This window comes from Oryctolagus cuniculus, chromosome 19 (assembly GCF_051225735.1).
Source record: "Oryctolagus cuniculus isolate XC-2025 breed Fujian yellow rabbit chromosome 19, ASM5122573v1, whole genome shotgun sequence".
Taxonomy (NCBI): Eukaryota; Metazoa; Chordata; class Mammalia; order Lagomorpha; family Leporidae; genus Oryctolagus; species Oryctolagus cuniculus.
This window is the reverse complement of record NC_142885.1, coordinates 19141948-19214036: the sequence shown is the minus strand read 5'-3', so window position 1 is coordinate 19214036 and position 72089 is coordinate 19141948. Positions and strand designations below refer to the sequence as shown.

Below are 72089 nucleotides of genomic sequence, written 5' to 3'. Positions count from 1 at the left end.
TTATGAAATATTCAAATTTTACTATATTGCTATATGTTATACTACATGTAATATTATGTAGGTATAATATAAATAAATATAAGTAAAATAAGCTATAGTAAAATTATCATATAAAATAAATATAAATATAATGAATATAAATAAAATATAAAATTATCATGTGCTATAAATAATAAGTCATCCTGAGACTTTTGGAAATGGCAACACAAGAGAAAGACATGTGAGTTGGTTTTTTAACAAAGAATTTTTAATTGACAAAATTGTATGTACTTTTCATATGCAACGTGACACTTTGAACTATGTGTCTGTTGTTGAAAGGCTAAATTGAGCTAATCACCATATACATAAGCTTTGTGGTGAGAATATTAATATATACTCAGTATTGAAATTTTTAAGAATGCAGTATGTTAACAATAGTAACCATGATGTATAGTAGATGTCTTGAACTTTCACTTTCATCTAACAAAATATTTTATATTTTGACCAAAATCTCCCTTATCCACTACTCTATCCAGCTCCTGATAACCACTATTTTATTCACTATTTATGTAAATTAAACATTTTAATATTCCTTAAATAACTGAAAGCATGCCATATTTGCCCATGTGCCTGGTTTATTTTGTAGTTAAATGGCCTCCAGGTTTTTGTTATAAATGACAGAATTTCCTTCATTTTAAGCCTGAATGGTATTCCATTGTGCTTATTTGCTACATTTTATTTATCCACTCATTGAGTGGTGGACTCTTGGGTTGATTTCATATCCTGACTATTTTTTTCTTTTAATTTTTATTTATTTATTTATTTTATTTATTTACTTATTTTGACAGGCAGAGTGGATAGTGAGAGAGAGACAGACAGAAAGGTCTTCCTTTGCCGTTGGTTCACCCTCCAATGGCTGCCATGGCTGGCGCACTGTGGCCGGCGCACTGCGCTGATCCAAAGGCAGGAGCCAGGTGCTTCTCCTGGTCTTCCATGCGGGTGCAGGTCCCAAGCACTTGGGCCATTCTCCACTGCACTCCCTGGCCACAGCAGAGAGCTGGCCAGGAAGAGGGGCAACCGGAACAGAATCCGGTGCCCTGACCAGGACTAGAACCCAGTGTGCCAGCGCCGCTAAGCGGAGGATTAGCCTGTTGAGCCGTGGTGCCGGCCTATTTATTTATTTTTAAAAGATGGTGACGTATTGTTATTTTGGAAGCAAAGCAACCAGGACTTGTGCTCACATATGGAATATTGACATTGCAGGCAGCAGCTTAGTTCACTGTGCCACAATGCCAGCCCCAATCAGCCAGTTTCTGAAAGGGATTTCTAAGTATGCTACTATGATATTACAGTCTATATTGTTCTTAAAGATTTATTAATATTTGATTTATATATTTAGGTACAAATATATTTATATATAAGTATATATTTATATTTAGGTGAAAATATATATTTAGATGCAAATATATTTATAAGTGCTATGTCATTTTGAATATATTTATTGAATTGAGAGGCAGAGAGACAGTTATACAGAGAGAGCGTCCTCCTACCAGTCCACTCCCGAGATGATCACAGTCACTGGGACTGGGCTGGGGCTAAAGTCAGGAGCTGGAAGATCAGTCCAGGCCACCCTTGTGGATGCAGAAGCCATCACTGCTGCCTCCCAGAGCTGCCTTAGCAGGAAGCCAGAGCCAGGAGCTGACTGTTGGTACTGAATCCAGGTACTCCAATATGTGAAGCAGGTATCTTAATTGGCATCTTAACTACTAGACTAAATGCCAGTCCTGCTATATCCTTTGGATTAAATGACTCCTCTGTTTTTATATAATGACCTTCTAATTCTTGGTTTGCAGTTTTTGCCTCAAAGCCTACTTTATCTGATAGAAATATAGCTGCTTCTGCATTTTTGGTTTATTTCAGTATACTGGTTAGTGAAACACATGTATGGAATATAAATGGGATTTTATAACTAAAGCATGCATAATCTATCTTTTGCATATTATATTTTTGTTAGTAGAATTTTACTTAATAAAAGTATTTCCTTCAGTGATGTTATAATACATACTTTGTTAGAAGTCTGTGAAATAACTTCAGGATAGTTTGTAAAGTACTAATGCACTAACCATGAAAACCTATAGTGGATGCTAATGAGACACATTGTTTTACTATTTTTTTATTTTTTATTTATATATTGAATTTAAAGAAAATTTGCTAATCTAGAAATAAACTTCATATAGTTGGTATGCATTAGCAGGAACACAGTTATATTGTTAAAAGAATTATTGCTGTTATTCAGATGATAATGTTGGCTTTCCTTTAAATGTGGTTTCCATTCTTGCATTCTTTTGAGAAAGCTTACTGAGTACCAGGTATTGACAGTGAATGTAGTAGATGTGTTGTTTTTCTGACCAGTGGAAAATGAAAATCACTGTGACTTTGTTCAGCTCCGGTATATGCTTCTTTCTACCAATATGGAAGACCTGAAAGAACAGACGCACACTCAGCCTCCACCTGAAACCAGAACGTTTCAGGTACTTCAAACTGCAGTCAATGGGTTTCACTGATGTGGGCTCAGACAACCAGCCAGTTAGGTGAGTACAGACATGGCTGGAACAACTAGATGAATAATTTAGAAAGTCCCTACAACCACAAAGTGTAGTCATTTGGGCATGCAGATAATTGTACTTCTCCCATCCCAACCCATCCTTCATTTTAGGTTTTTTAATCATCCTAAGTCTTAGGTGGAACTAATAGAAGCAATATAAAAAAAGCTCATTTATAAGTGAAATATTTGTGTATATTGAAAAATGTATCCAAGGTATTATTTTGTTTTGATTTTTGTATTTATGTGAAACAGAATCAGGGAAGAGATTGGTGAATATAAGCAAACACTGACAGACTGGCAAAAGAAATTAAGAAGGTTTGGTGAAGGAAAGAGTTGAAAAGCATTAATGCAATGTCTTGGAAGTCAAGTGGAAAAGTTTTAGAGCAGATGTATTTAGCGCTATTGAAGATGGATGGTATTTGTGTTGTAACAGTACTTATAGTACTTTAGTAGTCACTTGGTTATGATTCCTTGATGACAACCAGAATTGAACTATCTTAAGTGAATGATATTTTTAAAGATGCCTAGCTTTATTTCAACTATTTTAAAAAGATTTATTTATTTGAAAGACAGGTTGGGAAGACAGAGATAGATATCTTTCATCCACTGGTTCACTTCCCAAATGGCCACAGTGGCTGGGGTTGGAGTTAGGCCACGCCAAGGACAGGAGCTGGAACTCCATTTGGGTCTCCCACATGGGAGCACAGGCCCAAGTACTTGGTACATCTCCCACTGCTTTCCCAGGTGCATTAGCAGGGAACTAATTGGGAGTGGAGCAGCGAGGACACAAACTGGTGCTCATATGGGATGCTGACATCACGGGTGATGGTGTAACCTGCTACACCACAACACCAGCTCCTATTTCAACTATTTTGAAAGTAGTTTCAATCATTAGAACTTTCCTCTAATTTACTGCCAAAATATAAGAAGTACAGAAAATGGAAGAAATAAGAAATCACTACTATAAGCAGTTAAAAATTATAGTACCCTTTTTAGTACTCTTTATTTATAGTCTACATATACTAAGGTTAAATATTATACCTCAGTTTATATATCCCATGATCTATAAGTTGTCATATTGGTAAATGTTCTTTTATAGAACCTAGCCTACAAATATATCTTTATATGTTTATTTATGTGGGCATTTTAATGTGAGAGTAATACAAATGTGCTTTTTAGCTTTCAGGAGATCTATGAAACTAAAATAGAGGTTTATGCAATGGGTGAGGGAGAAAGAAGCAACATTTAAAGAAGCTAAGAAAGAGGCAGGTGCTGCTGGTTTGATATACTTTACATCAACTTTTAGTGGTCTTCCTAACTTAGGGGGTAAACTTGAGAGATCAGTTGAAGTTTTTGAGGCTGCTTGACTTCAAAAAGTATGAGGCATTGCTGTGGTGGGAATTCTACGCAGTGGATGAGCCCTGTGTCAAGTCTTTACCTGGGCCCCAGATTGCCACATACTATCCTTTGTCTAGATAGAGACATCTGTGTTTCCACAGCTCTTGCAGTCTGTGTGGCCACAGAATTAGCAACGTGTGGATGCTGCTAGAAATGTTGGCTTGTACCTCATGTAGCAGTGGGACAGGCCACGCCTGAGCTCACTTGGCGATGACTGTGGTGGTCCAGGATGCTGTACCAGAATCTGGGGAGCAGAGTCCTGAGGTGGAGCAGAGAAATGAATGCTGAGATCCCCAAGGGGCCTCTCCAGGAATCTTGTGGTGAAGGCCCTGGTTTGCCTCACAGATCCCTCTGAAAAGCCTTGTCTTCATGACTAGAACCTGGGTAACTGACAGCCACATTAATCCCTGGCAAATGGCCACTTGGGTACATCTTTAGTATTCTCTCCTGAACATGAAAATTATTATTCACAGGGCCAGCTTTAGGGTTTTCAAAATTTTACTTCCTCCTTCCATTTTAATTATAAATTCCATCTTTAAATAATTTCTCTCCTCTTTTTACTGGAGGTAGTTAAAAGTTGTGTAGACCCTTGGCTGCTTTGCTCCTTAGATTTCCCTTCTGCCAGATACCCTGGCTCGTGGCTCTTAAACTGTGTCCTGAATAATGCCTTAGACACAGGAACAATTCAGCCATGTTCTTTGGAACTGTACACTGAGGACGGTCTTTACTGAAGTTTCTAATACCTTGTTTCTATCTGCAACTTCATCAAGAAGGCCTTACTGTCTGTATTTCTATCAGTATTCTGACTTGGTCCTAACTAATGCCTGAGAAGATTTAGATTTTCCCTGCAGCTCTTGTCTTCTTATTCCTCAGCAGTATTTCCCTTTATGCTGAAATTATGGGGATCTAGGTTTTTTTTTTCTGGCTTAATCCTATAATTCTTCCAGCCTGTGCCCATTACTCAGTTCAAAAGGCATTTATAGGTGGTACAAAGCAGGATGGTGGCTGAGTAAGATGATCTGGGGACCACCTTCCCATGGAGGCAGAAAGTTTCACAATTATCAACACATCAAGTCACCATCACAAGAGCCACAGATGCCAGGCGGGAGACCATAGTGCCTTTAGGAGAATAATAAGAAGCATTGCAATGAAGAAATCAGAAAGGAAAGAGATGCCTGTGTCATCCCTCCCCTGCTCTAAGCAGCACAGTCTGGAGAGAGATACTTGCTGCTTGTGAGAGGCAGAGGGAGCTGAATTCCAGTGCAAGGCCCACTGCAATAAAATTCAAAATCACACAGAACCCTGTGGCTGCTGCCCCTAAGGCTTGTGCTTGCAGACTGAGTATTGGGCTTTCTATAGCCAGACAACCTCTGTCACTCCTCCCACAAACCTTGGCAGAAACTGGAACAAGACCACAGCTGCTATAGAGTAGGGCAGAAGAGGGAGTTCAGGACGTTGCTTTGGAGCTGTGAGCCCATCCAGCAGCTGCTGCGAGACCCAGCACCTGTTAAAGCCCAAAGACCTGTACCCCACCCCAGGGGGTGCTCATGGATGCAGCCTCTGAAGTTACTTGGCCTTGTGCAGAGGCCTGTGCTATGTTAGGTAATACTTCTTTCAGTGTGTCACCACGGGCCTAAGGTGGGCCTGACATGCACTCCTAGGAATTCACAGGGACAGTGGCTGTGGAATTCAAGTCTTACCCAGATTTGTTTCTTTAAAAAAAAAACTTTATTTAAGGCATACAAATTTCATGTATTTCCTATATACAGATTCAGGGACATAGTGATACTTTCTACCCTACCCTCCCTCCTGCCCACACTCCCACCCTTCTTCCTCTTCCATCTCCTATTCCCATTCTTTTTTTTTTTTTTTTTTTTTTTGACAGGCAGAGTGGATAGTGAGAGAGACAGAGAAAGGTCTTCCTTTTGCCATTGGTTCACCCTCCAGTGGCCACCGTGGCTGGCGTGCTGCGGCCAGTGCACTGCGCGGATCCAATGGCAGGAGCCAGGTGCTTATCCTGGTCTCCCATGGGGTGCAGGGCCCAAGCACTTGGGCCATCCTCCACTGCACTCCCGGGCCACAGCAGAGAGCTGGCCTGGAAGAGGGGCAACTGGGACAGAATCCGGCACCCCGACCGACTAGAACCCAGTGTGCTGGCACCGCAAGGTGGAGGATTAGCCTGTTGAGCCACGGCGCCGGCTTCTTATGTTTTACAAAGACTATTTTTCAGTTAATTTTATCCTTGTAATATTTACTATACACTAAATAAAGAATTCAACAAATAGTATGAAGCAAAAAAACACTTTCCCAACAGTTGAGACAAAGGCTATTCAAAATCATCATATCTCAAAGTGTCAATTTCACTTCTGTAGATTACCTTTTAGGTACTGTATTATTTACCACAGATCACGGAAAACGTATAGTATTTGCCTTTTTGGGACTGGCTTATTTTACTAAGTGTAATGGTTTCCAGTTGCATCCAATTTGTTGCAAATGACAAGATTTCATTTTTTACTGCTGTGTAGTATTCCATGGTGTATATATACCATAATTTCTTTATCCAGTCTTCAGTTGATGGACATCTGGGTAGATTCCATATCTTAGCTGTTATGAATTGAGCTGCAATGAACATAGAGTTCAGATAACTCTTTAATATACTGATTTCTTTTTGTTTGGGTAAATTCCCAGGAGTAGGATGGCTGGGTCATACAGCAGGTCAATATTCAGATTTCTGAGGTACCTCCATATTGTCTTCCAATGTGCCTTTACCAGTTTACCTTCCCACCACCAGTGATTAGGGTATCCCTTTGCCAGCACTTGTTGTTTGTTGATTTCTGTATGAGAGCCACTCTATCTGGGATGAGGTGAAGTCTCACTGTGGTTTTGATTTGCATTTCCCTGAAGGCTAGTGATCACCCCACTGGGATGTCAAATACCAGAACCTGCTAGGTCCTTGCTACTGTGTTTTTGTGCCCCTTGTCTGACCTTCCATGTCCTTCTCCCACTCTAACATCATGTAGGGAATTTTTGAAGGCTCTGTCCCATGGATTTCAACCCAGGTATTCTAATGTAATTGATCTGTATGCAGTCTACACATTGGGAGACTTACAGGCTCACTGGATGACTAATGAACACCCAGCACTGAGAGTCACTGAAATCAACACTGCTTGCATTCTTGACAGTCATCTCAGCCTACTGACCATTAGTGTGTTAGCAAAAGTCCCCAGAATATGTGTTTTTTAAAACTTAAGCCACAATTATACCTCTCTTTCATCGTATCATTCCATGCAAATGATAACTTTAAAAAGCACACCTTCTCTAGAGCAGGTATTTGGCATAGCAGTGAAGAAACTCACATCCTGTGTCAGATTGCCTGGGTTCAAGTCCTGGCCCTACTCCCTGTCCAGCTTCCTGCTTATGCATACCCTAGAAGGCAGCTGGCGATGCCCCATGTGGTTGGATCCAGGCAACCCATAAGCTAGACCTGGATGTAGTTCCCAGCTCGTGGGCATTTGAGAAGTGAGCCAGTGGATAGTGGCCTCTGTATCTCTCTGCTTAAGTAAGTACATAATTTGAATAAGTAATTTGAATTACAAAGAGCTTCTCTGATGCATATAACAATCTTTGTGCTGTTGACAAATCATATCAGAGATGCAGGCCTGCCTCTAATGAGATCCAAGGTGGCTCTGCCTCTTTTGCATAGTTAATTGAATTGATTTTAAGCCCCATACATGAATAAGAATTCCCAAGGAGCTAAAATGTAAGTGAGTTCTTGTTGTTTTCCACATGAACTGATTTTACTTAACAAGGAAATTATAAGACTTTCTTTCAAAGCATCTTTACCAATTAAAGTCTCAGCTGCTGTTTCACAAACCATGGTGTATCTTAATGTGCATGTATTTTTAGTGAGCATGGATTTATTAAACTTTATTAGAACATGTTTTGAGGAGGAAATGTTGACTCAGAAAATATAGGTTATTAGGAAAAATGAAAAATTCAGATTTTTTTGTTCACAGCTGTGGATTCTATTACATTTGATTCCATGGGTACATAGTCAAAATTAACATCAAGGACACCCCACATCTGAGTATTTTCTTTTATTGTGAATGTTTGAGTTGTTTGATAACCCTAAAAGGCAAGTATATTCTTTCAGCTGTTCTGCCGCACTGTGCTTTGAGTCACAACTGCACATTGATGTCCCAGTTATAGGACAAGTTCGAGAACCTGAAGAGGATTCAACACAAGGAGGTGATAAAGCTTGAAGAAGAGAAAAGACAACTGGAAGAAGACATAGTAGATCTTTATAAAACAAAGGCTACTTCTGAAACATTTCAGCCGCCTATGTGCACCAATGTAAAAAAAGGACAAAGGTCGTAAGAAATAGTTTTTTCTGGGGTGAGCATTTGGCACAGTGGTTAAGACATCAGTTAGGAAACCCGGATTCCATATCAGAGTGCTTGGGTTTGAGTCTGAGATCAGTTTTTTTCTCAATTTATTTATTTGAAAGGCAGAGAGAGAGTGAGCTTCCATCTTCTGGTTCACCCCTTAAATGGTTGCAAAGGCCAGGACTGGGTCAGGCTGAAGCCAGGAGCCAGGAGCTTCATACTGGTGTCCCACATGGGTGGCAGAGGTCCAAGTACTTGGGACATTGTGGTCTTCCCAGGCACATTAACAGGAAGCTGGGTTGGAAGTGGAACAGCTGGGACTTGAACCGTCACTTGATATGGGATGCTGGCATCACAAGTGTTGGCTTAACTCACTGCACCACAACACCAGCCCTGCAATTCCATTTTCATTCCCACATCCTGGTAATGGGTACCCTGGAAGGCACTGGGTGATGGCTACAGTACTTGGGTCCCTGTCAACCCATGTCGGAGAACCTGGCTGGAGTTCCAGGCTTTGGCCTGGCCCAACACCAGTGGTTGTAGGCAGTTGAGGAGTGAATGAGCAGATGGAAATCTCTCTTCCTGTTTCTGCACCTGTCTCTCTCTGCCTTTTAAATAAATACATGAATACAAATTTAAAATAGTCTTTTCTTACCATCTATATGTTGGAGAGTTCCACCCACCATTCTCTATTCCACTTACTTAGGAGATTGTATTCATAGCATTTTGTCACTCCCCCATTTGCAGAGGAACGACACAGGACCCTGCGCTGTTCTTTCTGCCCGGCTCTTCCCAGGTTAGCTGCCGGTCCCTCACTCGCGGAGGAACGATGCCGTCTCAGGTTAGCTGCCGACCCCTCCACCTCCGTGGAGAGGCAGCACCCCCCCCCCCGCCGCTTTCCCTGCTTCCACGGAGGAGCGGCACAGCACCGGCTGGCTCTCTTGGGTGCTGCTCAGATGTTCCTCAGGTGTTCCTTTCAGATCTTCCTGGTGTATGTTGTCTCTCTCCTCCTTTATAGTCCTCTTCCACCAATCCCAACTCTGCTACCCACATGCCGAGCACGCTGCTCTCCTCCAATCAGGAGCAGGATCAGCTCCTGCAGCTTATCAAACTGATGAGGCAGCTGTGTAGAGGTTGTTTGCTCCCTCAGCACCATATTGTGGGAGAGCAGATGCATAGAATAAGTCTTAATTCCAGTAACTTAGTCTAGTCTCAGTTGCTCCCCACAGCATTTAACTCTGATTACAGTTCTAATATTTACATTTTTGGGATTTTGTATGTTTTCTCTAAATAAATGTGAACTCCTTGTGAGCAGATACTTTGTCAGTCTTGTTAGATGCCTTATTACTATCACTTAGGACATAGACTAGCCACAAATGCAGTACTTAGTGAATATTTTTCAAAATGAAAAAGATCAAAGAAATATGAAGGGCCTTCAAAGTTTATGCAAATATGTATTCTGAAAATTTATCAATTAATTTCATTTTTTTTGCTCCATAATTATCTTTTAATTCCATTTTCTATGAACTTTTTAAAGTACCCTCTCATGTCTTTACACATTATTTTCCATGCAGGCATGATTGACTTTTGAAAATAACAATCCAGAGAAATAGTGCCATTAGTAACTTGTAAGTAGCCCTATCAGTAATGTCTTTAATGTATATTTCTTTAAATTATGTTTGTGGAATTTTCTGTGATGAACACACATCTGTCACTGAAATGGCACTGCTCAACCCAGTGAAATCTTACAAATGTGTACTATGTATATGTATTTAAACACTTTTAAACATATATTACAGTATTGTGAACCAGCCCATCCATCCAAATAGTACTGCTCTCAATTGCTTTATTATTTCCACTATTAATAATTTAATACATGTCTTTCAATATTAATAGAATCTTCGACTAACAAATTGTATTGCATACAATTATGAGGTACAATTGATGCTTTTGTATCTTTAAACAATGTGGAATGATTAAACTGAGTGAATTAATATGTCCATCACCTTGTCAACTTATTTGTTTTTTGGGATAAGACATTTGAAATGAACCCTTAGCAATTTCAAAATAGGTGATATATTGTTGTTGACTGTAATCACTGCAAGGTGTAAAGATTTCAAACTTACTGCTCCAGCATATCTGAAACTGTGTATGCGTTGAGTAACAACTTGCTATTCCTTCCTTTCCTCCATGCCAGCCTTTGTAGGCCATCATTCTCCTCTCTGAGTTAAGTTTGTAAACATTCCACGTGGGTTCTGAGACTGAGTGGTATTTGTCTTTCTCTGACTCAGTTAACTCAGCCTGATATCCTCCAGGTTCATCCATGTTGTCCAAAGTATCAGCCTTATCTTTCTAACAGCTGAATGGTATCCCACTGACCACATTTTATTTCTTTATCCTAAATGGAAATGTAGGTTGATTTCATAGTTTGGCTCTTGTGAAAACTGCTGCAGTGAACATGGGAGCAAGTATTTCTTCAACACACTTTACTTCATTTCTTCTGTGCATGCACCTGGTCGTGGTAATTCTGTTTTAGTTTGTTGAGGGATGGCCATGGTGTTTCTCACACTGTCTGTACAATTACACTTCCAGCAGTGATACACAAGTTCTCTTTAGACTGTATCCACAAAAACATGTTATCTTTCATCTGTGATAAAAGCCATTCTAACGGATGTGATGCTGGCAGCTCACTGTGGTGTGAATTTGCATTTCCCTGATTTTTGGTGGTGTCCAGCCATTTCCCATGTGCATGTTCACGTGCATGTTTTCATTTCAGATATGTATGTTGAGGTCCTTTGTCTGTCTTGTCTCTACCTTGTTGTTTCCTTTGTTGTGCAAAAACTTTCATTTTGTGTAGTCACATTTGTCTGTTTTGTTTTGTTGCCTTCAGGTTAATATCAAAAACATTATCAGCCATGCCTATGTTGTAGAGCTTTTCTCTTATGCTTTTATCTGGCAGTTTTACACCTTCAGGTCTTATATTTAAGATTTTAATGTATTTTGGGTTTATGTGTGTCTATGGTATGAAATAAGGATCTAATTTAATTCTTCTGAATGTGGATACAACTTTCCCCCAGACCATTTGCTGAAAAGATTGTATTTTTCCCACTGTATGTATTTGGGCCCTTTGTCCCAAAGCTGTTTTTTTTTTTTTTTCTGTTCTGTTAGTTTATACATCTGTGTCTATGTCATTATCTGACAGTATTTTTTAAGTGATAGTATTAATTTTTTATTGCTGCTTTAAAACATTACCAGGAACTTAGTGCTTAAAACAGTAAAATTGTCTGATCTTAGCGTTTGGGAAGTCAGAGGACCAACAAAGGTCTCATTGGGTCAAAATCAAGGTGTCAGCTGGGCCGTGTTCTTTCTGGACTCCATAGGGAAAAATTAATTTTCTTTAAAAAAATAAGTTTTTACACTTGATCTTAGCCTAAAGGCTGAGAAGTGATATATGAAAATAATTAAAACAAATTTTAAAAGGCACAGAAAATTGTACCTATGTGTGGGGTAGCATTGATGTATCAGGGTGGGGGATAGCTAGCAGGAAGATTGACTGCTGCAGCACCAAACACGCCAGATTCCATGCAGTGGAAAATGGAAGCTCCTGCAGTTTAGGCACTTACAACAGGTGCCAGCTGGAAATAACCAACAAGGCTGCCAACTGTGTCTCCATGAGCCTTTAGCTCATTATAAAGTCATTGTAATAAACTCACCATGGTTGGCACCCTACTCTCATCATGCACCTGAAGCCATGACACTTCTGAGATTTCCCAAAAAGGTCAAGGAAATGAGTGGTACTCAGATCCCTCCCCCAACCCTGCCCCCTTTGAATATTTAATTAAGTTCTGCCCCAGACACCACCCCATGCCTCCAGTTCACATAAAGTGGTGGACTCAAACCTTGTTGGTACAGTTCTTTCTTGAGTGTGCTCACACACCTTCCTGAATGTATTGAAAATATCTTTATATTTTGAATCCATGGAAAAATTACTCTTGCTTTGTCCTTTTTACTTATGTCTGTTTTGGCTGAGGTCCTTTGTGGCACCATACAAATATTTTTCTTTCTAAGTGAATAATGACAATGGCAGTTTTCTACATATTTCCACATCTCTGTCACAGAATTCCCGCACTCATGGTATACATGGCTCTCAAACTCACAAGGGGCAGGGGGTCCCCTCTCAGCCCACGAACTTGCCCCCTGCACAGAAAGAGACAAGGTGTTCCCAGAGCCAGCTGCCTGTCGGTGTTCCACCCTGGCAGTCTGATTCCTGGCACCTGTGATACAGTGAGGGGGGGAGCACCTCCCAGGGCAGGACAGCTCAGATTCAGTGGGGACCACAGATTTATTCCTCTCACATAGTAATGTGGTTGCACACAGGTATGAGCCACAGCAGCCTCTACTCACCTTGTTAAGATGGTGCTTCCTCCCTGATAGTCACTGAGATGGCTTGGAATTCAGCAAGCATGCAACACCAGGAAGTGCTGCACACCGCAGAGTTCACCTGGGCCTGTTTGGGGGACACTAGGGTGGTTAAGCCGCCTGAGGGGTGTCTTTGGGTGACAGCTGGTGGCTTCAGTTCCACTTCACCAGGGGAGGGGAGGAGGTGGGACAACTCCTGGGCAGTGGGCTCCATGGTGCCCCCTTCTGGGGATGCATCCCTTGCTTTCAGATCTGTAGGGGGCGGGTTTGACCTCAGAGGCTCAATGAGGAGCCTGGATCCTGACTGGTCTGGCATGCCTTTGGGCTGCGAGGGCCGCAGACCCTTCTGGTGAGGCCTGGGCACTGGGTCCAGGGGCTCAGACAGGGGCCGCCCAGCCAGACAACGGCCATGCAGTGCTCCGTTTGTGACCATGAAGGGCGCAGCAGCCCCGAGCCCCTTCCTTCCTCTCCACTCCCTGCACTTCACAGCCCGCTTCAGGGCACATCTTCATTCCACAGTCCAGGGCCGCCCTCGCCCCCCATTTTCCACTGGACCCTCCTGCTGACCCGGCTGTGTAGCTTTGTCCCCGCGCCCCTGACCTTGTCCCGTGCCTCCCCTTGCTGCACCCATGCCCCCTGGAGTATGATTTTGGCAACCACTTGGACTTTTCACAAAAGCACCCTTTGAAACGCCTTTCTCCCCAGCACTGGTCTGATAGAAGATGCCTGTTGTGGAAGCTGCTTTGACTTGCTTGCGCCTGACACTGTAATCTCAGGAGCACTGAGCAACCCCAACCGGGAGCCCCCCACCCAGGAGGAGCAGGGCTGTGCATTTGCATCTGGTTCCCTCCCTGCGGATGTCCCCAGCCTGGCTTCCCTTAGAGAAAGGATTCATTCTTGCTGCACATTCATGTTTGCAGGGTGGAATGTAGCTTTCTCTTTATAAAGCCCTTGCTCCTGGTGGGAGCTGGTGGGGGTGGATTGGAGGAGCGCCCCTCTCTTTCCCCTCCAGCCTAGTGAAGTAGAAATCAACAGGAAGAGAGAAGCCAGTTAGGGAGTTTGATTGAAACTGTTTAACTTTTGCTCTGCCTGTGGAATGCACGTTCTCATGTGTGAAAACAACCCAGATGGTAGACTACTGAATTATAGGATGACAATTTTTAATTTTAGACTCCACTTTTAAACATTCCTCTAGAAAGAAAATATGTCCTTAAAATACAGCTGTCATAGTTTAGGTCACATAATGTGCAAGCATGTCACAGGAAGACTAGCACAGAATCTTACTTTCCCTGCTGGAAGATTTTCTGCTGTCTTCCTTCTGGTTGCCATTGCACAAGTCTGCAAGGGAATCACAGGTTTTGCTCATGTGTTTCCTAGCAAAGAAGTAGCTGAGGGCACTGCTTATGGATTAAAGGATCTCACTAGCATGCTTCAGAGTGTTTTAGACGATTGAATCCTGTGCTGCAGTCTCTCTAATGGAGGGACCGATCATGATGAAGAGCAGCAGTGCCAGGTAAACCATATGAGTACGGGCTGTAGCTTATACAGCGTGAACACACCTTAGTCATGCAAGTATATTGCTGTTTATACTACGTTTACCTGGATGATCCCTTTAAAATATTGTTTACAATTTTTACACCACATTTTATAATATGGTACAAATATTTTATGCTGCACACTTATCTTTCCAATCTCTGACAACCTAAAATTGGCAATAGATATGACATTATTTCTTTTTTTTTTCACATGATTCTTTTATTTGTTTGTTCTTAAAGCAGCCAAACTGTTAGCGATATTATCATGTTGTATCCAAATACAAAATATATTTCTACAAATATTAATGAGCAGACTAACAAATTAGAGTTTGTCGAAAAACAGAGGCAGAAACAGAGAAAATTAATGAAGCACACTCTAGCTGAACTTGAATGATGGAAGATTTTAACGAAGTCTCCCAAACCCCAGAAAATAGTAATTCTTCATTATGTATCTTTACTTCCTACTCTTGAGGTTAGATTCTAGATCCCAAAGCTATCCGAACTAGAATTGAATCTACTCATCCACGCAGAGACATCCTGTCATCTGCAGCAACCAAGGGTATTGAACTGTCTTTGTTTAGACTCCAATCATGCCTCATCCCTGAGCTGACCTAAGAGACACAATGAGAACCAGGTTATTAAGGCAGATTCACACACAGCTGTAAAATAGCAACAACCCCAAAAGAAAAGGCAGTGGTGTAGGCAGCCCCTGTTTAGGTGGAGGCCGAACAATACACCTGTCTTCACACATTTTCAGGCTGCATGTTCACAGAATAATTTAGGAGCAAATCTAGTGCTTGGGAGGCACTGAAATGCTTGGTGGTTTGCTGTGCTGTGTTCTGGCTTTCCCCAACAGTTTCCAAGATGCTCTCCAAGTCACTGACAGGACAATTCTGCTGGAGCTGCATGGAGGACTGTAGCACTTCATCTCTGCAGTTAAGGAAGGGACTGTTCCAGGCCTGATTGTTCCAGGCTTGGGAGTACCAGGCCTGACTGTCCCAGGAATGGTTACTCCACGACTGGCTGTTCCAAGCTGGGTTGTTCCAAGTCTGGTTGTTCCAAGTCTGGTTGTTCCACATGGGAAGGCTTCCAGGTGTGTTCACCAGGCACCCCTGGTGGTAAGCAGGGTAGAAGCCTGGGTATTCTGCAGGGCCTGAGACCTTCTGAGTCACACTGTTGCAAATATTTGGCCAATTGTTTCTCTGCCACCTCTTACATTTCATTCTTTGGTTCTGGAACCAGGTTTTAACCTGTTTGTAGCTAAGGTTCAGGAGGCTGGAGAGTTCTTGCATCTGCTGAAGGCTGAGGTATTTCTGTCTCTGAAATCTGTCATTGAGCACACACAGCTGGGTCTGGGAGAATACGGTCCTGATCTTCTGTTTCTTCACCTTCTCTTCCTTCTTATGACATTATTTCTTTTCTGACAAAGTGCTTTTATTTTTATTGAAAATATTTATGAATATTTTAGGAACAGTTGATCATCTTTTGTGTTATTTAATTTCTTATTGCTTATTTTGATGCTACCTAAGATGAAAATAGTACTCATGGAATTAAAAAAATTAGAATGTATTTTCAAGATTTTAATTTTACATTTTTGTCTTCACTGGCATTAAATTTTGGCCTGTCATCACTTTCTTAGGTTTTATTTTTCAACTTTATTAAATTAGGCCTATCTTGCATAATTTCTATCAGTTATACTTGGCAGTATGGCATTTTATTTTTTATAATTTAGTGAAAATCAGCACCGTAGAAACTGATAGTGAATAGAATAGTTAATGGGTGAGGAAGTGAGAGAGACACCCAGTAACCACATGTTTTACCTGGACTCTTATGCAAGGATACATGCTAGATGGCTTCATTCAGATTATGATACAGATGGAATCACATCTTGACTTTTGGTCTGGATTAAAGTGGATATGGAGGTAGTTAGAGATTTAAGCAAGTGCCTTGTGTTTCCTGGAAACTATTGAAACTCGTTTGGATGAAAGATTCTCAGATGGTGATAATTAATTACACCCTCTACCTTTTTCTTGGGATAATTTGGAGTCATACAGTAAAGTCCCAAATGTCCTTGATTTGCCATTTTTGTTCACATGAAACTTCAAATTTGATTTTGTTCCCACATTATATATGATGGAGAAGCCAGAATTACCTGGCAGAATTTAATTCTTCCTTGGATCTAGTTCCATTTTTAATGTTGGGTTCCTTTTTCAAATCTGATTATTCTAGCTGTAGCTCTCTAGAATAAAACATTCCTACCAAGTCCCTGGTCACAAAAGGTCAAAAGAATTCTCATTTCTTAAGGTGCTCAACAAATCACCTTTATTTTGAGATGGTAGTCTTTCAAGTTACTGTTACTCACAACCCTTCTCAGTGATGATGAAATACTGAGTTCCCATCATGGGGCACTCATCTGAACCTCTTGTGGTATATTTCAATAAATTACATTCTTAGTCTTAGAGAACGTGGACATTTTAGTGTTTGGAATACTCCAAATTTTAAAAGGTTTTTCTTTGTTTTAGGTTAGCTTCTTCTCTTCCTGATGCCATAAAATATAACATGTTAGATATCCTAACCACCTCCCCCAGATGTTTTTCTTTTTTTAAATTGTATAATGACCAGTAGATTCATCCAATGGCATGCAATTGACAAGTACTATGGATATTTAAGATGATGGTAAATAATTTTAACTATTTTTTGCTATAATTTTATAGGAGAAATGGGCTGTAAAAGAAATCTCTAAACCACAGAGAGCATTTAGGAAACTATATTTTATAGAGGGTCATTAATATGTCCTTAATTCAAGATATAAGGTATATAGTTTACACAACCTTTGTTCTCCTCATACAAAGTTTTTATTCATTTTCCTGTAGGTCAGCACTTTCATTGTTCCTTGTACTGCTTCTGCAGACTTGTTTTCAGTTTGCTTTATTTGTGCTTTTCAGAGTTGTCATACTCATGACAGTGTTTGTGGCACCATAAATGCCAAAATTCATGGGAAACTTAATGAGTGATTGCCTAAGTATTATTTCTCTTCAAATCGGGATGGTGCCACAATAGCCAGAGAAAATGGATGGCTTTTTTGAAGGCCATGTAGATTCCATGACATCTGGTCATAGTGTATTGCTTTAAGGGCACAGAAAAACATTCTATCTTAACTTGCCTTATGGACCGTAAATCCTTGTTGCGCAGAGTGGAGCTTATTTTATTATACTACTTTGTATAATTAAAATAAGTCACATTCTGGGTGGGGGGGAACCTGGAATTTTTCTTTTTCTTTTTTGTTTCTTCTTGAGAAACTCCTATGTAGAAATCAGAGCTACTCACTACCTTGTGCTCTTGATTGTCCATGAGGATTATTTGTAGTCCTTTTTTTATCCCACATTGGAATTGCCCTCCTCTTCTAGATTGCCTCCCCTTCATGATAATCATGATATCAGGACAGTGAATGTGTAGTGTGTAACATCAAATGTGGTGAGGTATTCTGAAATCCTGCAGCATGGACACAGAATCTCTGTAGTTAATGAATTAGCTATGGCTGAATTGTTAGCGTGGATCGTCAGAAGACTGCCAGGTCTTAGTAAGGAGGAGAAAGATAAGTGGTATAAAAATTAGAGATGAGCGGAAGGAAACCACTCCCTTACTGATATTAGTAATCTTCCATATAGTTAATGGTCTAAAAAGTATATTTACTTCTTAAAATCCAGGATTGGTACTGGTAACATAGAAATATTGATTTTCTGTACATTCCTCACTATTGGTTCCCCAGAAAATAATTATTAAGAGTTTATGAAACCAGATTAAATATCCATGTTCACTTCAGCCTTATTTTTTCAAATAAAAATTTGAATTTTCAGCTTTTGTGTATTTGGTGTTCATCACTGTTCATGAAATCAAGGATCAGAAAGGAAGTGGAGATGAAACATCTCTGTATTTCCCTTTGCACTTTGGGTACAGTGAGTGGCATTAGCGTGCACTAGCTGCGAATTTACAGCACCTTATGGAACTAAGTAGTGTTTATTTATTATAATAGAAAAGTTAAGCTGCACTTCTGTAGATAATTGACTTTGCAGAGTGTAAAGCTATCATATCTTCCAACAGGATTTACTCTTTCATTCATAATTGTTTTTGAAAAATCTTAAATAGTGTAACATTCCTTTATATCCTTTTTAATAGTTTTGAATTTGGAGTAGAAGGGATTTTTTTTTTCCAAAAAGGGCTTCATCATTGCTATCTTTTAATCATGCTTAGGGATCCAGTTAGAATCAATAAACTTTAACAGTTTATGGCCTCCTATGTCAGCACTGCAGTGATTGGCTGTGAATATTAAATTGATTACTATTTTCCCTCTGTAGCATGTAATTGCTATGTTTTTGCTAAGAAGGTGTGACTAGAAACAAATGTGAAAGATCACTTAAACCAAAGCCAGTTTAAAGGAGTATTCTCTCTTGTTGGTTTACCTTCACCTCAGAATTACAAGAATATTACAACGCATAGTGAATAATTGTTTTTAACATTTCTACCCGTTTCAATTGCATATTGGTCTTGGCATTTCTTGGCACTATGGTTCTCTGTGGTGTCTTATTATTTGTGAGGGTTTTTTTTGTTTTATTTTTAATAACTAAGTGGGACTATAAATGTATATATGTGTCAGTACTGAGTACTTTTCTCAAATCCCCAATTTCTGGTTTCCATTCAAGTCTTTTACTCTAATTTTTTTTCTTGCTGAGTAGCAAAGGACTTTTATTTTCCACTTTTCCAATATACCTACAAAGTATGAACACTGCATTTCAATTGATTGTATTGCATACTTTTTTGCTGAAAACCTTTTCTGCAAACACAATTGCCTTGTTCAGTTTTGTTGTAAACTGACTTATCTTAAGATGCACTGTTGATATGCTTTCTGATGTGTTTGATAAGAGTGATAAAAATAAAGCTTAAAAAATAAAGCAATTAAAAAAATTTGGCCTATTTCCCAGTAACATGTATAAACAGCTCAGTAATGAAGGGAAGTAGTCTTCAGTATGATGTGTGCTGCACTACCATATATATGGAATGGGTGCACAAAGACAGTGCTAGGGTGGCTATGGTAGATTTATGAAAATTGATAAAACTGCACCTATAATTGCATTCGTAGTGTCTCTAAGCCACAATTCTGATGTATTGTACTTGATCGATGAATGTGTTTACTATAATCATAGTTTGCTTTAAATATCTAAATAATATCTGCAGGATTTTTATGTGTTTGGGATTTATAGTATTGATGGGAGATATTCTTGGACCACAAGGGTTATTGTCAATGTGTTATTTGTGTTTTAATTTAATATTTTCAAATGAGAAGCTAATTTTATCGGTAATATTCAGAGAATTCTATAACTGTATATTTCACAAACTATTAAAATATTTTTGTATTGGAGCTTCTTTACATTATTTTATCATGCAGCAGACACTTGGTAGTTTCAAAATAAATCATTCATTCAATAAATGCTTCATGTTATGGACCAGAAACCACAAGACTCTGGATTCACAGAAAATACACAGTGTTTGTTGATAGGCACCTAAACATTAGAAACAGAAAATGTGAATTATCTTCTATAACTGTTTCTTCTTTAAATTATTTGAACAAAAATCTTTGGATTCAACCTAGAGCAGAGAAACAAATTGACTAAGAATAACTACTATATATACTATAATTTAACAACTGAAGAAGTAGACCAGTGGGTGATGGAGACAACTGGTGAGTTCATGGACATGAAGAGTCTCCTTGGGACAAGGACGCTGGTGGCCTGTCCTGAGCAGACACTGTGGAAGTGCAGTCCTTGGAGACACTGGACACTGTGAGCTCAGTACCTGGGAAAGCTGTGAGCTCACAAGCAGGACCATGAGGGAATGATGGAGAATTGTCAGGAGTGTAGCAGCCTAAGAGAGGGTGGGATCCAAGACTAAGCACAGGTTAGGTGAGGCCTGAATGACTGTCCTGGCAGGAGCAGGGCTGGGAGGCTTCAGGCTCCTCTGTGTGGGAGGAGTTGTGTCATTTCCTTAACCCTGATGGTCACATGCTCTGGCCAGGCCAGCAATGGTGTGGGGTTATCACAGCATGAGTCAGGGTTAAGGAACAGGGAGTGGGACCCTGCGGGGCCTCAGGAGGGGTAGGACAGGCTGCAGGGACATGTTTGCCATGACTTCATCCTGTTTAGTCTCCAATGATGAGGGCGGCTGGCAGAGGGAGGATGACAGATGGCAGGTGACACCCTATGACCCCCTGAGTGACAGAAGCAATGTCCCTGAAGTGAGTTCTCCCATCTTTCTTCTTGTATTACTCAACCCATGGCCTGGTCAGCAGCACCTGGTAACCCAGCTGCCTGAGACCTTGGGAAGTGGTTCATCCTCGGAGCCCCTGAATGTGGTGATGTCTGGGGCAGTGTGTGGATCCCTGCTCTGCAGAGCACACCCAGCACCACACCACAGTCACCTCCACCAGCCAGGGCCCAGCTTCCTCACAGGACCCTGTCCTTGGCCTCCCTCCATCCTCACCTCCAGGGGAGACCAGACAAGGGTGGTGAGGAGACAGGTGAATACAACAGCAGCAATGGAACCTGCATAGCTAGGAACACACATGGGCTTGTGCACACAAACACACAGAGACACACACACACAGGCTCACACTTGTACCCAGTGGGATTACAGCTCAGGCCCCCCAGGACAGGGAGAGTGGTGAGGAGCTTGGCCACAGCAGGACCCTGGAGCCTCAACAAATCCTGCAAGGCATTCACTGTCCCTGCAGGAGCCAGAGGCAACCATGCCCGGCCGAGGAGCTGGAAGGGGCCTAATGGTGCTGACAGTGAAGGTGTCCCCCAGATGTGGATGTCCCTTATCTGGGAGCCCTAGGGATTGTGGGTGCTCCTGACCCCATATGCTTATTGTCAACATCAGTGTCTGTGTGGTCAGCACCAGTGTCAGGGGCTGGTGGTGAAGTCACAGTGACTCAATATTTCACCTCTTGCCTGTGTCCAGGACAGAGTCCCTGTTCCTCCTGTAGATAGTCTGGTCCCTGCTGGCTCAAGGTCCCAGGCAGGTGGCAGGCAGCCTGCCTCACCCCTCCCCCTAGTCTCTGGATTCTGATACCCAACAGCAACAGCAGCAGCAAGGAGAAGCCAGGAGGCAGGCAAGAGGTACAGCCTGGATCAGCAGTGCTAGGGTAAGCCTGTCATGTGGCAGGAGGTTGTGCCACATGGATTCCCCAGTTCTGGTCATTGCAAGGGTAGGCAAAGTACGGGGACCTCAGGTAGTTGTATGTCAATTGTGAGGGCACCCATTGCACTCATATTAATCCAAAATGCAAATGCTCAAAAGTCAATACAAAATATAATTGTAGAGGAGGAAAAGGAGGATGGAGGATGGAGGGTGGCAGTGACCTGGGACATTGTCCAGAGAGTGACAGAGGGAACCGGGACATCTGAGCCCATGTCGTATCTCCTGCACATCTGCCCTTTTCTCTTGATCCCAGGAGAGACCACAGGCCCCACTACTAGGGGATTCTGATTCCTCAGGGGGTTGGGAACCCTGACCCCAAGACTTGCTGATCTAGGAGGGTGCCATTGTGACTGCGCTCCATGATGTCATCATTGCCAAGCACTGCTCCTTCCATATTCTACAGCAGTTAGAGGCCACTCCTGTGTCAAGTGACCGGCTGAGCTGGAGTTTGTTTTCTAGGCAGCAAGCAAGTTCAGGACACGGGGATGGATTCAGGTCCAGGTGAGTGGGACTTGCTCTCTTCAGGTCATGATGATTTGGGGACAGGTTGTCCCAGCTGTGTGGGCCTGGCCTCTCCTGGCTACTGCAAAGGGCCATGCTGCCTGAGTCTGTCTGTCTGTCTGTCTGTCTGTCTCTCTCTCTCTTTATAGCATGTTTTCCAGCTTAAAAACATGAAAAATTTGATTCTCTCTCTGAATACTCACAATGGAGATGTAGAACCTGAAATTAACTATGCCACTTTCAACTAATCTGAGAAAATGAAATGCTTATGTATAGCATTAACAAAATATGTGTAATATTGTACACTCCAAATAACAAAATACTGATTTTAAAAAAGGTGAAGTACATCTAAAGAACTGGAAACTGTACTGTGCCCGTGGATTACAGGATAAATGTAATAAAGGTCCTGGTTTCCCCAAATTAGTAAATAACTCTAATACAATTCCATCATTATCCCAGCAAGATTTTTTTTTAATCTTTTATTTAATGAATATAAATTTCCAAAGTACGACTCATGTGTTACAATGGCTTCCCCCCCCATACCGTCCCTCCCACCCACAGCCCTCCCTTTTCCCACTCCCTCTCCCCTTCCATTCACATCAAGATTCATTTTCGATTATCTTAATATACAGAAGATCAGCTTAGTATACCTTAAGTAAGTATTTCAACAGTTTGCTCCCACACAGAAACATAAAGTGAAAAATAATAGATGATTTTTTTTAAATGATGATGAAATCAGATCAGACCTATTGTCATGTTTAATCCCAGTGAGAGTCAAGTTGGGAATTGATAATTTCTTTCTTTTTTTTTTTTTTTTTTTTTTTTTTTTTTTTTTTACAGAAGATCAGTTTAGTGTACATTAAGTAAAGATTTCAGTCGTTTGCACCCCCATAGAAACACAAAGTGAAATATACTGTTTGAGTACTCGTTATAGCATTAAGCCTCAGTGTACAGCACGTTAAGGACAGAGATCCTACATGAGGAGTAAGTGCACAGTGACTCCTGTTGTTGACTTTACCAATTGACACTCCTGTTTATGGCATCAGTAATCTCCCTATGCACCAGTTATGAGTTTCCAAGGCTATGGAAGCCCCTTGAGTTCTCCGACTCTTATCTTGTTTAGACACGGTCATAGTCAAAGTGGAGGTTCTCTCCTCCCTTCAGAGAAAGGCACCTCCCTCTTTGAAGACCTGTTCTTTCCACTGGGATCTCACTCACAGAGATCTTTTTGCCAGAGTGTCTTGGCTTTCCATGCCTGAAATACTCTCATGGGCTTTTCAGCCAGATCCGAGTGCCTTTAGGGCTGATTCTGAGGCCAGAGTGCTATTTAGGACATCCGCCATTCTATGAGTCTGCTGAGTATCTCACTTCCCATGTTGGATCACTCTCCCCTTTATTTATTCTATCGGTTGGTGTTAGCAGATACTAGACTTGTTTATGTGCTCCCTTTGACTCTTAGTCCTTTCATTATGATCAATTGTGAACTGAAATTGATCACTTGCAGTAGTGAGATGGCATTGGCACATGCCACCTTGATGGGATTGAATTGGAATCCCCTGGTATGTTTCCAACTCTACCAATTGGGGCAAGTCAGCCCGAGCATGCCCCAAATTATACATCTCTTCCCTCTCTTATTCCCACTCTTATGTTTAACAGGGATCACATTTCAGTTAATTTTCAACACTTAAGAATAACTGTGTGATAATTACAGAATTAAACCAGTCATATTAAGTAGAACAGACAAAAAAATACTATGAGGGATAATGTATTAAGTTGTCCATTAGCAGTCAGGGCTATGCTGATCAAGTCACCATTTCTCATAGTGTCCATTTCACTTCAGGAGGTTTCCTTTTTGGTGTTCAGTCAGTTGTCACCGATCAGGGAGAACATATGGTATTTGTCCCTTTGGGACTGGCTTACTTCACTCAGCATGATGTGTTCCAGATTCCTCCATTTTGTTGCAAATGACTGGATTTCGTTGTTTCTTACTGCGGTATAGTACTCTAAAGAATACATATCCCATAATTTCTTTATCCAGTCTACCGTTGATGGGCATTTAGGTTGGTTCCAGGTCTTGGCTATTGTGAATTGTTCCCAGCAAGATTTTGTAGGTCTAGGTGAACTTATTCTAAAATTCATACAGAGAGTTAAGACAGTCTTGGGAGAGTGGGAAGAACAAAGTGGGAAGATTCACTGCAGTCAATGTCAAGTCTCACTATGTAGATGCAGTAATCAAGAATTTGTGACACTGGGAAAAGGACAGACATAGACAACAGAACAGAGAACCCAAATAGACCACACAAATATGCTCAATTGAATTTTTTTACTCAGTACCACAGGGAATTCAAAAAAGAAAGGATAACTTATTCAAAAAGTGGAGTTCCCCTGCCTCTGTTACACATCAGAGTGCCTGTGTTTGATGCCCGGCTCTGCTCCTGACTCCAGCTTCCTGCTACTGCAGACCCTGGGAGGCAACACCAAGGGCTCAAGTAATTGGGTTCCTGCCCCCTACATGGGAGGCCTGGAATGAGGCCCTGGCTCACTGCTCTAGCCTGGCCCTGCCCCATCTGTTGCAAGGATTTCAGGAGTCTATCCGTGGATGGAACATATCTCTGTCTCTCCCTCCTGTGCTGTCACTCTGCTTTTCAAATAAATATAAGGATCTTTAAAATATCTTTTAAAGGAAAAATACAGGACTCCAAGATGAATTTTCTCAACAGTTGACCAATGCATAATTCATGAGTTTATTCAATATTCTTTGCAATATTTAGATGCATTTGCATTTCTGATCAACCCAGATCAATTCACATGTCAGATGAATGGAAAAAAAACATAACAAATATATTGCATTCCATGGAACATTTGGGATATGATTACACTAAGGGGTCTTTCAATGTTTATGTAGCACACAAATGGAACTGGGCATTTGCTATTATTGTTTCAGGTACTGCTGTTTTTTTCTTGGCTAAATCTGGCAGCCCTATCAGGCTAAACTTGGATGTAGGGCCTTCTCTATACCAATTTCACCTATGGCAAGTGTCAGACTGTCTTTTTTCCTCTCTGTAAAGTGGGGGTGATGACTTTTATTTTGCAAGGCTGCAAGCTTCCCACATCACACAGCTCCACTAGCTGTTGGTGGTGGTGAATGCTTAGCAATCAACATGCATGTCTGGGGATGATGGGTGGATCACTGAATCTTTTTTTAAAAAGATTATTTATTTAAAATGGAGAGAGAGGGAGAAAGAAGGAGATGAGGGGAGAGAGAGAGAGAGAGTGAGAGAATGATCTTCCATTTGTTGGTTCACTCCTCAAATGGCTAAAACAGGGCTGTACTAGGTCTTGAGCCAGGAACTCCACTGGGGTTTCCCATGTGGGTGGTAGGGAGCCAAGCACTCAGGCCATACCTCACTTCTCTCCCAGATATACACCAGCTGGATCAGGCACAGAGCATCAGAACTTGAACCAGTGCTCTGACATGGGATGCTGGCATCACAGGTGGTGCTTTAACATGCTGCTTCACAACACAAGTCCCTAATTAAACACATCTTGCTTGTTACTGTATCCCTGGGTTAAAGCAAGTGAATACTAGCAATATTATGGGCAAATTTATTTTTCACTTAAATTTTGCATGTAGGCATTTATTTCAACAGCAGAGAGCCAGCAAGCTTTCATCTGATGGTTCACTCTCCAAATACCCACCACAACCAGGGCTCGGCCAGGCCAAAGCCAGGAACCAACAACTCTGTTCAAGGATCCAATCACTTGAGCCATCACTGTTGGTTCCCAGGCTGTGTATTGGCAGGAAGCTGGAGTCAAGAGCCAGTTGCAGGACTTTACTCCAGCACTCCAGAGTGGGACATGGGCTTCTTAAATTCCAATTAAACACCTGCCCCACAGGTAAACCTAAATGGCCTGTGGAGTTGGCAGGGCCAGTGTGATCACACCCTGTGTGACATGACAAGTGATAGAAGTGGAGGAAGCAGCTCCAACATCCTGGCTTTGCCTTCACTTTAACCACCCAGCTGGCTTTTCCAGGCTCAACTGGGTGCTCATTTCCTCCACTAACTGAGCTGGGACATTTCCCAGATGCCTTCAGGCTGGTTTTAGAAGAGATGACAATGTAAGCATAGGTGTCATTGCCTGTGTCTGCAGTAACTGTTTGCTGAATTTCTCGGAATGAACTTTTGCCAACACCTGCTCAGTGTCAGGGTTTAGACTTTTTATTATGTTATTCATTTATTATTATTATTATAAGAAAGAGAGACACAGATATCTTCCAACTGCTGGCTCAATCTCCAATGCCTGTAAGAGCCAGGCCATGGCAGGCAACACCCAGGAGCCTGGAATTCTATCTGGGTCTCCCACATTGTTGAACCATCAACTGCTGCTTGCCAGGGTGTGCACTAGCAGGAACCTACAGTTGGAGGCAGAGCCAGGATTCAAACCAAGGCAAGAACACTCTCAGGCTTATTAATATGAAAGATTTTTAAATAAGCATTTGGTGATAGCATATGGCACCTCAAATTTCAATACCATATGTGGCATCCCAGATGGTGCTTCTGGGGAACTTAAAAGGGCCACATTTTGATATAATTTTAGGGGGTCATTTCCAATATCAGCAGCACCTGAGCTGCAGCAAGCCATCATGTGGTGTACACAGACTCACCACCCCATGGCACACAAGGCTCTGGAACACCCAGATGGAGGTACCCATGTCTGAAATGAGCACATGAGATCAATTACATTTCTTTTTTTTTTTAAATTTTATTTATTTATTTTGACAGGTAGAGTTACAGACAGTGAGAAAGAGAGAGACAGAGAGAAAGGTCTTCCTTCCTTGGTTCACTCCCCAAATGGCCACTACAGCTGCGCTGATCTGAAGCCAGGAGCCAAGTGATTCTTCATCTCCCATGTGGGTACAGGAGACCAAGCACTTGGGCCATCCTCCACTGCCCTCCCAGGCCACAGCAGAGAGCTGGACTGGAAGAGGAACAACCGGGACTAGAACCCGGCACCACAGGCAGAGGATTAACCAAGTGAGCCATGGCACTAGCCCCAATCATGTTTCTTATATGCAGCTGCCAGCAACACACAACAGGCATCTGTCAGTGTAGGCCATCCCTTAAGAAGTCTCCTGGGGAGTCTGTGCAGGGAGATAGATAGCAGTGATACACCAATGGGTGAATCAGTGGACTCCTTTAGCAGTGCTAGTCCATAAGTCTACTAGATGTTATTCTAATTCCCACATGGCAAACAACAGATACTTTCTGCAGGTAAGCTTTATCTTTGCCTTTTTCATATGATCTTGTATGTAGAGAACACTCAAGATTCCTCAATAAAACTGGTACAAAAACAACTCAGCGAAGCAGTACAATACAAAATAAACATAGAAAAAGCAGTTGTGTTTATATACAAAACTGAACAACCTTGAAGGGAAATATAGAGAACAGCTGGATTTGCAATAGCATCAACAGGGTAAATTACTTAGGAATAAACTTAACCGAAGAAATAAAATATTTAAACACCAAAAACTATAGTGTTAATGAAATGAATTAAAGATGACACAAATAAAAAGCATTTTAAGAAGTTAGTACCACACTAAATGATCTACATATTCAAAGCAATCCTTCTAAACACATCAACATTTCATTTTAGCAGAAAATGTTAAAAACAACTTAGAATTCATATAGAATGTAAGAGGACCCCAAACAACCAAAATAAGTTTGAAAATGAAGTACAAAGTTAGAGGTCTCACATTTCCTGAATTCAAAACTCTCTACAAATCAACAGCAATCAAAATAGGATGATACTGACATAACATCAGATACACAGACTAGAGGCATAGAATAAAGAGAGAACTGGTGGGCATTTAGTCTAGCAGTTAAGATGCTGGTTAAGATTCCCACAATTAAATCTCAGCCTGGGCTCCTGACTCCAGCTCCCTGCCAATGCACACCCCTGGAGACAGTGGTGATAGCTCAAATAATTGGGTTCCTGCCACCAACATTGGGAATGTGGATTCTGTTTCTGGGGGCGTGGTATTGTGCAAGCTCAGATTTGGCCATTGTAGGCATCTGGGCAGTAAGCATGCATGTAGGAGCTCTCAGTCCCCACCTCTCAAATTAAAAAATTTAAAATTTAAAAATTCAGTTAATATTATACTCACTGGTAAAATAAAGGAAAGTCAAGATATGATAACCCCATAAATACAAGTTTTGTGTTTTTTTTTTTTTTTCTAAATCTATCTTATAGTAAAACCCTAAACAAATTAGGAATTGAAGAGAACTTCTGTCAGGGAAAGGCCACCCATGGAAAAATCTACAAATGCTGGGGCTGGGAACAAGAAACAAATACTTTTACCACTTCTATTCAACATGGTAATGGAAAACTTTACTAAATAAATCATGAAAAGAAAAAGAAAAAGTCTTCAGATTTCAAATGGAAACAATAAAATCACTTTGCATTGTTCAAGACATAATCCTGCATATAAAAGAAATACTGATGAATTTACTATATATTCAAAGTAAAATTCAGTAATCTTTCAGGGCATAGAACAGATGTAAAAGTATCAATTGTATTTCTGTGCAACAATGAATATTCTGAAAAAACAGCAGCATTCCAAATGGCATCGGAAGGAAGAAAAATACAAATAAAAATTTTAAGAATACCCTAATACTACACAAAAAATACAAAATACAATGGAGATAAACAATGTTCAAGTCACTTAATGAATTAAATTATGCATTTTTTCCAGTAACCATGTAAAAATATGCTTACTATTAGTCATTAGGAAATCACAAATCAAAACCTCAAGAAGATACCACTTCCCAGCCAGTAAAATGACTATGGCTCAGCAAGAGATGAATGCTGACAGATCTGACTGAGGATCATGAGAGCTTCATGCAATTCCACTACAATGGTGCAGACACTTTGAAAAACAGTTGACTAGTTTCTCAGAGTGTTTTAGATGAAGTTACTGTTATTGATCTGCAGTTCCACTTGCAGTTATGCCCCTAAAATAAAATGACATGAACACAAAGGCCCACGCCGGCACTATTCATGAAAGCCAAATGGGAAAACATCAAATGTCTATGTGAAAGGAAAAAAATTGAGTTGTGTATCTTCACAATTAACTCTATGTGGCAGTCAAAAATGAAGTTAAGAAAAAGCATGTCACTAAAGAAACAAACTAAAAGAAACACATAAAGAAATCAGAATCAGGGGCCCGTGCTATGGCATAGCAGGTAAAGCCACTGACTGCAGTGCCAGCATCCCATATGGGAGCCAGTTCAAGTCCTGGCTCTTCCACTTCCTATCCAGCTCTCTGCTATGGCCTAGAAGAAGGCCCAAGTCCTTGAGCCCCTGCACTCGCGTGTGAGACCTGGAAGAAACTCCTGGCTCCTGGCTTCGGATCAGTGCAGCTACAACTGTTGTGGCCAACTAGGGAGTAAACCAGTGGATGGAAGACCTTTCTCTCTACCTCTCCTTCTCTCTCTGTGTAACTCTGACTTTCAAATAAAATAAATAAATCTTTTTAAAAAAAAGAAATCAGAATCAAAAGACTAAACACTGTTCTACCATAGGAATCCAATTATACAGACATGTAAGAAAAGGCAAATCTCTTAAGAAAAGTTTAAATCAACAGTTGTCTCTGTTGGTGGAGAATGAGGAATTGCATAAAATATCTTTTCATCAATGCAAATATGCTGATTTTATTCTGTGGTGATCATCTAACTCTCCAAATCATGAAATAAACATTAAAACATGTGACAATTACAGCTGGGCAGACACTCCCGGGTACATCATTTCTGAGAGGAGCCTGAAAACTGCTAATTTATTGTGGATGACTATAGTTGATATTTTTAAATTTGATTACTCTTTATTGTCCTGGCATATATTCTTCCTTTCTAACTCTACTGTGTTTTTGTGAACATTAAGCCTTTAAGTATAAGATAAATTAAAAACATGTTCTCTTCAAAATAAAATAATAGCAAATTTAAAAAGAATGAAAATTCATGACTTTTTAAGATTTTTGGTGTGTATGTTAAGAATTATGTACACATCAAAATGTGTATTGATTCTCAACACCAGTAAAATCTCAATTTTTAAAAAATAGTCTATCATTTGATTTCATATTTTTGCATTGCTCTAATTCCATTTTTCTTAACTGAAGGCAACAACAATAAAATAAACCATGGTAGCCTTTCCACTCGTCTTGGTAAGACCAATTACTTCCAGATTATGTTTGTCTCAATATTAATGAAATGTTTCTAAATACTGCAATATTAGTTGTGATAGTAAACATTTTAACATCTCTTAACTTTATACACCAAATAAAATGTTGGTATTTTCATTTTTTTGTTAACAACAGCTGTAATATTTATGGGCTACAGTGTGGCATTTCAATCCACGTACACAAATTGAACTGATCAAATGCACATTTATCTTGTGACACTATTTTATGGTTGGAACCCTGAGCTCTTTTCTTCCATTTTCTCATAAAATACATAATAGATTCTGTGAACAATAGTCACCCAATCGTATTGTGTGACACCAGGAAATCTAATTGATCTAACTGATTGGGCACCAATTGTCCATAACATTTTCCCACAGTTTCAAAGGTGAAATATGTGTGTGTGTGTGTGTGTGTGTGTGTGTGTGTATATATATATATAATGTTTCCATGGGTTTATTAAGAATCTCATCCTGTCGTACTCGGCTCAGTGCTCTTAGACTACATTTGTTGTCTTTGTAAACTAATAAAATATAGGCCATTATCTTCCAAAGTTTAGCAATAACCACTGCTGTGGAAGACAGATAACGTGGTCCCTCCTCTTTTAGAACCAAACTAGTATTCTGAAAGACCAAAATTCCCAAGGAAAGGTGTTTCAGGTTGGCAGACATTGTTTTATCTTCATTTGCCTCCTGCTCAGCTCCTCCAGCTGTGTGCATGGGGGGGGGGGGCTGCGGCTCAGCAACACGGGGTGACCCAGGCTGCTGAGTCGACTGGGCCAGTGGCGATCGCTGACCTGCAGTGCCGCCAGCTCCCGGCATGGTTCAAGTTGCTGAATTTCTTGATCAAGCTATTAATTAAGCCATTTTCCCATTAAACATTTACCGACAACATAATGTGTTCTAAGTAGTAAGTTAGGCTCTGGAGATTTGATAACAAATGTGAGATTAGGAAGGACAAAGGGAGAAAACTTGACTACTTTTGTAGGAAATTGACAGGAACAGCCTTGAGGATGCTAAGACCTCAGGGAGCTGTCTGTTTCCACCTCCCTCACCTCCTCCTCCTTTCTGTCTAGAGCAGGTGGAACAGGAGGTTGGAATCAAATCTGCTGTTCACTACCACCTCTTCCTCATCCCTGTGTGCTGGTTTATCTCCAACAGCTCCCAGGAAATGTCCCGTAGTTATGTGACACCTGACTGGGGCCAGAGGGACCATGAGTGTGGAACTTGCCAACTCCATGGCAGTTGTATGGGCTGACATGGCAGCATGGGTCCCAACATGGGATCCCACTGCAAGAACACCCCCAAGCCCAGGGACCCAATGCCCACACCTCTAGAGTCATCAGACTCTGTGCACAGAGATGGAAATCTGCCTAGAACCTTTTGTAGACACACTGCATCATGGGTCTAATCCAATGTATATGAAAACAGGAAATAGAGGAGTTTAAAATGCCTTGGCAATTGGGAGAGCATAATGTCCTTAGCTAGGATCTGAGGTCACATAAGGCATTAGGGGCAAGGTTCATAACTCCATCAGTCAGTGTCCATGTCCCATTGTGGTCTGATCAATTTGTCATCATTTTCTGTGGGGTAAAGCCCATGGCACTGACCTCTTACCCAGCCTGAGGAAGACCTAGGAGCAGAGAAGGGGCAGCTCTGCTGTGATTGATTTGAAGGAATGTTGTACACTTACTCATCCCTGCTCTGGGGTTCATTTAAAACTAGGTCACATTGGTCATGAGCCCTGTAAGAGCCCATCTACACCTGCCACCCCATGATGGGATGGGAAGTGGACCAATATGGAGAGTGCCCAGTGCACAAGAGCGAGTGTGCTCCATATGTGGCTCACAGACCCACTGAGGGTGATGATGTCACCTGCACAGAATGTGGGCACAGGCCAGACCTCTGTGATGTCATCCTGCATAGCAGTTATTAGGCCTTGCTGCCAGCACAGTGGCACAGGGACAGGTGCCGAGGGCAGGGACAGAGCAGGGAGAGCAGTTGGTGGGGAGAGGGCCTGGGGAGCAAGGGAGTGGTGGACATGGGTGAGGGAAGGGAGAAGGCAGGATGGGGGTATGGGCATGGGCAAGGGTAAGAGAGGGTGTGGACAAGCTGAGGGTGGGCAAAGGGAGGGCTGAGGGAGGGTGCGGGTGGGCCGAGGGTGGGCCAAGTGAGGGTTGGGGTGGGCTGACGGAGGACGCTGGTGGGCCGAGGGTGGGTGAGAGAAGGCAAGGGAGGGTGAGGTGGGCTGAGCATGGAATGGGAAGGGAGAAGGGGAGCCTGGTGTGATGGTGGTGGCAGGCATGGAATGGGGCACTGGATCCAGGGCAATGGGGAGAGCAGTAGAAGCAGAGACTTTGGGGGGGGCAATGGAGGAGCTCCTTGTGGCATTCCTGCTATATCCCGGGTGTGTGGGGGAGAGTGCTGGGTATTTCTCAGCCTGACCTGGCCTTCTCTCCCTTGTTATGTGGCAAGGGTTTGGATCATTGGAACCAGATCCAACTCATTGCCTGTGTTTATAAATAAAGTTTCCACATTTGTCCAAAAATTACCATGTGATGTATAATTTTTAACAAAGATTTATGGATTGGAAATGCAAATGAGGGAAAGAGGGGGGTGAGAGAGAGGTCTTCCTTCCTCTGGTTCACTTCCCACGGGGCCACAACCATCAGGTATGGTCCAGGATGGAGCCTGGAGCAGGGAACTCCTACTGCTCTGCTTAGTGGGTGGTAGGGGCCTAAGTACTTGTGCCTGGATCTGCTATTTTCCTTGGTACATGAGCAGGAGACTGGATGGGAAGTGGAGCAGCTGGAACTTGAAATAATGCTGCAATATGGGAGCTCAGCTTGAGCAGAAGCCCCACAAAGGCCAGCTCCCTTGTGAAGTGTCATTTTGTCTCACAGTTACCACACCCTATGCATTGATGGTGGAGTTCCATCTGCTAGGTCATGTGTACACCATGCTGGGTTTTACTGCCTGAGATGGTGTTGCGCAGCCATGCAGGAAAACCTAAAACTTTGGGACCTCCCCTTGCCAGCTGAGGGAGGCCTGGCTTTGAGTGGAGAGCTTCACTTAAGAGGGTCGACTCACCTCTTGGGACTCGAGATGGGAGGGGAGGTCCTGATCCCAGCCATATCCTAGGCTGTGTCCAGTGCTGAAGGAGGTATGAATGTCTGGCTTTCCCTGGCAATGTGTCCGATAGCTATGAAACAAAACAAAATCAACAATCTTTATGGCCTCTGGGAAGCAGCCAAAAACAAACCAACCAACCAAAAAACAGACAGAACTAATTGATTGAGAAATGGTGACCACCCAGGAAAGAAGAGTGGGAGAAGCTGGTGTGTTGGCCTGGAGCTGTGTCACTTTCCTCCCCACCCTGAGCTTACAGTGCTCCCAGGGTGGGTGAGGCTGTGAAAACCAGCAGCCCTGTTGGACCTGATGTGGAGTGGAAGGAGAGGAACCCATGCTTATGTTCTCACCAGTAAACAGAAGAAATGTAGGATATAAATGGAGATCAGCAGCTCTGCTGGCCTGAGGTTGAAGGTCCTTTTGGGATAGGGGTACACCAGTGAACCACACAATTTTTACTTTTATGATATATTTATTTATTTGAAAGTCCAAAGTAAGGGAGAGAGGAAGAGAAAGAGAGATCTACCCACTGGGTTACTCCCCAGATGGCTGTCACAATCAACAATGGCCAGGCTGATGCCAGGAGCAGGAGCTTCTTCCAAGTCTCTCATGAGAGTATCTGGGGCCCAAGCACTTGGGCCATCTTCCACTGATTTTCTCAGGCCATTAGTAGGGGGCTGGATCAGAGGTGCTGCAGCCAGGAAACAAATCAGCACCCATATGGGACGCTGGCATCACAAGCAGCTGCTCAACCTTCTACACTACAATGCCAGGCCCCAAATTATTTTTATTCATTGATCTGAAAGACAGGGACACACAATAGGCTAAGTACAACTCCCATAGCTGGGCCAAGCTGAAGCCAGGAGCCAGGAATTCAACCTGGGTCCATGTGGGTGGCAAGGACCCAACAACCTGAGCTGCTGCCTCCCAGGGTGCATATTAGCAGGAAGCTGGAACTGGAAGTGGAGCTGGGACTTGATCTCAGGCACTCTGATATGGGATGTGGTGTCCCAGTGGTGTCAGTGCTGGGCCAAACACAGGCATTCCCCAAAGAGAAGTTTATCAAGGAAACAGCCAGAGATGGGCAGTAGATGTTTTTATTTTAATTTACATTTAGTTTTAAGATTTAACTTTTTTTTGCATTTGACTTCATTCACCTTATATATAGATATGCACATCTTTTCTTGAAATGAGGGCTATTAATATCACAAAATGGGGGATTCATGACAATGATCAATGTGTGGGAAGGGTGTAATTCAGTTAAGCAATATTTATAACTATATATCAAATAATACGATTCTCTACAATTTTTCAAAAGGATTTTTTTGAAAGTGAGTTACTGAACAAGGGAGAGACACAGATGGATGGAGGAATGGAGGGAGTGAAGGGCAGAGAGAGTGAGTGCTTTCACCTACTGGTTCACTACCCAGATGGCTGAAGTTGCTGTGGCTGTGCTACACCAACTAGGGGCCAGGAGCTTCATTCAGATCTCCTACGTGGGTGGCAGGGCCTCAAGCACTTGGTCTATCTTCCACTGCTTTCCCAGGCCATTCCCAAAGAGTTTGATCAGTAGTGCAGCAGCCAGGACTGAAACTGGTGGCCATATGGAATGGGCTTTGGATGTGTTAGCTTTACTTGTTATGTCACAATGCTGGCCCCATCCACACAATTTTAAATATTTTTATTTATTTGAAAGGCAGAGTGACATTTAGTGACAGATTCATACCAAGAGATACATCTTCCCTCTCTACTGGTTCAGTCCCCACATGGCCATACCAGCTAGGGCTGGGCCAAGCTGCAGCCAGAGCCTGGAACTCCATCCAGGTCTCCCCTACATACATTAGCAGGAAGCTGGATCAGAAGTGCAGCAGTGAAACTTGAACCGGGGCTGTAATATGGCATGCTGGTGTCACAGGCGGTGGTTTAACATACTGCACCAAAATGCCAGTCCCCATCTGCACATTTATTTTCCTCTCTGTATATTAACTTCCACAAATAATTACAAAGCCTGAGATATTTTTCTTTGTGGTTTGGGTTAACTCACTTAGCAGATGAAATCTATTCCATCCATTTTGTTACAAATGTCAGGATTTCATTCCTTTTTAAATGGCTGACTTAAGTATTTGATTTGCTGATCTTTTGTATTTTTTTTGTTTCAATATTGGTATTTTTAAATTTTAATATTCCTTTCCTCCTACTCATTTTGGGTTTGATTTGTTGTTGCTCTGAGCTGCGTTGATATCTCATTTATTTGGTGTCTTCTGATTTTTTGATGTGTGCTATAAACTTCCTTCTTAACACTGCTTATGCCATATCCTATAATTTTTGGTATGTTATATTGATGTCTTCATTTGTTTCCTAAGTTTTTTGACTAGTTTTCTGTCTAGTTAATATGTTCACTGATGAAAGTTAGGTGTTGAAGTTCTTGTTACTATTGTATTAGAGTCTATGTCTTCCCTTAGATCCATACACATTTATTTTGAATTGCCTGTTGCCATGGCATTGGGTGCATATATATTTATTATAGTCACATCTTCCTATTGAATTAATCCCTTAATCATTACAGTTTCTTTCTTTGTCTCTTTTAACAGTTTTTATGTTAACATCAATTTGGTTTGCTATTAGGATGGTTATCCATGCTTGTTTTTGCTTTCTGTTAGTTTGGACATTTTTCCATCCTTTCATTTTATTCCATCTGTATATTTGTTGGTGAGATGTGTTTCTTGTAAGCACCAAATGATGGGTCTTGCTTTTTAATCCATTCAACTACCCTGTATCTTTTAGTTGAAGCGTTTAGGCCATTTACATTCAAGGTGACTATTCACGAGTAACTACTTGTCCGTCATTTTCCTATAAATATTCCTACTTTTTGTTTGCATTTCCTTTGTACTTTTACTGGGAGATTTTCTGCCTTCACATTCTTTCACAGTGATGACTATATTTCCATGCTTCTGTGTGTAGCACATCCTTAAGCATCATTGTAAGGCTGAATGGTGACAAATTCTTTCAATTTTTATTTGTTATGGAAGGTGTTAAAATCACCTTTGTGAATCAGTTTCATAGGGTACAATATTCTAGGTTGGGGGCGGAGCCAAGATGGCGGAATAGTGAGGGTGCGCACCGATAGTCCGGGAAAATTTAGTTTAATAAAAGCGGAGGTATGGTAGCCTCAGAAAAAGGATCAGGAAAAAAACTGCAGAGGAAACTCTTCTGGAGCTAGAGGTGGTGACTCAGAGGACCTACTGGGAGAGCAGGGTCGCCCACCGCGTGGAAGCTGAACCGCGGAAGCTGCAGAGTCTGAGCACCAGTGTGGGAACGGGAGTCGATGTGACACAGACACCAGCGGGGAGAGGAGGGACGCCCAGGGCTCCGAGTCCACACATCGGCGCTGGAAGCGGAGGTGAGCTCAGTAACCGGAGACATTGGCGGGAAATGGCAGAAATAATTTTAGAGAGAAGCAGGCTTTGAAGCGGGAAAGTTCAACAGACTACAGGAGAGAAGGGAAAAAAAAAAGGTGGGGGCATACTGGTACAGACAAGTTCCTCTCTCCGCCAACCTTGCAAAGGCAAGCAAGAGACAAAGAGCTGGGATATACATAATAAAAGGGGAGAGTTAAGGCTACAATTCAGTAGCCTAGGCAATCCAGTGGGAGTCCACAGGAGAAACGGAGCCTGCACAGACTCTTTGGGTAGAAGCCAGAGATCTGAAGCTAAATACCATCCATTCTGCTCAGCCTTGCAGTATTACTTACCTCCTGAATAAAAAATAAAATAAAATAAATAAATGAATAAATAAATAGAGATTTACCACTCATAACCTTTGCACACCTGTAACCCAGAAGAACCAAGCAGAGCTCTCAGGCCACACCCATCTCAAGCCTCCAAGGCTCCTCCAACAGCAGGCAGTCCACTTAACACGGACATAGTATATATATAAAAAAAACACCTCACAGTGAGGGAAAAAGAATTAACCATGCCAAGCAATAAACACAGAAATCGAGGGAACAAGATCAACGATGACACTATGACGCCTCCAAATAAACAAAACACCCCAAGCCAAGATTATGAAGATGATGAGATAGAAGAAATGCAAGATATGGATTTCAAAAAATTTATGATAAGAACATTTAGAAGTTTTCAAAAGCAAATCCTTGAACTACAGAAATCCTTATTGGACAGGATTGAAAATCTCTCTCGTGAAAATGAAATTTTAAGGAAGAATCAAAATGAAACGCAGAAACTAGTAGAACAGGAAAGTGTGATAGTGAAGAGAAATCAAAATGAAATGAAGAGCTCAATAGATCAAATGACAAACACATTAGAGAGCCTTAAAAACAGAATGGGTGAAGCAGAAGAGAGAATATCGGACTTAGAAGACAGAGAACAGGAAAGGATACAGTCAGACCAAAGAAAAGAAGAGGAAATTAGAAATCTAAAAAATATTGTTGGGAATCTACAGGATACTATTAAAAAAAAAACCAACATTCGAGTTCTAGGAGTTCCTGAAGGCATGGAGAGAGAGAAAGGATTAGAAGGCCTTTTTAGTGAGATACTAGCAGAGAACTTTCCGGGTCTGGAGAAGGACAGAGACATCCTAGTACAGGAAGCTCATAGAACCCCCAGTAAACATGACCAAAAGAGATCCTCACCACGACACGTTGTAATTAAACTCACCACAGTGAAACATAAAGAAAAGATCCTAAAATGTGCAAGAGAGAAATGTCAGATTACTCTCAGAGGATCTCCAATCAGACTCACAGCAGACTTCTCATCAGAAACACTACAGGCTAGGAGGGAATGGCGAGACATAGCACAGGTGCTAAGAGAGAAAAATTGCCAGCCCAGAATATTATATCCTGCTAAGCTCTCATTTGTGAATGAAGGTGAAATAAAGACCTTTCATAGCAAACAGAAATTGAAAGACTTTGCCACCACTTTTGCCCTGCAAAAGATACTTAAAGATGTGCTACACTCAGAAACACAGAAACACGGCCATCAATATGAAAGAAGGTAAAGGAAGAACACCTACCAGTAAAAGAGCATGGGAAGCTCAAAGCATATATTAGAACTTATCTTTGGCAAATGGCAGGGCAAAGTCACTATTATCAATAGTCACATTAAACCTGAATGGACTTAACTCTTCAGTTAAAAGACACCGATTGGCTGACTGGCTTAAGGAACAACACCCAACTATTTGTTGCCTACAAGAAACACATCTCTCTAACAAAGATGCATGCAGACTGAAAGTGAAAGGTTGGAAAAAGATATTCCATGCCAACAGAAACCAAAAAAAAAAAGCAGGTGTAGCCATATTAATGTCAGACAAAATAAACTTTAATACAAAAACTGTTAACAGAGACAAAGAGGGGCACTATATAATGATTAAGGGTTCAATTCAACAGGAAGATGTAACTATTATAAATGTACATGCACCTAATTACAGGGCACCGGTCTATTTAAAAGATATGTTAAGGGACTTAAAGGGAAACTTAGATTCCAATATAATAGTACTGGGGGACTTCAATACTCTACTCTCAGAAATAGATAGATCATCCAGACAGAAGATCAACAAGGAAACAGCAGATTTAATCGACACTATTGCCCAAATGGATCTAACAGATATCTACAGAACTTTCAATCCTACAGCTAAAGACTTTACATTCTTCTCAGCAGTGCATGAAACCTTCTCTGGGATTGATCACATACTAGGTCATAAAGCAAGTCTCCGCAAATTTAAAAGAATTAGAATCATACCATGCAGCTTCTCAGACCACAGCGGAATGAAGCTGGAAATTAGCAACTCAGGAAACCCCAGAAAGTATGCAAACACATGGAGACTGAACAACATGCTCCTGAATGAACACTGGGTCATTCAAGAAATCAAAAGAGAACTCAGAAACTTTCTGGAAGTAAATGAGGATAACAACACAACATATCAAAACTTATGGGATACAGCAAAAGCAGTATTGAGAGGCAAGTTTATAGCAATAGGGGCCTATACCAAGAAATTGGAAAGGCACCAAAGAGATGAGCTTTCAGCGCATCTCAAGGACCTAGAAAAACTGCAGCAAACCAGACCCAAATCTAGTAGGAGAAGAGAAATAATTAAAATCAGAGAAGAAATTAACAGGATTGAATCCAAAAAAATTACAAAAAATCAGCCAAATGAAGAGCTGGTTTTTTGAAAAAATAAACAAAATTGACACCCCATTGGCCCAACTAACTAAAAAAAGAAGAGAAAAGACGCAAATCAATCAAATCAGAGATGAAAAAGGAAACATAAAAACAGACACCACAGAAATAAAAAGAATCATCAGAAATTACTACAAGGACTTGTATGCCAGCAAACAGGAAAATCTATCAGAAATGGATAGATTCCTGGACACATGCAATCTACCTAAATTGAACCATGAAGACATAGAAAACCTAAATAGACCCATAACTGAAACAGAAATTGAAACAGTAATAAAGGCCCTCCCAACAAAGAAAAGCCCAGGACCAGATGGATTCACTGCTGAATTCTAGCAGACATTTAAACAACTAATCCCATTTTCTCAAACTATTCAGAACAGTCGAAAAAGATGGAATCCTCCCAAATTCTTTCTAGGAAGCCAGCATCACCTTAATCCCTAAGCCAGAGAAAGATGCAGCACTGAAAGAAAATTATAGACCAATATCCCTGATGAACATAGATGCAAAAATCCTCAATAAAATTCTCGCCAATAGAATACAACAACACATCAGGAAAATCATCCACCCAGACCAAGTGGAATTCATCCCTGGTCTGCAGCGATGGTTCAACATTTGCAAATCAATCAATGTGATTCACCACATTAACAGACTGCAGAAGAAAAACCATATGATTATCTCAATAGATGCCGAGAAAGCATTCGATAAAATTCAACACCCTTTCATGATGAAAACTCTAAGCAAATTGGGTATAGAAGGAACATTCCTCAATATAATCAAAGCAATTTATGAAAAACCCACGGCCAGCATCCTATTGAATGGGGAAAAGTTGGAAGCATTTCCACTGAGATCTGGTATCAGACAGGGATGCCCACTCTCACCACTGCTATTTAACATAGTTCTGGAAGTTTTAGCCAGAGCCATAAGACAAGAAAAAGAAATTAAAGGAATAGAAATTGAGAAGGAAGAAGTCAAACTATCCCTCTTTGCAGACGATATGATTCTTTACCTAGAGGATCCAAAGAACTCTACTAAGAGACTATTGGAACTCATAGAGGAGTTTGGCAAAGTGGCAGGATATAAAATCAATGCACAAAAATCAACAGCCTTTGTATACACAAGCAATGCCATGGCTGAGAAAGAACTGCTAAGATCATTCCCATTCACAATAGCTACAAAAACAATCAAATACCTTGGAATAAACTTAACCAAGGACGTTAAAGATCTCTACGATGAGAATTACAAAACCTTAAAGAAAGAAATAGAAGAGGATACCAAAAAATGGAAAAATCTGCCATGCTCATGGATTGGAAGAATCAACATCATCAAAATGTCCATTCTCCCAAAAGCAATTTATAGATTCAATGCAATCCCAATCAAGATACCAAAGACATTCTTCGCAGATCTAGAAAAATGATGCTGAAATTCATATGGAGGTACAAGAGACCTCGAATAGCTAAAGCAATCTTGTACAACAAAAACAAAGCCGGAGGCATCACAATACCAGCTTTCAGGACATACTACAGGGCAGTTGTAATCAAAACAGCATGGTACTGGTACAGAAACAGATGGATAGACCAATGGAACAGAATTGAAACACCAGAAATCAAGCCAAACATCTACAGCCAACTTATATTTGATCAAGGATCTAAAACCAATTCCTGGAGCAAGGACAGTCTATTCAATAAATGGTGCTGGGAAAACTGGATTTCCACATGCAGAAGCATGAAGCAAGACCCCTACCTTACACCTTACACAAAAATCCACTCAACATGGTTTAAAGACCTAAATCTACGACCTGACACCATCAAGTTATTAGAGAACATTGGAGAAACCCTTCAAGATATTGGCACAGGCAACGAATTTCTGGAAAAGACCCGGGAGGCACAGGCAGTCAAAGCCAAAATCAACTATTGGGATTGCATCAAATTGAGAAGTTTCTGTACTGCAAAAGAAACAGTCAGGAGAGTGAAGAGACAACCGACAGAATGGGAAAAAATATTTGCAAACTATGCAACAGATAAAGGGTTAATAACCAGAATCTACAAAGAGATCAAGAAACTCCACAAAAACAAAACCAACAACCCACTTAAGAGATGGGCCAAGGACTTCAATAGACATTTTTCAAAAGAGGAAATCCAAATGGCCAACAGGCACATGAAAAAATGTTCAAGGTCACTAGCAATCAGGGAAATGCAAATCAAAAGCACAATGAGGTTTCACCTCACCCCGGTTAGAATGGCTCACATACAGAAATCTACCAACAACAGATGCTGGCGAGGATGTGGGGAAAAAGGGACACTAACCCACTGTTGGTGGGAATGCAAACTGGTTAAGCCACTATGGAAATCAGTCTGGAGATTCCTCAGAAACCTGAATATAACCCTACCGTTCGACCCAGCCATCCCACTCCTTGGAATTTACCCAAAGGAGTTTAAATTGATAAAGAAAAAAGCGGTCTGCACCTTAATGTTTATTGCAGCACAATTCACAATAGCCAAGACCTGGAACCAACCTAAATGCCCATCAATGGTAGACTGGATAAAGAAATTATGGGATATGTATTCTTTAGAATACTATACCGCAGTAAGAAACAACGAAATCCAGTCATTTGCAACAAAATGGAGGAATCTGGAACACATCATGCTGATTGAAGTAAGCCAGTCCCAAAGGGACAAATACCATATGTTCTCCCTGATCGGTGACAACTGACTGAACACCAAAAAGGAAACCTCCTGAAGTGAAAGGGACACTATGAGAAATGGTGACTTGATCAGCATAGCCCTGACTGCTAATGGACAACTTAATACATTATCCCTCATAGTATTTTTTTTTGTCTGTTCTACTTAATATGACTGGTTTAATTCTGTAATTATCACACAGTTATTCTTAAGTGTTGAAAATTAACTGAAATGTGATCCCTGTTAAACATAAAAGTGGGAATAAGAGAGGGAAGAGATGTATAATTTGGGGCATGCTCGGGCTGACTTGCCCCAATTGGTAGAGTTGGAAACATACTAGGGGATTCCAATTCAATCCCATCAAGGTGGCATGTGCCAATGCCATCTCACTATTCCAAGTGATCAATTTCAGTTCACAATTGATCATAATGAAAGGACTAAGAGTCAAAGGGAGCACATAAACAAGTCTAGTATCTGCTAACACTAACCGATAGAATAAATAAAGGGGAGAGTGATCCAACATGGGAAGTGAGATACTCAGCAGACTCATAGAATGGCAGATGTCCTAAATAGCACTCTGGCCTCAGAATCAGCCCTAAAGGCACTCGGATCTGGCTGAAAAGCCCATGAGAGTATTTCAGGCATGGAAAGCCAAGACACTCTGGCAAAAAGATCTCTGTGAGTGAGATCCCAGTGGAAAGAACAGGTCTTCAAAGAGGGAGGTGACTTTCTCTGAAGGGAGGAGAGAACCTCCACTTTGACTATGACCTTGTCTAAACAAGATAAGAGTCGGAGAACTCAAGGGGCTTCCATAGCCTTGGAAACTCATGACTGGTGCATAGGGAGATTACTGATGCCATAAACAGGAGTGTCAATTTGTAAAGTCAACAACAGGAGTCACTGTGCACTTACTCCTCATGTAGGATCTCTGTCCTTAATGTGCTGTACACTGAGGCTTAATGCTATAACGAGTACTCAAACAGTATATTTCACTTTGTGTTTCTATGGGGGTGCAAACTGTTGAAATCTTTACTTAATGTACACTAAACTGATCTTCTGTTAAAAAAAAAAAAAAAGAAAAGAAACTATCAATTCCCAACTTGACTCTCACTGGGATTAAACATGACAATAGGTCTGATCTGATTTCATCATCATTTAAAAAAAATCATCTATTATTTTTCACTTTATGTTTCTGTGTGGGAACAAACTGTTGAAATCCTTACTTAAGGTATACTAAGCTGATCTTCTGTATACTAAGATAATCGAAAATGAATCTTGATGTGAATGGAAGGGGAGAGGGAGTGGGAAAGGGGAGGGTGGTGGGTGGGAGGGACGGTATGGGGGGGAAAGCCATTGTAACCCATGAGACGTACTTTGGAAATTTATATTCATTAAATAAAAGAAAAAGATAAAAAAAAAAAAAAAAAAAAAAAAAAAAGAATACTATACCGCAGTAAGAAACAACGAAATCCAGTCATTTGCAATAAAATGGAGGAATCTGGAACACTTCATGCTGAGTGAAATAAGCCAGTCCCAAAGGGACAAATACCATATGTTCTCCCTGATCGGTGACAACTGACTGAACACCAAAAAGGAAACCTGTTGAAGTGAAATGGACACTATGAGAAACGGTGACTTGATCAGCATAGCCCTGACTGTTAATGAACAACTTAATACATTATCCCTCTTAGTAGTTTTTTTTGTCTGTTCTACTTAATATGACTCGTTTAATTCTGTAATTAATAAACAGTTATTCTTAAGTGTTGAAAATTAACTGAAATGTGATCCCTGTTAAACATAAGAGTGGGAATAAGAGAGGGAAGAGATGTACAGTTTGGTACATGCTCAAGCTGACTTGCCCCAAATGGTAGAGTTAGAAACATACCAGGGGATTCCAATTCAATCCCATCAAGGTGGTATGTACCAATGCCATCTCACTAGTCCAAGTGATCAATTTCAGTTCACAATTGATCATAATGAAAGGACTAAGAGTCAAAGGGAGCACATAAACAAGTCTAGTACCTGCTAATACTAACCGATAGAATAAATAAAGGGGAGAGTGATCCAACATGGGAAGCAAGACACTCAGCAGACTCATAGAATGGCAGATGTCCTAAACAGCACTCTGGCCTCAGAATCAGCCCTAAAGGCATTCCGATCTGGCTGAAAAGCCCATGAGAGTATTTCAGGCATGGAAAGCCAAGACACTCTGGCAAAAAACAAAAACAAAAACAAAAACAAAAAACAAAAAAACAAAAACAAAACCTAAATGAAAGATCTCTGTGAGTGAGATCCCAGTGGAAAGAACAGGTCTTCAAAGAAGGAGGTACCTTTCTCTGAAGGGAGGAGAGAACCTCCACTTTGACTATGACCTTGTGTAAACAAGATAAGAGTTGGAGAACTCAAGGGGCTTCCATAGCCTTGGAAACTCATGACTGGAGCATAGGGAGATTATTGGTGCCATAAACAGGAGTGTCAATTTGCAAAGTCAACAACAGGAGTCACTGTGCACTTACTCCTCATGTAGGATCTCTGTCCTTAATGTGCTGTACATTGTGATTTAATGGTATAACTAGTACTCAAACAGTATATTTCACTTTTTGTTTCTATGTGGGTGCAAACAGTTGAAATCTTTACTTAATGTATACTAAACTGATGTTTTGTAGAAAAAAAAAAAAGAAGAAGAAGAAGAAGAAGAAATTATCAATTCCCAACTTGACTCTCACTGGGATTAAACATGACAATAGGTCTGATCTGATTTCATCATCATTTAAAAAATCATCTATTATTTTTCACTTTATGTTTCTGTGTGGGAGCAAACTGTTGAAATCTTTACTTAATGTATGCTAAACTGATCTTCTGTATATAGAGAGAATCGAAAATGAATCTTGATGTGATTGGAAGGGGAGAGGGAGTGGGAAACGGGAGGGTTGCGGGTGGGAGGCACGTTATGGGGGGAAGCCATTGTAATCCATAAGCTGTACTTTGGAAATTTATATTCATTAAATAAAAGTTAAAAAAATTAAAGAATAAAATGAAAGGAAGACCAAAAAAAATATTCTAGGTTGACAGTTGTTTTTTCTCTACAATACTGTTTTTAATTTTTATAATATCTTCAATTTTTTTGGTGTGAGAAATTTCCAAAGATTCGTCTTCTAGCTCTTTCTCCTGCCTCACCAAATCTGTTGTTATGGCTTTCTACGTATGCAATATGTGAAAAACATACTGAATTATTCATTTTTAATATTTCAGTTTGATTTCTCCTCAAAATCTCAATTTCATGGAAGAATTTGTCATACATGGCATGTATGGATTTCTTTAATTCATGAATATACTTCTCATTGCTTTTGAGTAATCCTATGATTAATCTTTTGAATTCCACTTGAGGATTTAATCAATCTCTTCCATATTCACTTTCAAATATGGAAGTATTGTTGTGTCCATTTGGGGGATTCCTGTTGTCTTCCTTTTTCTGTTTCTTGAATTTCTGCATTTATTTTTAAGCATTTGTGGAAAAATACTTGTTGGTTTTTGCTCTGATGGTTTTTATCTTTGAATTATGCCTCTGTGGCTTAGTGGGGGTATCTGCTCTTTCAGTGAAACCCCAGAGGCATGTGCCGAGTGTGGCCAGGGAGCTCTGGTCACTGCTGCAGGATGGGTCCATATTCATGATGATATCCAAGTTGGGCGAGGTAGATCTCTTTATAGCAGAAAGGTCACCTCTGTTGATGTAATCACACCCTCACCTCCTCTCTTCCAAGTAAGCAATGTGAACTAAAACCTAGGTGGTTTTAGTGAAAATTTTATCCACATTGCCATATGAACCACACAAAGGATCTGTGCAGTTCTCATTATGATCACAGATCCCATTGCAATCCCACCCCAGGCAATCAGGGAGCTCTGAGCATATGGAATCACACACAATAATTGTCCAGAGATGTAGCTACACCTTGAGCTCTCTTGTGCAGTCACAGAATTGCCACAGTCTCAGCACACTACTCCTGCCATCATGGGGTCCAGAGGACCCACCCTTCCCTGGTAACCTGTCATGACTGCAGAAAGTCAAAGATGTTTCCAGAGCCAGCTCCCTGTGGGTATTCTGCCTAGGAGGCTTGAGCCCCAGAGCCTGTGATATGTTGAACAAATGGGGGCCACTCATATTGCTGCTTGCATGCTCATCCCCCTATCAATCCTCCCAGCCAGACTTAAAGTCAGTGGAGAACTTGCTTCTCCCCTCTGCTATAATCTCTGGATCACAGCTGTGCACAAGAGTGCCAACCAACTGTTGCCTTCTCTCCACTGGTTGTTGATTGTGTGCACCTGAGTTGTTGCCATCGGTACTGCTGACATGATGTGTTGTCCCAGCTGGCTGCTGGGCTCAAGCACAAGAGCTTTCACAACTGCTGCTTTTGCCCAAAATGGCACTGCCATCTCTCAGCTGGTTGTCTGGTGCCATTGTGGATGAGATGAGGAGAGAAAAACATGCTCCTTTTTTTCCCCACTGGGTCGGTGGGTACACTATCCACCCATCTGCAGTCACAGAACAAAAATCAAGGTCATGGCAATGGTGAGCTTCCCTACAGATATACTCTGACAAATCCAATGTCCTCCATACCCTCTGTTCAGCTCCCAGCTGACAATCCCTCTCCAAGCCTGTGGTCAGACACAGGTGTGTGTCTCTACTGTGGAAATAGCAAATTGAGGTTCAGATGGATTAAGTGCCTGCCTGCAGTTACACAAAGAGATCTGGGAAGTGAACTCCACTCACCAAAGGTTGGCATTTGTGATTTCTATGTGCATTGATCTGATACCTCATATCTGAACCTAACAATGGGGTTTGACTCTCCCAATATGCTACGCATAACTGACAAAATTGTAAATTTGTCATTTGTGGGGCTTGCATTTGACCTGGTCATGTAGACACCAGTCAGGATTCCAGCATCCCAGATTGGAGTGTCTGCGTTTGAGTCCTGAGTCTGCTCTTGATTCCATCCTCCCACTAATGCATACCCTGGGATGCAGCAGGTGATGGCTCAGTAGTTGTGTTTTTCTCACCCAGCAGGGTGACCTAGATTACATTCCTGGCTCCTGGCTCCTGGCTTCAGTCCCTGACCAACCCTTGGCTGTTTTAGGCATTTGAGAATGAACCAGTGGGTGGAGTATCTGCCTGTCTTTAGCTCTGTCTCTGTCTTCATGTCTCTCTGCCTCAGAAATAAAATAATTTAAAAACAAAGATCAGGAGGAATAAAACCCAATGTGCCATGACTTTTAGTCATGTCATCAAGTTCTCTCTGTGCAGGAACTCTTGAGAAAATCATGGGAAAAACATTAAAAGACATTTGCAGTAAGCTCACAAGGAGGGCTGAGCACTGAGAAGAGTTGTCATGATGGAATGAAGGCAGCAGGCCTTGTTGGCAGGACAATGAGTGTGAGTGTGTGTGAGGATGGGGTCCTTCCTAGCCCAGATAGGTTCTGGACTCCAAAATGCCTTCTGTGCAGTACCTGCAGGGTCTGCTCCAGGCACTTTCATCCCCTTCTCACACCCACTTGTTGGTTGTCTGCTGCTACCTGAATGCACTTTAGCTGAACTTCAGGTTGTAGGCCCATGAGCCAACCAGGTCCATGTCCAAGTATCTACTAGGTTGTGCCCTGCCTGGCAGCTCCAAGGAGATTCCAGTTTTCAGCTGATGCTGAGTGTGGGCAAACTGTGTCCTATGTACCTACAGGACTGAGGCTCCAGTCCCCTTCCACTGCCCCTCCTGCCACATCACTTCCAGGTGATAACAATGGGCCCACAAGCAGAACCCTGGAAAACCTCCCACTGTCACACCTGTGAAGTCTTTTGTCAACTGTCATGGAACCACCTAGAAGCCAGGGAGGGATTCAGGGCCTGGTCTTGGGGACAGGGATTTTCATACCCACTTGGCAGGGAGACATTCTCTAAATGAGTTGAATAGCCTCTCTGGAAACATGACAGGCAGCTGAACTGGGCCCTGGACACAGCCCTCTGCAAGGGAAGCCATGACCTCAAAGTAGAAAGATAAGGACAAAATGGTGGGAATGATTGTAACTTAGGCATGTGTGTTTTCATTTCAAAAGGCACTTCAAGTATCCAGCCCAACACTTGTGCCATAAACCAACGATTCAAATGTTTGGAAATTTCAGTGGAATGATAGGTCCTGAAAGCTCCCAGGACAGAACAAATCCACAGGGAAGAATTGAACCATCATGGGTTTCTCATGGAACACAAAATGCTCAGCCTTAGAAGCTGGTTCCAAAGTTCTAGAAGGGATCAGCATTCAGCCCAGAACTCCAGGCACAGTTGCTGCCAGTGTGCAAGGGAGTTTATCACCAAGACGATGGTGTTTGTACACATTCCTACTCTAAATGACATGGAGAATGGTGACTGAGGGTCCCTGGTTGACCGAACTTCCTAGGACAGTCATAGTACTAGATTCTTGTGTGTTACCTGCTGGCCTGGGTACAAAGAGGATTACAACTGGGAGGAGACCAGGTATGGAAGGGTGCGGTGCCTTTTTGCTTTTCATTACTTCCTATTCACTGCCACCTACTTCCCAATCTAGCACACTACAGCAAGTAGGGTTGTGATCCTTAGACAGATGTGCATTCAAATTACATCAATGACTTCCTGTGACTTTACATTACTTCTTAAAATAAAAGTGAGTCTGCATGCTGTTTTAAGCTAGAAGTCACTTGGGATCACTTTTGCAAAATCTAAATCATTTAAACCAATGAGGTCCAAGGTGGCAGAATAGTGATACTCTGCCTTGTCAAACTAGTGGATCCAAAAGGCTTCCAAGTCCAAGGCAACTCATGTTAAGAGCTTTGGGTGATCACTGATATCATACCTAAGAGGCCTATTTGTTAAATAAATAACAAGAGTCACTGTGCATTAACTTCTCATGCAGGACCTCTGTCCCCAAAGAGTTGCATCATGAGATTTAATAGTAAAATGTATTATCAAGAATCACTTCCTTTTAGTGTATTAAATGGAGGATATTATTATGTCCTATAAGTTATCGTTATGTCTAAGAGCTCCCAAAAGATGAAACATTCTTGGGTTCTTCTTGAAAGACAATTAAATTACTAAATGGATTGTTTCTCACTCTTTTTTTCCTTTCTTTTTCTTTCTTAGAATAAACAGGAGAAGGAGGATGAAGAGGGGAGAGTGAGTGGGAAGAATTACTATGTTCCTAGTTTTGGATTTATGATATACAGAAATAACAAAAAATCATAACAAAGTCTATTAATATTAAAAACATGAAGTAATATTTTTCTTTGTTTTTGATCTGTATTTCACAGTGAAGCTTAAGCGTCATTTACCCTTATATTAAAATGGAGTTTTGTAAAAAAAAAAAAAATCCTGCTCAACCGGTGTGCAAAACGCACACAAAACAAAAAATGTTGCCACTTTATCTGCATGAAAAAAGAAACACACTTCAGGTGAGTAGGTATCTAACTAAAGCACATAACAAAGTAACTTCAGTTCATATTTTTTCCAGAAGTTGCCTGGGTAGAAATTATTCTGAACGTCACTCAAATATTCTTCCAGTGCTTAGTACCATGCTCAAGTATTGCCGTCAACACAGAGGACACCCGCACAATGACATCAGCACAGCCGTGGTCACACTCGGGTACCTGCTCCATTAGGCCCTGCACAGTGAGCGCCTTGCCAGCAGCCGCGTCACTTTCTATTTGTAGGCTGGCTGCCTGGTGCTGACGTTTACTTAGCGCCCCCAAAGATAATGAATGAAATTGAAATCGTTTTACCTTGACGGAGTGAAGCCGTCCTCCCTCCTGAGGTTTGGCCCGTATTGCATATTTTTTTTCTAGGAGGCGCTCAAATAAGCCTCCAAAGTGCCCGCCACTGGACGCCATCTTGCCCGGAAGTAGGGTAGATCAAGGCATGCCAGGATTGGCTGGAGAATCGACAGCATCGGTCATCATTTCCTGAGAGCAGGGACTGAAGGGACGTGGTGCCGCCCCCTGGCAGCCCCGCAGAGAGGATGTGAGAGACTTGCTCCCGCCTCCCCACCACAGGGCACCTGGCGGGACGCAGGGCGGGGAGAGGGGGCGGGACCTCAGGGGGCGGGGCCGATCGATCTCCGTTGGAGTCAGACAACCGCTAGGGCGGCCATTTCCCAAGCGGCGGGGCCACACTGTGGTGTGAGGCTGCGATCGCCGCGCGGGGCGGGGGAGGCGGCCTGGCCATTCACCCACGCTTGAGACTGCGTCCTCCGCTTGCCGCGGCGCCTCGTGGCCCAGCTGCTGCGGGTGATGCGCCGGTCCCGGGAAACCTGGACGGCGGCCTGGGGTGGGATGTGGCGGAGTCCCTCCGGGGCCTTGTGTGCAGTTGGGCGCCGGGCCGTGCAGCGGCCAGGCCGCGGCTCCCAGGAGGGCAGGATGTTTCTCGGTGGTCTTTGCAGTCCATGCCAGGTCTGGGCCGGCCCTGTCTTTACTGTCCCATACCATACCTTCCCACTCTGATAAGGAAGAAATAAATACGGAGTGGATATTGCATTTGGTTGGCAGTTTAGAATCCTAAATCTATAGTCTTTAGAGCTCATGATATATGTTTCTAATCATGTTACTAAAATAATAAGTTTATATTTTACTTAACTATAATCTCGCTGTTGATAGGCTTTAAGACAGCCTTAAGATTTCACTGTTAGAAATTCTGCAGAAAATCTTCTGGTGTGATCTTTCAGTCATGAATTTGGAATACTATGCTGACTTATTTACTTATCCAAGATTGTGTAAATTTATGGGCAACCTATTACCATTTTGAATTCTGAGATGGTTGAATCAATTTGTATGCGGTCATAGGAATATGAGGGCATTGGTTTCATCTGTGTCATCACCAGCACTGACTGTTGGAAATGAAAATAAGTTTCTGAATGTTATGACAAATATGGATAAGAGAGATCTTCAATTCTGCAGAACTCATCTTGTATGTGTGGAGTACAATAATAGTTTTATATTTGTGTGGATTAAAAAAAAACAGGTTACAAACTTTTAAAACCTTTTTCCTTCTCATTTTTACATGAATCGAATCAAGCTCTGGAAGTAGCCTGCATTTGAGAGCTGGATGGAAGGCAGGCATTTTAGTGATCATGGTGAAAATGTGGCTGCAACTGACACAAGTTGGTCTAAACTGGGACTCCCAAATAGAGGCCCAGGTAAGCACACAAAGTGTAATGGGAATGAATTTCTTCTGATGTCACAATATAGCAAAGAAAGTGAAAAGTTCAGATTTTTTTTAATTGAAGTGAGATGATACCCAACTTATATATTGTTATACCCAGACAAGGATATTCAAGTGATTAAGTCATTATCTTGTAGTTTACCATACTTCTTGGTTTATTTGTGTTCTATTTTTTTTTTACACACTGCTTAGGTTTACTAATTCTGTTTTTGTGAAATTCTTCTTCCTTTATGAATTGCTAGGTTTTACCATTATTGAACTTTATTTTCTAGCTTTCCATGGTCTTGACTAAAAATGCCAATTCCATAATGGGTTATTTTCCTACTTTAGTCTTTCCTATTAATTTTTTAAAAGAGTTATTTTATTTATTTGAAAGGAGGTGCTATGGAGAGAATGACAGACACAGAGAGAAATTTTCCATCTGCTGGTCACTTCTCAGATGGCTGCAACCAGAGCCAGGAGCTTCTTCTGGGTCCCCAATCTGTGCAGGAACCTAAGGATTTGTGCCAAATCTGCTGCTTTCCCAGGCACATTAGCAGAGACCTGGATTGGAAGTGGAGCAGTGAGGACTCCAACTAGTGCACATATGTGATGCTGGCATTACAGGCGGTGGCTTTACCTGGTATGCCACAATACTGGTTCCTTGCCTAGGAATTTAATGGGCATGATTGCAAGCCCCAAAGCTCAGGAATTGTGTCTGTTTTTAATTCTTTTTTGCCAATTGAATCCTTTAAACACATTTTAAACTATAGGAGTAACATGCATTTGTTATATTTTACACTTGAAAGCAAAAACTGGGATTTTCCCCTAACCCCATTCCCAGTCTTGGTGTGAATTTTTCCTGTTGTTTGGGGGTCTCACTAGACCCATTGGATTTTAAGAAGAGATCAGAAAGGATGTTCTCAATGGTTTTCCCTACTAAATATATCCAAGAAGCCAGCGCCGTGGCTCACTAGGCTAATCCTCCACCTTGCGGCGCTGGCACACCGGGTTTTAGTCCCAGTCGGGGCGCCGGATTCTGTCCCGGTTGCCCCTCTTCCAGGCCAGCTCTCTGCTGTGGCCAGGGAGTGCAGAGGAGGATGGCCCAAGTGATTGGGCCCTGCACCCCCTGGGAGACCAGGATAAGTACCTGGCTCCTGCCATCGGATCAGCACGGTGCCAGCTGCGGTGGCCATTGGAGGGTGAACCAATGGCAAAAGGAAGACCTTTCTCTCTGTCTCTCTCTCTCACTGTCCACTCTGCTTGTCAAAAAAAAAATATCGAAGTTTGCATCGAACATCTTTGTATATAAGATCCTCTTTTGTGGCAATGCCACTGGGATATCATTTCCCAAAGAGTCACGGTTAGGAACAGGAAGTGGACTGGCTAACCAAGGAGTCCTTGACTTCTTGCTGGGCAGAATCTTTGTGCTTTGTGCTTCCTCAGATTCATCCCATTCACATATGGGACAAAGGAGACAGCAAGCAGAAGTTGTGCTGCTCCAAGGCAGTTAGGAAGGGCTGATTGCCTGGGGCATGGCTTTGGTTTTTAATCCTTAATCCCAAAAGGGCCTACAGAAGGGAGAGGATGAGATGGTGGGCCCCAGATTGTTGAGACACATGCATGTTTCATGTATCTTTAGATTACAATGGGGGTGCTTATTATCTAAATTATTGATTCTGATCTCAGCTCAATGTGTTCACTTTCCTGGAAGCAGCATGGTTTAAAAACTAACCGTTGGTGAACTTACAGAGGTAATATGTATTTGTGAGTTAGATCAAGCATGACTTTATAACTTTATCATTTTGTCTTGCATGCTCATACTTATTTTTTGAAAAAAAAAATTATTTATTTTTATGAAAGGCGGCAATACTGAGATAGAAGAGATGTATTTCCCTTATTATTTAGTTGATTGTGAAATAATTTTTCCCAGAATGCTAAGTATGTCAAGGGTAGCTAATAACAGATACATAATAAATATTGTCACACGAAAGACTACACATAAGATTATATAAGCACCGATTTTCTGAAGATACAGAAGTCTTTTCAAAATAGCTTCAGATTTTAAACTTTTGGAGCATTTCTCAAGCTTTGCTCCTATGTAGTGTCCTGTCAACAAATTGAGGTGAAGCTGCTCCTGGCAGAGGACTGGAAATTACTGGCCAATGAAACAAACTTCTTCTAGATACCAGTGTTTTCAGATGTTTCTTCTCTGAGTTTTGTTATATATTCTGAGTTGGTTTGAGTTATGAGAATAGTGAACAAACATGAGGAACACAGGTAAAAAATGAACTGGAATTGAAATTCATGATAAATAAGTAGATTCTGGCTGCTTTTGCCATACAAACAAAAAACCCTGGGTCTCTATGTTAGAGGATGGATATGTTAATTTGCTTGAATATATTAATTTTAACTATGTGTATCCTATGACATCATGTTATATCCCTTGAATGTACATAATAAACCCACAAAGGGAAGGGGCAGAATGTAAAGTGAGCTATGTGTTTGTTTATTATAGATGCTACACATTGCTTTCCTTAAACAGCATCTTCTGGAACAAATTCAGAAAGTTTTCCCAAAAGCCATTTTTCCTGTTTCAGTCTGTCCACAAAAGTATATATTTATCCAAATTGCCAGGTACTGTTGTAAGATTTACCTTCATACACTCCAGCATAGCACTGAGTCCAGAGCCTAGACGAACATGCAGTTAGACCTGTGTATTCTACACAGCTGCACTGATGCCAGCAGCCTCTTACAGAAGGCTCAACACTGATATCAGACTCCTGATTCAGCCAAGCACATGTTTAGCCAAAAAGAATACACTTTCAAAAGCAGATGATATACATGGGGGAATTTCACAGTTTTGGAAGAGAACACAGGGAATGAGAGAAGGATTTCAACCCAAGCAATTTCAGTTATATACTGTGGGAGTTGCTGAGTCTTATGAAACAGACTGTGAGATTTCAGTGGACTGTGAGAGCATCACTGTGACCTATGGAAAGCTAACTAAGCTACTTTCTCCTGAGCAGTGGCAAAATAAACCCAAGCAAAATGTCCTTTCACCTGAAAAAGAGAAGCCAATGTGAGAGCCACCAGATCAAAACCACATTGCCTCAGATTACAGTCAAGGAGTTGGGCAGGCTCGTGTGCTGAATGTTATCTGGAATGGTCTTGAGGATTTGAACAATGCTCTAAAATTACACCAAAGTTGTAGAAGCTTGGGGCCAACACTGTAGCATAGTGGGTAAAGCCGCTGCCTGCAAGGCCGGCACCCCATATGGGCGCCAGTTTGTCTCAGCTGCTCCACTTCAGATCCAGCTCTCTGCTATGGCTTGGAAAGGCAGCAGAAGTTGGCTCAAGTCCTTGTGCCCCTGCACACATGTGGGAGACCTAGAAGAAGCTCCTGGCTCCTGGCTTCAGATTGGCTCAGCTCCAGCCATTGTGGTCTATTGGAAGTGAACCAGTGGATAGAAGACCTCTCTCTCTCCTTCTATCTCTCCTTCTCTCTGTGTAATTCTGATGTTCAAATAAATAAATCTTAAAAAAATGTAGAAGCTCTCCAATTTGGTGGATTTAGATTAGTATACATTTTAAGATTTGGGGGAAAGTTTATATAATATTCATGAATTAGAATAACATTTTTAAAAAAGGTTTTATTTATTTGACAGGTAGAGCTATAGACAGTGAGAGGAAGAGACAGAGAGAATGGTCTTCCTTCTGTTGGTTCACTCCCCAGATGGCCACAATGGCTGAGGTGCACCAATCCAAAGCCAGGAGACAGGTGCTTCCTCCTAGTCTCTCATACAGGTGCAGAAGCCCAAGGCCTTGGACTATCTTCTAATGATTTTCCAGGCCATAGCAGAGAGCTGGATTGGAAGAGGGGCACCCAGGAATAGAACCAGGGCCCATACGGGATGCCGGTGCTGCAGGTGGAGGATTAACATACTGTGCCATGGAGCTGGCCCCCTAGCATACATTTTTTATAACTTTTATTTAATGAATATAAATTTCCAAAGTACAGCTTATGGATTACAATGGCTTCCACCCATAACTTCCCTCCCACCCGCAACCCTCCCCTCTCCCAATCCCTCTCCCCTTCCATTTACATCAAGATTCATTTTCGATTCTCTTTATATACAGAAGATCAGTTTAGCATACATTAAGTAAAGATTTCAACAGTTTGCTCCCACACAGAAACATAAAGTGAAAAATAATAGATGATTTTTTAAATGATGATGAAATCAGATCAGACCTATTGTCATGTTTAATCCCAGTGAGAGTCAAGTTGGGAATTGATAATTTCTTCTTTTTTTTTTTTTTACAGAAGATCTGTTTAGTATACATTAAGTAAAGATTTCAACAGTTTGCACCCCCATAGAAACACAAAGTGAAAAATACTGTTTGAGTACTCGTTATAGCATTAAATCTCAATGTACAGCATATTAAGGACAGAGATCCTACATGAGGAGTAAGTGCACAGTGACTCCTGTTGTTGACTTTGCAAATTGACACTCCTGTTTATGGCACCAATAATCTCCCTATGCTCCAGTCATGAGTTTCCAAGGCTATGGAAGCCCCTTGAGTTCTCCAACTCTTATCTTGTTTACACAAGGTCATAGTCAAAGTGGAGGTTCTCTCCTCCCTTCAGAGAAAGGTACCTCCTTCTTTGAAGACCTGTTCTTTCCACTGGGATCTCACTCACAGAGATCTTTCATTTAGGTCCTCTTTTTTTTGCCAGAGTATCTTGGCTTTCCATGCCTGAAATACTCTCATGAGCTTTTCAGCCAGACCGGAATGCCTTTAGGGCTGATTCTGAGGCCAGAGTGCTGTTTAGGACATCTGCCATTCTATGAGTCTGCTGTGTATCTTGCTTCCCATGTTGGATCGCTCTCCCCTTTATTTATTCTATCGGTTAGTATTACCAGGCACTAGACTTGTTTATGTGCTCCCTTTGACTCTTAGTCCTTTCATTATGATCAACTGTGAACTGAAATTGATCACTTGGACTAGTGAGATGGCATTGGTACATGCCACCTTGATGGGATTGAATTGGAATCCCCTGGTATATTTCTAACTCTACCATTTGGGGCAAGTCAGCCTGAGCATGTCCCAAATTGTACATCTCTTCCCTCTCTTATTCCCACTCTTATGTTTAACAGGGATCACATTTCAGTTAAATTTTAACACTTGAGAATAACTATGTATTAATTGCAGAATTAAACCAGTTGTATTAAGTAGAACAGACAAAAAAATTACTAAGAGGGATAATGTATTAAGTTGTTCATTAACAGTCAGGGCTATGCTGATCAAGTCACCGTTTCTCATAGTGTCCATTTCACTTCAACAAGTTTCCTTTTTGGTGTTCAGTCAGTTGTCACCAATCAGGGAGAACATATGGTATTTGTCCCTTTGGGACTGGCTTACTTCACTCAGCATGATGTGTTCCAGATTCCTCCATTTTGTTGCAAATGACTGGATTTCGTTGTTTCTTACTGCAGTATAGTATTCTAAAGAGTACATATCCCATAATTTCTTTATCCAGTCTACAATTGATGGGCATTTAGGTTGGTTCCAGGTCTTGGCTATTGTGAATTGTGCTGTAATAAACATTAGGGTGCAGACCGCTTTTTTGTTTGCCAATTTAAATTCCTTTGGGTAAATTCCAAGGAGTGGGATGGCTGGGTCGAACGGTAGGGTTATATTCAGGTTTCTGAGGAATCTCCAGACTGACTTCCATAGTGGCTTGACCAGTTTGCATTCCCACCAACAGTGGGTTAGTGTCCCTTTTTCCCCACATTTCGCCAGCATCTGTTGTTGGTAGATTTGTGCATGTGAGCCATTCTAACCGGGGTGAGGTGAAACCTCATTGTGGTTTTGATTTGCATTTCCCTGATTGCTAGTGACCTTGAACGTTTTTTCATGTGCCTGTTGGCCATTTGGATTTCCTCTTTTGAAAAATATCTATTGAGGTCCTTGGCCCATCTCTTAAGTGGGTTGTTTGTTTTGTTTTTGTGGAGTTTCTTGATCTCTTTGTAGATTCTGGTTATTAACCCTTTATCTGTTGCATAGTTTGCAAATATTTTTTCCCATTCTGTCGGTTGTCTCCTCACTCTCCTGTTTCTTTTGCAGTACAGAAACTTCTCAATTTGATGCAATCCCAATAGTTGATTTTGGCTTTGACTGCCTGTGCCTCCCGGGTCTTTTCCAGAAATTCTTTGCCTGTGCCAATATCTTGAAGGGTTTCTCCAATGTTCTCTAATAACTTGATGGTGTTGGGTCATAGATTTAGGTCTTTAATCCACGTTGAGTGGATTTTTGTGTAAAGTGTAAGGTAGGGGTCTTGCTTCATGATTCATCACGTGGAAATCCAGTTTTCCCAGCACCATTTATTGAATAGACTGTCCTTGCTCCAGGAATTGGTTTTAGATCCTTGATCAAATATAAGTTGGCTGTAGATGTTTGGCTTGATTTCTGGTGTTTCAATTCTGTTCCATTGGTCTATCCATCTGTGTCTGTACCAGTACCATGCTGTTTTGATAACAACTGCCCTGTAGTATGTCCTGAAAGCTGGTATTGTGATGCCTCCGGCTTTGTTTTTGTTGTACAAGATTGCTTTAGCTATTCGAGATCTCTTGTGCCTCCATATGAATTTTAGCATCATTTTTCTACATCTGCGAAGAATGTCTTTGGTATCTTGATTGGTATCGCATTGAATCTATAAATTGCTTTTGGGAGACTGGACATTTTGATGATGTTGATTCTTCCAATCCATGAGCATGGCAGATTTTTCCATTTTTTGGTATACTCTTCTATTTCTTTCTTTAAGATTTTGTAATTCTCATCGTAGAGATCTTTAACGTCCTTGGTTAAGTTTATTCCAAGGTATTTGTTTGTTTTTGTAGCTATTGTGAATGGGAATGATCTTAGCAGTTCTTTCTCAGCCATGGCATTGCTTGTATATACAAAGGCTGTTGATTTTTGTGCATTGATTTTATATCCTGCCACTTTGCCAAACTCCCCTATGAGTTCGAATAATCTCTTAGTAGAGTTCTTTGGATCCCCTAAGTAAAGAATAATATCTTCTGCAATGAGGGATAGTTTGACTTCTTCCTTCTCCATTTCTATTCCTTTAATTTCTTTTTCTTGTCTTATGGCTCTGGCTAAAACTTCCAGAACTATGTTAAATATCAGTGGTGAGAGTGGGCATCCCTGTCTGGTACCAGATCTCAGTGGAAATGCTTCCAACTTTTCCCCATTCAATAGGATGCTGGCCGTGGGTTTTTCATAAATTGCTTTGATTATATTGAGGAATGTTCCTTCTATACCCAATTTGCTTAGAGTTTTCATCATGAAAGGGTGTTGAATTTTACCGAATGCTTTCTCTGCATCTATTGAGATAATCATATGGTTTTTCTTCTGCAGTCTGTTAATGTGGTGAATCACATTGATTGATTTGTGAATGTTGAACCATCCCTGCATACCAGGGATAAATCCCACTTGGTCTGGGTGGATGATTTTCCTGATGTGTTGTTGTATTCTGTTGGCCAGAATTTTATTGAGGATTTTTGCATCTATGTTCATCAGGGATATTGGTCTATAATTTTCTTTCAGTGCTGCATCTTTCTCTGGCTTAGGGATTAAGGTGATGCTGGCTTCATGGAAAGAATTTGGGAGAATTCCATCTTTTTCGATTGTTCTGAATAGTTTGAGAAGAAATGGAATTAGTTCTTCAAATGTCTGGTAGAATTCAGCAGTGAATCTATCTGGTCCTGGGCTTTTCTTTCTTGGGAAGGCCTTTATTACTGTTTCAATTTCTGTCTCAGTTATGGGTCTATTTAGATTTTCTATGTCTTCATGGTTCAATTTAGGTAGATTGCATGTGTCCAGGAATCTATCCATTTCTGATAGATTTTCCTGTTTGCTGACATACAAGTCCTTGTAGTAATTTCTGATGATTCTTTATATTTCTGTGGTGTCTGTTTTTATGTTTCCTTTTTCATCTCTGATTTGATTGATTTTGGTCTTTTCTTTTTTTAGTTAGTTGGACCAATGGGGTGTCAATTTTGTTTATTTTTTCAAAGAACCAGTTCCTCGTTTGGCTGATTTTTTGTAATGTTTTTTGGGATTCAATCCTGTTAATTTCTTCTCTGATTTTAATTATTTCTCTTCTCCTACTAGATTTGGGTCTGGTTTGCTGCAGTTTTTCTAGGTCCTTGAGATGCGCTGAAAGCTCATCTCTTTGGTGCCTTTCCAATTTCTTGATATTGGCACCTATTGCTATAAACTTGCCTCTCAATACTGCTTTTGCTGTATCCCATAAGTTTTGATATGTTGTGTTGTTATCCTCATTTACTTCCAGAAAGTTTCTGATTTCTCTTTTGATTTCTTGAATGACCCAGTGTTCATTCAGGAGCATGTTGTTCAGTCTCCATGTGTTTGCATACTTTCTGGGGTTTCCTGAGTTGCTAATTTCCAGCTTCATTCCGCTGTGGTCTGAGAAGCTGCATGGTATGATTCTAATTCTTTTAAATTTGCTGAGACTTGCTTTATGACCTAGTATGTGATCAATCCTAGAGAAGGTTCCATGCACTGATGAGAAGAATGTAAAGTCTTTAGCTGTAGGATTGAAAGTTCTGTAGATATCTGTTAGATCCATTTGGGCAATAGTGTCAATTAAATCTTCTGTTTCCTTGTTGATCTTCTGTCCAGATGATCTATTTCTGAGAGTAGAGTATTGAAGTCCCCCAGTACTATTGTATTGGAATCTAAGTCTCCCTTTAAATCCGTTGACATATCTTTTAAATAGACCAGTACCCTGTAATTAGGTGCATATACATTTATAATAGTTACATCTTCCTGTTGAATTGAACCCTTAATCATTATATAGTGCCCCTCTTTGTCTCTGTTAACAGTTTTTGTATTAAAGTTTATTTTGTCTGATATTAATATGGCTACACCTGCTTTTTTTTTGTTTTTTTTTTTGTTGGCATGGAATATCTTTTTCCAACCTTTCACATTCAGTCTGCTTACATCTTTGTTAGAGAGATGTGTTTCTTGTAGGCAACAAATAGTTGGGTTTTGTTCCTTAAGCCAATCAGCCAATCAGTGTCTTTTAACTGAAGAGTTAAGTCCAATAACGTTTAATGTGACTATTGATAATAGTGACTTTGCCCTGCCATATCCCGGAGATATTTTCTAGTATATGCTTTGAGCTTCCCATGCTCTTTTACTGGTAGGTGTTCTTCCTTTACCTTCTTTCATATTGATGGCCGTGTTTCTGTGTTTCTGAGTGTAGCACATCTTTAAGTATCTTTTGCAGGGCCGGACGAGTGGCGGCAAAGTCTTTCAATTTCTGTTTGCTATGAAAGGTCTTTATTTCACCTTCATTCACAAATGAGAGCTTGGCAGGATATAATATTCTGGGCTGGCAATTTTTCTCTCTTAGCACCTGTGCTATGTCTCGCCATTCCCTCCTAGCCTGTAGTGTTTCTGATGAGAAGTCTGCTGTGAGTCTGATTGGAGATCCTCTGAGAGTAATCTGACATTTCTCTCTTGCACATTTTAGGATTTTTTCTTTATGCTTCACTGTGGTGAGTTTAATTACAACATGTCATGGTGAGGATCTCTTTTGATCAGGTTTACTGGGGGTTCTATGAGCTTCCTGTACTAGGATGTCTCTGTCCTTCTCCAGACCCGGAAAGTTCTCTGCTAGTATCTCACTAAAAAGGCCTTCTAATCCTTTCTCTCTCTCCATGCCTTCAGGAACTCCTAGAACTCGAATGTTGGTTTTTTTTTTAATAGTATCCTGTAGATTCCCAACAATATTTTTTAGATTTCTAATTTCCTCTTCTTTTCTTTGGTTTGAGTTTCCTGTTCTCTGTCTTCTAAGTCCGATATTCTCTCTTCTGTTTCACTGACTCTGTTTTTTAGACTTTCTAATGTGTTTGTCATTTGATCTATTGAGCTCTTCATTTCATTTTGATTTCTCTTCACTATCACACTTTCCTGTTCTACTAGTTTCTGCATTTCATTTTGATTCTTCCTTAAAATTTCATTTTCACGAGAGAGATTTTCAATCCTGTCCAATAAGGATTTCTGTAGTTCAAGGATTTGCTTTTGAAAACTTCTAAATGTTCTTATCATAAATTTTTTGAAATCCATATCTTGCATTTCTTCTATCTCATCATCTTCATAATCTTGGCTTGGGTGTTTTGTTTATTTGGAGGCGTCAGTGTCATCGTTGATCTTGTTCCCTCGATTTCTGTGTTTGTTTCTTGGCATAGTTAATTCTTCTTTCGTCACTGTGTGTTTTTTTAAATTTAATTTTATTTTATACTATGTCCGTGTTAAGTGGACTGCCTGCTGTTGGAGGAGCCTTGGAGGCTTGAGATGGGTGTGGCCTGAGAGCTCTGCTTGGTTCTTCTGGGTTACAGGTGTTCAAAGGTGACACCCTCAGGTTATGCATGGTAAATCTCTCTCTTTTTATTTACTTATTTATTTATTTATTTATTTATTTTTTATTCAGGAGGTAAGTAATACTGCACGGCTGAGCAGAATTGATGGTATTTAGCTTCTGATCTCTGGCTTCTACCCAAAGAGTCTGTGCCGGTTCAGTTTCTGCTGCGGACTCCCACTGGGTTGCCTAGGCTACTGAATTGTAGCCTTAGCTCTCCCCTTTTGTTATGTATATCCCGAGTGGGGCCTGCTCTTTGTCTCTTGCTCACCTTTGCAAGTTTGGCAGAGAGAGAGAAACTTGTTAGTACCAGTACCCCCCCACCTTTTTTTTTCTTCTTTTTTTTTCCTTCTCTCCTGTAGTCAGTCTGGTGAACTTTCCCACCTCAAAGCCCACTTCCCTCTAGATTCTGTCCGCCATTTCCCCGCCAATGTCTCCGGTTACTGAGCTCACCTCCCCTTCCAGCACCGAGGTGTGGACTCGGAGCCCTGGGCATCCCTGCTCTCCCTGCTGGTGTCTATGTGACATCCACTTCCCTTCCCACACTGGCGCACAGACCCTGTGGCTCCCACAGCTCAGCTTCCACGTGGTGGGTGACCTTTCTCTCCCAGTAGGTCCTCCGAGTCACAGCCACTAGATCCGGAAGAGTTTCCTCTGCAATTTTTTCCTGATCCTTTTTATGAGGCTACTGTAACTCCACTTTTATTAAACTCACCATTGGTTTTCAACTTTCACAAATGTAAACTCCTCAAAGATAATACCTAACATTTAATTTGAATGTAATTATACCATATGGATGGTATAAATTTTTAAATGAAGCTTTGAACATATTTATATTTTTCTTTCTTTTTAAATTTCTGATTCCAGATGACCTGATAAAGAGAATAAATATAGATATGCATACAGTAGTCAGAATAACTACAGTGGAAATTACCCTAAAGTTCCAAAGTCTCTAAATTACAACCTAGAGAAGACTTGGTGAGTTATAATATATTTGTTATATCAAATTTTTTATGTGTGTTATGAAATTTCCAATTTTGTAACTGATAAGAATGTTGAGTTCATATTTGCCAGCACAAGTAAGTTTCTTCTTTTTTTATTGTGTTAAATAACAAAATATGCCATTTTAACCACTTTTAAGTGTACAATTCAGTGGCATAATTGCACAGTTTGGAAATATTTTCTCCCATTCAGTTGGTTGCCTCTTCTCTGTTTTGAATGTTTATTTTGAAGTGCAGAATCTTCTCAGCTCTGTGTAATCCCATTTGTCAATGGGATTTGTTTACCTGTGCCTCAGGTTATTTTCCTAGCAGTCCTTGCCCATGCCAATGTCTTGCACACTTTCCCCAATGTGCTGTAGTAATTTGATAGTATCATGTCTTGGATTTAGGTCCTTGATTCATGTATTTTAGCATTTGCTGGTGTTACAGTGCCCATTGTGTAGACGGACTTCTAAAAATTTTTATCTTTTAAAATTTTTCTCCACAAAGAAATCTCTTGTATGAGGAATACAGACTTCATGCATTCCATAAGTGCAGCTTTAGGAATAGAGTGATTCTTCCTACCATACCTGCCCTTCTATGCACTCTCCCACCCCTTATCTTCCTCCCTCTCCAATTTCCAGTCACATTCTCCACACTCTATATATTTTGGTTACTATACCTTTATGAGTTGAATAGTTTACAAATAATTGCTCACATTTTCTTGGATGCCTCTTCACTTTCCTGAGTGTTTCATTTGCTTCACAGAAGCTTCTCAATTGGATGGAATCCCATTTGTGAATTTTGGTTTTGATTTCTTGTACCTCTGGGGTCTTGTCCAAGAAGTCTTTGTATATGCCAATGTCTTGCAGGGTTTCCCCAATGTTCTCTTATAGTTTGATGGTATCGGGTTGTAGATTTATGTGTTTAATCGATTTTGAGTGGATGTTTGTGTAAGTTATAAGTTATAGTTTGTGTAAGTTATAAGTTATAGTTTCTTGCTTCATGCTTCTGAATGTGGAAATGCAGTTTTCCCAGCACCATTTGTTGAAGAAACTGTCTTTCTCTAGGGATTGACCTTAGCTCCTTTTTCAAATACAAGTTTGTTGTAAATGTTTGGATTGGATTGATTTCTCTTCTATTCCATTTGTCTATCCATCTGTTTTTGTACCAGTATCCAGCTGTATTGATTAAAACTGCCCTGTAGTATGTCTTGGAATCTGGTATTGCAATGCCTCTGGCATTGTTTTGTTGTATAAGATTGCTTTAGCTATTTGGGATCTCCTGTGTTTCCATATGAATTTCAGCATCATTTTTTCTATATCTGAGAAGAATGTCCTTGGTATTTTTATTTGTACCTTATTTAATCTGTAAAGTGCTTTTGGACATATAGACATTTGGATGATATTGATTCTTCCAATCCATGAACATGGAAGATTTTACCATTTTTTTGTGTCTTCTTCTATTTCTTTCTTTAATGTTTTTTTATTCTCATCAGAGAGTTTTTTTTATTTAATAAATGTGAATTTACAAAGTACAACTTTTATATTGTTGTGGCTCCCCCCCCCCAACCTCCCTCCCTCCTGTGGCCCTCCCCTCTCCCACTCCCTCTCCCATCCTACTGTTCATTGAGTTTCATTTTCAATTGCCTTCATATACTGAAGATCAACTTAGTATATACGAAGCAAGGATTTCAACAGGCTGCACTCACACAACTGCACAAGGTATAGGGTATTGTTCGACTAGTAGTGTTGTTTTTAAGTTTCATAGTAAAACACATTAAGGACAGAGATCCTACGTGGGGAGCATGTACCCAGTGACTCCTGTTGTTGATTTAACAACTGGCACTCTTATTTATGACATCAGCAATCACCCAAAACTCTTGCTATGAGCTGTCTAGGCTATGGAAGCCCCTTGAGTTCACCGACTCTGAACTTGTTTAGTCAAGGCCATATCACAGTGGAGGTTCCTTTCTCCCTTCAGAAAAAGGTGCCTCCAGAGAGAGTTTTGACATCCTTGATTAAGTTTATTCTGGCCGGCACCGCAGCTCACTAGGCTAATCCTCTGCCCCTTGCAGTGCCGGCATGCTGGGTTCTAGTTCCTGTCAGGGTGCTGGATTCTGTCCCGGTTGCCCCTCTTCCAGGCCAGCTCTCTGCTGTGGCCAGGGAGTGCAGTGGAGGATGGCCCAAGTGCTTGGGCCCTGCACCCCATGGGAGACCAGGATAAGTACCTGGCTCTTGCCATCGGATCAGCGCAGTGGGCTGGCCGCAGCACACCAGCAGTGGCGGTCACTGGAGGGTGAACCAATGGCAAAAAGGATGACCTTTCTCTCTCTCTCTCACTGTCCACTCTGCCTGTCAAAAAATAAAAAAAAGTTTATTCTAAGGTATATGATTTTTTGTAGTTACTGTGAATGAGATTGATCTTAGACGTTCTTTCTCAGCCATGGCATTGACTGTGTATACAAAGGCTCTTGATTTTTGTGGATTGATTTTATATCCTGCTACATTACCAAACTCTGCTATGAGTTCCAGTAGTCTCTTAGTGGAGTCTCTTGGATCCCCTATACATAGAATCATGTCATCTGCAAATAGGGAGTGTTTGACACCCTCCTTCCCAATTTGTATACCTTGATTTCTTTTTCTTCTCTAATGGCTCTGGCTAAATCTTCTAAGGCTATATTGAATATCAGTTGTGATATTGGGCATCCTTGCCTGGTTCCAGATCAGTAGGAATGCTTCCAACTTTTCCCCATTCAATAGGATGCTGGCTGTGGGTTTGTCATTTTGTCTTGATCATGTTGAAGAATGTTCCTTCTATACTCAATTTATTTGAGTTTTCATCATAAAATCATGTTGTATTTATCAAATGCTTAGATTTCATCATGAAAGGGTGTTATATTTTATGATATGTTTTCCTCTTTATGATATAATCATATTGTTTTTGTTCTTTAGTTTGTTAATGTGATGTATCACATTGATTGATTTGCAAATGTTGAACCATACCTGCATACCAGGAGTCAATGCCACTTAGTCCAGTGAATGATCTTTCTGATGTGTTGTTGGGTGCAATTCACTAGGATTTTGTTGAGGATTATTGCATCTATGTTCATCAAGGAAAAGGGTCAGTAATTTTCTTTCTCAATTGCATCTTTTTCAGATTTAGGAATTATGGTGATGCTGGCTTCATTGAAAGAATTTGGAAAGATTCCCTCTCTTTCAGTTGTTTTGAATAGCTCAAGAAGAATTGGAGTTAGTTCTTCTTGAAATCTTTGGTAGAATTCAGCATTGAAGCCATTCAGTCCTGAAGCCATTTGTTTTTTCTTTATTGGGAGGGTCTGTAGTATTGATTCAATTTCTGTCCTGTTTATCGGTCTGTTTAGGTTTTCTCTGTCTTCATGGCTCAATTTAAGTAAGTTGTATGTGTCCAGGAATCTATCCATTTCTACTAGGATTCCTGGCTTGTTGGCATGCAGCTCTTTGTAGTAATTTCTGATGATGATTTTTATTTCTGTGGTGTCTGTTGTTACATTTCATTTTTCACCTCTAATTTTATTAATTTTGGTCTTCTTTCTTTTGGTTATTTGGGACAATGGTTTGTCAATTTTGTGTATTGTTTTCAAAAAACCAGCTCTTAATTTTGCTGATCTTTTTTTTTTGGTTTTAATTTTGTTGATTTCTTTTCTAATTTTAATTATGTCTTTTCTCCTATTAGTTTTGGGTGTTTTTTGTTTTTTTCTAGATTCTTGAGATGCATTGCTACCTCATTTATTTGGTACCTTTCCAATTTCTTGATGTAGGAACCTATTGCTATAAACTTTCCTCTTAATACTGCTTTTGCTATATCCCATAAGTTTTGATGTGTTGTATTGTCACCTTCATTTGTTCCCAGAATTTTTTAATTTCTCTTTTGACTTTGTCTATGTCACACTGTTCATTCAGGAGCATGTGCTTGTGTATGTTCTAGAGATTCCTGAGTTGCTGATTTCCAGTTTTTTTCCATTGTGATCCAAGAGGATGCATGGTATGATTTTGATTTTTTCTATATTGATGAGACTTGCTTTATGGCCTAACATGTGGTCAATCCTAGAGAAAGCTCCATGCACTGATAAGAATGTGTATTCTGCAACTGTAGGATGAAAAGTGCTGTAGATATCTGTTAGGTCCATTTGGTCTGTAGTGTCAATTAAGTCTGTTGCTTCCTTGCTGACTTTTGTCTGTTTGATGTGTTCTTTACTGAAAGTGGGGTATTGAATTCCCCCGTTGCTATTGTATTTGAATCTATGCCTCCCTTTAGGTTCCTTTACATTTCTTTTAAATAGCCAAGTGCATTGTTATTTGTTACATTCATAATAGTCACAGCTTCCTGTTAAATTTATCCCTTAATCATTACATAGTGCCCCTCTTTGTTTCCTCCAACAGTTTTTGTGTTAAAGTCTACTTTATCTGATCTTAGAATGGTCACACCAGCTCTTTTTAGCTTTATGTTAGCATGGAATCTTTTTCCATCCATTCACTTTTACTCTGCATTCATCTTTGTTGGTGAGATGTGTTTCTTGCAGGCAGCAAATTGAAGGGTTTTGTTTTTTAATCCATTCACCCAGTCTGTGTCTTTAACTGGAGAGTTGAGGCCATTACATTAAAGGTGACTCTCTATAAGTAATGACTTTGCCCTGCCATTTTTCCATAAATATTCTTTTTTTTTTTTACTTTGGATTTCCTTTTCTGCTTTTACTGGGAGATCTTCTTCCTTTACCTTCTTTTTTAGTGATGACCATGTTTCTGTTTTTCTGTGTGCAGATCATCGTAAACATCTTTTGCAAGGCTGGATGGGTCCTGACAAATTCTTTCAAGTTCTGTTTGTTATGGAAAGTCTTTATTTCACCTTCATTCATAAATGAGAGCTTTGCAGGGTACAGTATTCTGTTCTTTTTTTCTTAAGCCTTAGACTATATCTCCATTCTCTCCTAGCCTATAGTTTCTGGTGAGAAGTCAACTGCGAGTGCTTCCTGTACTTGGATGTCTGTTTCTTTCTCCAAATTAGGGAAGATTTCTCATATTATTTTACTAAAAAGGCCTTCTAATCCTTTTTTTCTTTCCATATCGCCAGGAACTCCTATAACCTATATACCAGGTCACTTGATAGTATCCTGTAGATTCCCAACAGTGTTTTTTAGTTTTCTAATTTCTTCTTGTTGTTTTTTATCTGGCTGTCTAATTTCATGCAATTTGTCTTCTAAGTTGGATATTCTTTCTTCTGCTTTACAGATTCTGTTGTTAAGGCTTTCCACTGCATTTTTAATTTGTTCTATTGAATTCTTAATTTCAAAAATTTCATTTTGGTTTCTCTTCAAGATCTCAGTTTCGTGGGAGTTATTTTCTTTCATGTATGGATTTCTTTAGTTCATGCATTTGCTTCTGATTACTTCTAAGTAATCCTACTTTCAATTTTTTGAATTCCATTTCTGTCATTTCTTCAATTTCTTCATCTTCACAATCTAGTATTGAAGTATTCTTTTGGGGGCATCATGTTGTGTGTCTTATTCTTGTCTCTTGAATTGGTGCATTTATTATTTGGCATTTGTGCAGATACTTGTTGGTTTCTTCTTTTATTTTCTTTTTTTGCTGTGGCAGATTTTATCTTTGGACTATGTCTGCATATTGGAGAGTGTTTGCTTTCAGTGATTATCTAGAGGCATGTGGTGGATGTGGCCAGGGAGCTCTGTTCACTGTTCCAGATGGAAGGGAGTGTTAAGCTGGCACACAGGTTGGGTGTGGTAAATCTCTCTCTCTCTCTCTGTTTTTTTAATCAGAGGGAAGGTTTCTTCTGCTCTGTTCATATAGACTCAGCTCACTTCCTCTGAAGCACACCAGTGCCTGGGCATTAGTCCCAGTGGGTATAATATTCATCCACATTCTACAAGGCCCACACAAAGGATCTATGCAATCCTCAGTGTAGCAGATTCCCCAGCAATGTCCCTCACCAGGGAACCAGGGACCCCTGAGTATGTGGAGTCCCCCACAGTGATTACCCAAAGACTCAGCCACACCCTGAGCCTTCCCATGCAACCTCAGTGTTTTCCCAGTCCTGTAGCCTCAGTGTTTTCACAGTCCCAGCACACAAGGCTCCCACAGTAATGAGCACCCTGCCCCCTGTCACTTTTCCCTGCCAGACTCAGGAGTTTCCACTTGGCTGGTTCCTGTGCATGGACATGAACTGGTGCAGCTTTTATGTACATCCAAAATGGCTCCTGCTCTCTATCAGCTTGTTTCAGGATGCCACGGCAGGGTGATCGGGGAAAGAGAAACATGAGCTATTTTTTTTCTCCTCTGTTTGGCAGGTACACTATTGCCTACAGGGCTCCAAGCCCTATTCCCTGCAGGCTTTTCCAGCAGTTTCATCACCCATGGTTTAGGCTGTTTCAGTCTAATATCACCTTACTCTCCAAAGCTGGTGCAGGGGCTCTCAGCTTCTAGGATCCTGAATTGTACATGTCCACACCTTCCTTGTAGATTTACTGTGTCCCTTTAATTTCTGTGGACTTCCCTCTGCCATTTTCTCCCTACCTCTTCTCTGAGACTGTACTCTCTCCCTTTTTAAAACTATCTTATCCTAGACTAGATAATTGAGCTCCCTCCCTACTCTGCCATCTTAATCCAATCAGTGAATGTGATTGATCTTTGAAGCTTTTACTCAGCCATGGCATTGTTTGTATATAAAAAGACTATTGATTTATGTGAGCCTATTTTATATCCAGCAAGTTTGCCAAACTCTTTATGTTCCTTTTTTAAAATAATTTTTATTTGAAAGAGTTACACAGATAGAGAAGGAGAGGCAGAGCAAGAGAGAGGTCTTCCTTCTTGTGGTTCACTGCCAGATAACTTCAACAGCTGAAGCTGTGCCAATCCAAAGCCAGGAGCCAGAGTTTCCTCTGGGTTTTCCCACTTGGGTGGAGAAGACCAAGGACTTGGGCCATCTTCTCTTTCCCAGGCCATAGCAGTGAGCTGGATTGGAAGTGGAGCAGCCAGAACTAGAACCGGCACCCATATGGGATGCTGGTGATTCAGGCCAGTGTTTTAATGTGCTGCACCACAGCACTGGACCCTAGATGCCTGTTTTGATTGTGGACTTAGCATGCCATTAATAAATAATGTGTTTGGATATATTCATTGTTATAGTTGCCCTGTTACAAATTACTAGTAATCATGCCAAGGTAAGAATTCATAACAAAACTAATTTATTTTAGTAAGAATCAGTGTGTGACTCCACAATCATACACTACTTATATTTTATATAAATAAAATAAATAAAGAAAGAAATAATGATTTTGAGCAATTTTATACATCTCTGCACTTACTCCACAATGAATTGTTATCTTTAGGCTGTTGGGTACAGACAAATGGGTGGTTTGCAAATCTTAGAATGGCCCTAAAGGCATGTATTGATAGGATATTAATTAGTCAATCATATTTCAAAGGGAATAATTTTGTGTACAGGCCTCCAGCACTAGCATTGCTCATGAAATTAGATACACAGTTGGAAATATAGATCACCAGGAGTTGGTATTTTCTCAGAATCACCTGAGTGACTCTCAGCTATTAGCTTTGAATTGATTTATGTTGTATCCTTTCTTTTGAAATAAGCAAGCAAATTCTACTGAACCAGCTTCAGGCTATTGAATAACAAAAAAATGGCAAGTCTTGCAAACTGATGGACTTAAATTAGGCCCTTGGGTTTTTAAAAAAGATTTATTTGAAAGACTGAGAGTTACAGAGAGAGGAGTTAGAGTGAGAGAGAACATGAGCAAGAGACAGAGAGTCTGAGAGCAAGAAGTCTTCCGTTCTGCTGGTTCATTCCCCAAATGACCACAACTCCAAGAGCCATGCTGACCTGAAGCCAGGAACCAGGAACCTCTTCTGAGTCTCCTACATGGATGCAGGGGCCCAAGGATGTGAGCCGCCTTCTACTGCTTTCCCAGGCCATAGCAGAGAGCTGGATGGAAGAAGAGCAGCTGGGACTTGAACCAGTGCTATATGGGAAGCTGGCACAGCAGGCTGAATCTTAACCCACTGTACCACAATGCTAGTCCCGCCTTTGGGTTTAGAAAGAGTTAACTCCACAACTGGTTTGTGTCAACCCTTAGATGTGTGATATGAAGAAAATTAATTATCCTCTCTGAGCCTGCTTTTTTTTTAACCTTAAGTCAAGGAGTGGCATACCTTAAAAATTGTGATCAATGATTTATAAACAGCCAAGAAAAATAAGGACTCTAACAGAGGGCATCTAGTAGAGTCCTCGTCACTCAAGAAAGGTTAATATAGTTTAGTTATTATCTTGTCTGCTTTTGGTGGTTTGAGTGAAATAGGAACAGTAATAATTGGCAAAATTGTTTTGTTTATTTCTTGAGAAGCACACTCACACAGACACAGAGAGAGCTCCCATCTACTGAGCCATATCTCAAGTGCATGCAATGGCTGAGGCAGTGCCATGCTTAAGCTTGGAGCCAGGAGCTCAATTCCTGAACCAAAGTGGAAGGCAAGGGCCAAATTATTTGAGGCATTACCACTGCCTCCTAGGATCTGCATTGGCAGGAAACTGAATCTGGGGCAAAGCTGGGACTTGAGCCCAAATACTCAGATATGGGACATGGCAACCCAACCAATATTTTAACCTCTAGGCCAAATGTCTATCTCTAATTCATAAATCTGTAACTATCATGTATCTTTCATTTCTGCTCTTTTTTCTTCCTCCTCCACCCACCTTCTATGGAGATGAGCACACTATTTCTACATTTGCGAAATTATCTTCTTTTCCTTTTATCTGATGTAACATTCTAATTTCAAAATGCAATAACTTAATAATATATTATTGTAAAAGGATATAAATAATATATTATTGTAAAAGGATTATTTATTTGTTTATTTATTATATTATATTATTTATTCAGAGAGAGGAAGAGACAGAGAGACATTTTCCCCTCTCTGTTTCATACCCCAAATGGCAACAATAGCTGGGGCTGAGGTAATCTGAAACCAGGAACCTTGAACTCCATCTGGATATCCAACATAGGTAGCAGGGTCCCAAGTTTTTGGCTCATTTGCAGCACTCCCAGGCATATTAGCAAGAAGCTGAATCAGAAGTGGAG

The 72089-nt window shown here is 40.9% G+C and overlaps 1 protein-coding gene, 2 long non-coding RNA genes and 1 pseudogene across 6 annotated transcripts; 2 read left to right on the top strand and 2 right to left on the bottom strand.

Annotated features, from left to right (window-relative positions):
* LOC127489172 (septin-14-like) overlaps positions 1-8366 on the top strand; it is a 27719-nt pseudogene extending 19353 nt beyond the window's left edge.
* A 6167-nt stretch (positions 8367-14533) lies between these two features.
* LOC149120380 (homeobox protein NANOG-like) lies at positions 14534-16165 on the bottom strand. The gene is made up of 2 exons (XM_089320785.1): positions 16142-16165; positions 14534-15721 (listed from the first exon to the last, which is right to left on the bottom strand). The coding sequence occupies exons 1-2, from the start codon at positions 16163-16165 to the stop codon at positions 15065-15067; spliced, it is 681 nt and encodes a 226-aa protein (XP_089176911.1). The 3' UTR covers positions 14534-15064.
* A 10655-nt stretch (positions 16166-26820) lies between these two features.
* LOC149120379 (uncharacterized) lies at positions 26821-50340 on the bottom strand. 4 transcript variants are annotated; one of them, XR_016226313.1, is made up of 4 exons: positions 50098-50340; positions 43756-43905; positions 33399-33510; positions 26821-27219 (listed from the first exon to the last, which is right to left on the bottom strand). It is a non-coding gene; the product is annotated as an uncharacterized LOC149120379 (long non-coding RNA). The 4 variants fall into 4 exon arrangements; XR_016226314.1 differs by having other exon boundaries at positions 26821-27077; XR_016226315.1 differs by lacking the exon at positions 26821-27219 and adding an exon at positions 28625-29089.
* Positions 50341-50440: 100 nt separating this feature from the next.
* LOC149120378 (uncharacterized) lies at positions 50441-62942 on the top strand. The gene is made up of 3 exons (XR_016226041.1): positions 50441-50763; positions 51386-51506; positions 62832-62942. It is a non-coding gene; the product is annotated as an uncharacterized LOC149120378 (long non-coding RNA).
* Positions 62943-72089: the final 9147 nt, after the last annotated feature.

Excerpts from the sequence above, each read along its gene's own strand:
- LOC149120380 (XM_089320785.1), bottom strand. The coding sequence starts at position 16,165 with ATGTATCCTTGCATAAGAGTCCAG. Across the intron at positions 15,722-16,141 it reads ATCCTTGCATAAGAGTCCAG|AAGGAAGAGAAGGTGAAGAA; the intron begins GTAAAACATGTG and ends TAATGTCATAAG.